Source organism: Zootoca vivipara, chromosome Z1, assembly GCF_965207765.1.
Source record: "Zootoca vivipara chromosome Z1, rZooViv2.hap1.1, whole genome shotgun sequence".
NCBI classification, from domain to species: Eukaryota; Metazoa; Chordata; class Lepidosauria; order Squamata; family Lacertidae; genus Zootoca; species Zootoca vivipara.
The window spans coordinates 75,072,896-75,140,934 of record NC_142583.1 but is presented as its reverse complement, the minus strand read 5'-3'; the positions used below and the strand labels follow the sequence as shown (position 1 = coordinate 75,140,934).

Here is a 68,039-nt window from a genome sequence, read left to right as displayed (position 1 = left end):
ATTCCACTGCCAAACAGCTCTTACTGTCAGGAAGTTCTTCCTAATGTTTAGGTGGAATCTAAGACCTTGAGGTCCTTTCCATCCCCGCCGTTCTATAATTAACGAGACGAGAGACCGTGCCGTATAGTGGTTAGAGCTTAGGTCTAATGGACCTGGATTAATGACCAGGATTCAAATCCTCCCTTGGCCATGAAGTGCACTGGGTGGCCTTGGGCGGGGCCAGTCCCGGCCCCCAGCCTCACCTACCTCCCAAAACACTACCAAACCCTTCGTCACGTAAATACAAAAACTGCTAACAACACAGACAACGTAAGAGGCTGTATCTAGCTATATAAATTCTTATTAAATGTGATTCAGCATATCATATCAAAATATACGATTCTATGGACCAACTTATCCATATTATGAGAATTTAAAGTCCAGCAGATTGATCAGGAAATACAATCTATTCAGTTCTTATATTGGCAATATCCACAGTGTAGAATTCTTATATAAATCTTGTAGTGATATGCTATGCTGAATCACATTTAATAAGAATTTCTATAGCTACATACAGCCTGTTATGTTGTCTGTGTCATTATCACCTACCTCCCAGGCACGGCCGTCTTTATAATAATAATAATAATAACAATAATTTTTTATTTATACCCCACCCATCTGGCTGGGTTTCCCGAGCCACTCTGGGCGGCTTCAAACAGAAAAATAAAACACAGTAATCTATTAAACATTAAAAGCCTCCCTGAACAGGGCTGCCTTCAGATGTCTTCTAAAAGCCTGGTAGTTGTTTTCCTCTTTGACATCTGTTGGGAGGGCGTTCCACAGGGCAGGCGCCACCACCGAGAAGGCCCTCTGCCTGGTTCCCTGCAACTTGGCTTCTCGCAACGAGGGAACTGCTAGAAGGCCCTCGGTGCTGGACCTCAGTGTCCGGGCAGAATGATAGGGGTGGAGACGCTCCTTCAGGTATACTGGACCGAGGCCATTTAGGGCTTTAAAGGTCAGCACCAACACTTTGAATTGTGCTCGGAAACGTACTGGGAGCCAATGTAGATCTTTCAAGACCGGTGTTATGTGGTCTCGGCGGCCGCTCCCAGTCACCAGTCTAGCTGCCGCATTCTGGATTAGTTGTAGTTTCCGAGTCACCTTCAAAGGTAGCCCCACGTAGAGCGCATTGCAGTAGTCCAAGCGAGAGATAACTAGAGCATGCACCACTCTGGAGAGACAGTCTTTGGGCAGGTAGGGACTCAGCCTGCGTACCAGATGGAGCTGATAGACAGCTGCCCTGGACACAGAATTGACCTGCGCCTCCATGGACAGCTGTGAGTCCAGAATGACTCCCAGGCTGCGCACCTGGTCCTTCAGGGGCACAGTTACCCCATTCAGAACCAGGGAATCCTCCACACCCACCCGCCTCCTGTCCCCCGCGAACATTACTTCTGTCTTGTCAGGATTCAACCTCAATCTGTTAGCCGCCATCCATCCTCCAACTGCCTCCAGGCACTTTAGCATATGCACTGCTGGGCAGCAAAGATCCGCCCAGCACCCCCAAATTTAGTTTAGTTCCCAAATTAACTTTTATTATGCTTTGACACTATGCTTTTTTAAACAATTTCTCTAAACGAATTTGAACTGCAAGTGATGAAATTAAAACGCAATTTGCAATGTTTCACTCGGGGGTCAGCGGCACCTTTGAGACGGCTGATCTTGCACGGCTCAACAAGCGCCGCCGTTGTAAACGACCAGCACCGCTGTTGGTGCGGCGCGTCTTTGGTAAATAAGTGCACAAAGTCAAAAGTCCTTTAGTGAAACAGTAGGTATACATTTCGGTAATACCTAGGTATATGTGTATTTTGTTTTTCTAGCTTGATCAAAATTATTTATTATTTTGTAAGAGGTAGATAGTTAAGAGCTTAGGCGGTTCCAGCAGCGGGCACCTGGGCCCCCCCAGAATTTGGTGCCCAGGTGTCCTGCACCCTTTGCACCCCCGGGGAAAGACGGCCCTGCTCCCAAGGTTGTTGTGGGGATTGGTTCAGGAGGGGGAGAACCAAGGTCTTTGGGAGAAAAAGATGGAGGCACAAATGCCATAAAGGAATAAGTACATGGATAAGATGTATGAAAATAAGATGTAGGGAAAAGATAACCGTCAATAAGGCAGTTCTTCTGCAAGGGCTTCCTGTGTGGGGCGAGGGGGGGGGCTCTGCCTCCTGGGAGCTTTTGCAGAAAAGGAGGGCAGAGGCGAAGGTGGGGCCCCTCCACAGCAGGCTGCACTCAGCAGGATTTCCTAATCCCGTGGGTGCGAGGCGGGGGTTGCAGCCGCCCCTCTCCGGCACCGGCAATATTGACATTAGTCAAGTGACCGTGGGGAACATGGGCTGCCTGCTGGGCGAGGAGACCTGGGAGTAGCTCCAAATGTTGCTTTCTCTTTCATGCTCTCCATTCCACCCCCACCCCCACAACAAGGGGCAGGGAGTTCCGGGGGCAGCCTTCTGCAGGGGGGGGAGCAACTGGAGGCGTTTTCAGCAGAGCCGCTTCTTTACAGATGCGCAGATGCTACGCAGATGTTGCATGCAAAGACAGGGGGAGTCTTGCACGAAGCATCGAACCCCCCCCCCCGAACAAGCAACAGATCTTTGCCTGAGTTCTCTCCTCCTCCTCCCCCAAATGAGAAGGAAAGCAAGAGCTTTGCGACCAGGTTGGCTGCTGCACCAGCAGTCGCCACCAGGGGGCAGTGCACATCTCTTGCATCTTTACAATCTCCGACCTCTGGAGCCACGTGGGACACAGACATGCCTGTCAAAAGCCAGAGGTTTCTTCTTCATTTCATAGAATCATAGAATCATAGAGTTGGAAGAGACCACAAGGGCCATCCAGTCCAACCCCCTGCCAAGCAGGAAACACCATCAAAGCATTCTTGACATATGCCTGTCAAGCCTCTGCTTAAAGACCTCCAAAGGAGACTCCACCACACTCCTTGGTAGCAAATTCCACTGTCGAACAGCTCTTACTGTCAGGAAGTTCTTCCTCATGTTTAGGTGGAATCTTCTTTCTTGAAGTTTGAATCCATTGCTCCGTGTCCGCTTCTCTGGAGCAGCAGAAAACAACCTTTCTCCCTCCTCTATATGACATCCTTTAATACATTTGAACATGGCTATCATACCACCCCTTAACTGGACACAATACTCCAGGTGAGGTCTGACCAGAGCAGAATACAGTGGTACTATTACTTCCCTTGATCTAGATGCTATACTCCTATTGATGCAGCCCAGAATTGCATTGGCTTTTTTAGCTGCTGCATCACACTGTTGACTCATGTCAAGTTTGTGGTCTGATGGTTCATGGACAAGACAGATGAGATCATAGAACCGTAGAGTTGAAGGGACTCCCAAGGGTCCCCTAAGCCAACCCCCCTGCAATGCAGGAATCCATGGCAGATGGCCACCCAATCTCTGAGGCCCTGAGCCTAGTCCTATGGGCCCCATGTGCTAGGGGCTGAAAGGGGCTCCAAGCCCACCCCATAGCACAGGCAGCGCCCACCTCCCTTGACCTGCCGGAAAGTCCACCAAGCCTGTCCCAGATGCGCTCTGCTGCTTGGCACCTTCCAGCGCCCCGCATCTCCATGGATACAGGCCCCCTGGCAGCGCAGCCACACCTCCAGCCCCAAGGGAGGAGCGCCCTGGGCTGTGGCACTTGGGGAGACGGGGGCCCCTCATGTACAGTCGGGCAGGTTTCGGCTTTCTAGCTGCCGAGAATTACCCTGAGATGCCCCCATCGCTCCAACCTGGAGCAAATCAAGGTTGTTATCAGGACATCAAGGACTGTGGAACTCCCTGCCACAGGAGGCAGGGATGCCCACTAACCTGGATGGCTTTAACAGAGGACTGGACAAGTTCCTGGAGGAGGAGAGGGCTATGGATGGCTCCTAGCCAGGATGGCTCTGCTTGGCCTCCACAGTCAGAGACAGCCATACTTCTGAATCCCAGGTGCTGGAGACTGCAGAAGAGGAGAGGGCTCTTGGGCTTGGATCCTGCTTGTGGGTTTCATACACACACACACACACACACACACACACACACACACACACACACACACACATTTTCAAACAAACAACAATACAAACATATAATCAAACAAAATACAGCAAAATACAAAAAAACAAATACATTTTAAAAATTTCTTATTTCTCTTCTAACTTTCTTTAGCAATGTTAAGTGACTTCCCTCGATCTCTTCCTTCTGAGTTTCGCTTTAAATCATCTTTAGCAGTTTAATTTCTCATATTACCTTCAACATTAAACTAATATTTACCAATAAACCTATACTTTCCTACAAAAATCAACAATATCCATTCCAAACTAAAATCTAAATTAATCCTGACAGCCTATATCTCCTCCTCTAGGAGTTCCATATTTCTATATATTGCAATACTTTTTCAAATAATCTTCAAATTTCTTCCAATCTTCCTGCACCGTCTCTTCTTTCTGGTCACGTAGTCTCCCCGACAGGTTGTTTTCTGCTGCTCCAGAGAAGCGGACACGGAGCAATGGATTCAAACTTCAAGAAAGAAGCTTCCACCTAAACATTAGCAAGAACTTCCTGACAGTAAGAGCTGTTCGGCAGTGGAATTTGCTGCCCCCTTGCCCCCCCCCAGTTTTGATCCTGCGTACGCCCCTGCTTCCTGTTAATTCAGCAAGTTCCATAAAGTCCATCATCTTCATTTGCCATTCATCTATTGCAGGTATCTCTTGTGCCTTCCAGTTCTTGGCAAGAAGTAATCTGGCCCTGCTTGTGTGTTTCGCACAGGCAACTGTTCAGCCACCGTGAGAAGAGGATGCTGGACGCGATCCTGGCTGTTCTTATGTCCTTCAGAGCAGCTCATCCAATAGGGCAGGGGTGGCCAACTCAGAAGAGACTGCGATCTACTCACAGAGTTAAAAATTGGCAGTGATCTACCCCCTTTTGGGGTGTTCAGGTCAAAGTTGTTTAGGGAGGAGGAAAGCCCTGTTTTTATGGGTTCAGGTCAAAGGTGTTGAGATTTTTTTAGGAAGGAGGAAGGCCCATTTTTGAGGGGTTCAGGTCAGAATTCTTGAGCTTTTCTGAGGTGGGAAGAAAGCCCTGTTTGGGGGGGGGGGGGTGAAGGGCTAAAATGTTGAGCATTTTTAGGGGAGCCAAAGTTGTTGAGCTTCTTTGGGTGAAGCCAGTGATCTACCAGTGATCTACCACAGACACCCAGTGATCTACTGGTAGATCACGATCTACTTGTTGGATGTGCCTGCAATAGGGCAAGTGGAGCACAGCTCCCCAGGTTTGGCCAGCCCTGCAGTGCTGGAATCTCAGGTCAAGGCCCCCTCAGTTGGTTAGAGCCTGTTCTTCTTCTTCTTCTTCTTCTTCTTCTTCTTCTTCTTCTTCTTCTTCTTCTTCTTCTTCTTCTTCTTCTTCTTCTTCTTCTTCTTCTTCTTCTTCTTCTTCTTCTCTAAATTTTTAATTGAACAAGCAGAGTCTTAACTACATGCAGCGCCAGCAAACAAACATATGAATTATTGAGAGTATACATACAAAGGAACGAAAAGAAAGCAAAAAAGAAAAAGAGAGGGAGAGAGAAAAATGAAAAGAGAAAAGAAAGAATAAAAGTATGAATAGAGTAAAAAACATAGTAATATCTCATATTTCGGTCAGCAAAGATAAAGAAAAGAGATGCTGCAACCTTGAAAACCTTGAAAAGAAAAACTTCCGACTAGACCCATGGACTAATAATAGTTTATTTGAAAATTAGTACAATGGGTATAGTCGGAAGTTTCTTTTCTTCTCAAGGTTGCAGCTTCAGTCGTATGGGATGGCTGCATATTCCTGCGTTGCAGGGGGTGGGAGCAAATGACATCCCCCCCCCTCAGGATCCGTTCCAACTCCCCTGAGGGGCTCCCTGCCTTCCGCCCACCAAGGTTAATGAGCACCAGCCGCCACTGGGGGAGGGCCAAGAAGGAGGAGAGAATGCCTTTGAGAATGTGCAGAGCGCCTTACCAATGGCCACCAGCCTGAACAGGACGGTGATCAGATGCTTTGAATACGGACTGATTTCTTTAATGCATTTGTGCCCCACTTGTCAGTTCATGGCTCTCCAGGCAGGGGAGAAAGAAAGCTCTAAATTACAGAGTCCAGCAAAAAGTGTCCAAACCAGAATTCATAAGTAAAGAGCGGCTCAAAACAACAGAGGAGTTTCAAATCCTAGGAAGATAAAACAGGATTTGTCTGACACACAAAGAGCTGGTTCCATTGCTGGGCGAGTCTCCTGGAGAAAGCATTCCAGAGGCAGGCAGGGAAGGAAGGCCTCTCCCCACACAGGACTTTAAACAGGGCTCAGCACCTCTGGCTGCGTCCCAGCACCGCTAAGAGGGGCTCTAAATCGCCAGGGGACCCTGGCCAGAGCAACGGCCCGAGAGCCTGCAGGCTCCTGGTCTGTCTTTAGGGGCAGGGGCGTATGAAGGCACAAATACAGGATGGGGGAGGGGGACACCTGGCTTGAGAGCAGTACATGTGGAAAGGATCTAGGAGTCCTGGTAGACCACCAACTTGACATGAGTCAACAGTGTGATGCAGCAGCTAAAAAAGCCAATGCAATTCTGGGCTGCATCAATAGGAGTATAGCATCTAGATCAAGGGAAGTAATAGTACCACTGTATTCCGCTCTGGTCAGACCTCACCTGGAGTACTGTGTCCAGTTCTGGGCACCACAGTTCAAGAAGGATACTGACAAGCTGGAACGTGTCCAGAAGAGGGCAACCGAAATGGTCAAAGGCCTGGAAACGATGCCTTATGAGGAACGGCTTAGGGAGCTGGGTATGTTTAGCCTGGAGAAGAGAAGGTGAAGGGGTGATATGATAGCCATGTTCAAATATATCAAAGGATGTCATATAGAAGAGGGTGAAAGGTTGTTTTCTGATGCTCCAGAGAAGCGGACACGGAGCAATGGATTCAAGCTACAAGAAAGAAGATTCCACCTAAGCATTAGGAAGAACTTCCTGACAGTAAGAGCTGTTCGGCAGTGGAATTTGCTGCCAAGGAGTGTGGTGGACTCTCCTTCTTTGGAGGTCTTTAAGCAGAGGCTTGACAGGCATATGTCAAGAATGCTTTGATGGTGTTTCCTGCTTGTTAGGGGGTTGGACTGGATGGCCCTTGTGGTCTCTTCCAACTCTATGATTCTATGATTCTAAGGGGGAGTGGGGGGCGGTTCGCCCCAGGTGCCACCCGGGGTGTGTGTATGTGACAAGATGGCCCGCTGCCTCCCCCCCAGCTGTAGAGTGGCCAAGGGCACACATGCAACATCCATACAGGCTACTGCTCAAGCGCCCTTCTCCCTGGCTCACTGTGGGGCGGGGGGAGGGAAAGTGGCCCAGACGGAGCCCTCCCTTGCCGCCCGCTTGCTTTGGGCAGCCCGGCTCCCAGCTCGGCGTCCAGGGGCTGCCCTCGTCGTCGTCCTGGTCGAGCATGAAGAGAGCAGCGTGGCCGAAGGTGGCTGCCGCTGCTACTACCAGGCGGCGGCTTTGGTGTCCGTTAGGGCGGGTCGTGTCCGGGGCCGGGGTCTGCCTGGCAGGCCCAGCACGGCCAGGATCTTGCGCTGCATCTTGCGCCCCTCTCGCCCGCTGAAGCGTCGCTGCTGGGGCGGCTGCTGCTGCTGCGGGCAGAAGGCAGCGGCGCGGCTCGATGCCTGGCGTGCCCAGGGCTCTCCCTCCAGCAGCAGCAACAGCAGCATGGGGAAGAGCAAGGGGATCGGGGCCAGAGGGAGCTGCATCCTGGTGCCCAGTTCGGCGGTGGCAGCAGCAGCCCGGCCAGGGCGCTGGCTGATCGGGCGCGCTGCCGGATGGGCTGGGCAGCCCGCTCGCTTGCTCCGGGCCTGCCCTCCGCCGAACGATGGTGAGGGGCCCTGAGCGCGTGCAGAGTGCCTCCCCCACCGCCAGGAGCGGAGCTCCCTTGGATCAGTTCCCAGGGAAGGCAGGCGGTGGGGGTGGTGGGCAGCGGGGGTGGTGGGCGGCGGGCCAGCGCCCCTTCCGCTTCGGCGCCCTAGGCGACGGCCTAGTTTGCCTAAATGGACGCTCCGGCCCTGCGGCTATGCCTGAAGAGAGCTGAAGAGGAGCCTCCTGAAGGCAGGATCTGTCCATCAGTGGAAGAACCGCTCCTCCCTGGGAAGCTGGTGAACCCGCCTTTGCTGGAGATGTCAACACAGCGGCTGGGTGGCTGCCTGCCTGGGATGGCCCTGCAGCTACTCTCCTGTATTCCAGATCCCGCTTTGAGCATTGGGGGGGGGGGCGGTTCCACTAGATGATCTCCAAGTTTCCTCGGACTTGGATGGCGGTGGTTTTTAAGCAGAGGTTGGATGGCCATCTGTCATGGATGCTAGAGCTGGGATTCCTGCACTGCAGGAGGTTAGACTAGATGACCCTCAGGAGCCCCTTCCAACCCTACAATTCTACGATTCCCTTCCAACTCCATGATGCTACAACAGGAATGATCATGGAGTGGCGCATAAGCTAAACATGGTCCCCAAATAACGTTTCCTGATGTCCTGGATGCACCTACCAAAAATGTGCTCCAAGCTATTTATTTTTCAACAGAGCTCATTCCTGAATGTCCTGCCTTTCTTTTGGCTTTGCATCTGAATGAGTCTTTTTTTATTTTTATTTTTACTGTTCAGCTATCTGGTTATTGTGAACGGATTTCATTCTGGCTTTGACAAATGAGACCCAGGCATTTGACAAAAGAAGTGCTGACCCTTAAATTGCTGCGGACATTTTCCTGAACAGGCAATTCAGTGGCAGGAAGACCAGAGTGGAGGCCAACAGAGGCCAAAGAGAGCTCCATGTGGGGGAGAGTTAAGAGTTCATAGAATCCTAGATTTGGAAGGACACCTAAGGGTCATCTACTCCAACCCCCTGCAGTTAGTCTGAGGATGTGGACAAGCTGCTTGGGGAAGTCTGGCTGAGCCCCTGAGCCTTGCCCACCTTAGCTGGCAAAGGGAATTGGCTGGGTGGGCTCAGGGAATGAGGAATACTTCACTGGAGGAAGGGGAGGCACCTTAGGACGACCTCCTGGGGTCAAAACGTATCTTGCCCTTTGGGGGAAAGGTGGCTGGGAGGTGGAAGTCCAGCTTCAGTCCTGCTTGGGGGAAACTGATTCTCTGGATCCATTTCAGAGGATGGGTGGCCAACTGGCAGAGATTTGCTTAGCTTTGATTCCTGCATTGCAGGGGGTTGGACTAGATGGCCCATGGGTCCACCTTCCGACTCTACGATGATTCTATAAGGCCTCAAAGCGGCCTTTCTTGCCAAACTCTCCATGTGGGGCTGCTCTTGAAGACACCTCGGGAACATCAGCCGGTCCAAAATGCAGCAGCCAGACAGAACGTGTTTCAAAAGAGTTGCACTGCTTGGCAATTTGTTTCTGGGCGCAATATGAAAAGCCCAAATGTTGCAAAGGCTTCCCTACATATCCTTCCCTACATATCCTCTCCGGTCGGTGTTCAAATTGGCAGAAGGGTCCCCTGAGCTGAGGCCTTGTGAGGAAGGACAGGGAAGGAAGATACAACAATTGCTTGTTTTTATTACTGGAACTCTATTTTAAATGAGGTGCAGGCTGGGGGACTTAGTCTGAAATGGCTGCTCTCCGGGGAGACAAGGGTCAGAGTCAGTGCAGAAGATGTGCTGCTTGCTGGGTGAGGGCAAAGGAGCCCCCGCTCTGTTCCTCTATTCACAAACATCCCCTTTGCCTCCTTCCTTAACTCTCCCTTGCACCCTGATCCAAAGGAAACAGGAAGCCCCAGAGATACTAATTGCTTGGGCGGGTGGGAAAGAAAGTCTTGTTCGCCCGAGGCTCCAGAATTGGGCTGCCCTTGATGCTACATGGAGTCAATTTTGAGATGGAGCGAAATACCCCCGTCTTGCCGGATCCTGGCCTGCGGGCTCCATGCCTTGCAGGCCTTTTCCGGCCCGGACTGATTCCGGCTGCATAAGCTGAGGCTGCTGGACAGCCTTTTGTTTAGGGGGAAGGGGAGAGACTTGGCCTTGCTCCACCCTCTAGTCTCTGCTCCTCAATTTGCATTGTATTATTTGATGTACAACTGTGCCTGGTTGTTGTTGTATTGATTGTAGTTTATAAATTTATTGTAACTGTTGAGTGGATTTCTGTTTAACTTTTCTATGTTATTATTATTGTTTAATACTATTGTTGAATGTTACTTTTTTGATGTAGGTCGCCTATTTTAAAGTTATGTTTTATTATCACATTTTTGCATTGCATTAGATCAGGGGTCCCCAGACTTACCGGGCTTCGGGCCGGTGTGGAAGGGGAGTGCGCGCGCAGCGGGCCGGAGGGCGGGGGAGTGCGCGCCCGTGCGCACGCGCACACGCACACGGTCGGAAAAAAATCGTCGAAAATCGCTTGTGCGCATGCGTATGGGCCTCCCCCGACCTGGAAGTGCACCGGAAATTACCTCTTCTGGGTCGGGAGAGGCCCATACGCATGCGCACAAAGGATTTTCGGCGATTTCCCCCCCGATTTTGAAGATCGCCGTCGCGCCACGCGGTGTAAGAGCGGGCGGCGGCAGCGGGCGGCGGGGGTCGTCGCGGGCCGGATTGGGAGGCCAATTGGGCCGCATCCGGCCCGGGGGCCGTAGTCTGGGGACCCCCTGCATTAGATTGTTATAAGATGTACATTTTTTGTTTCATCAGCTTGTAAGCCACCTTGAGTATCGTAAGATAGAAAGACGATATACAAATTAAAAATGATGATGATGTTGGCTTTTTGCATCTTTATTTTCGTTCTTACGATATCGGTGGAAAGGGTTCGGTTTGCTTGAGTACTTGTTGATGTGTCTTGGTTCTTGCCGACGACTTTCCCTCATATTCGGAGTCCTGTGTGTGCACCTTTTCCTCCTGTGAGCCGCCTTGCCTGCGGAGAGGCAGCACCCAATAAGAGCCAGGGGTGGGGGGCGCAGGCCTTCGCCCACTTTCTACGCAGAGGCTGACCTGCATTCACGGCTGCCGGCCAGAGTGGTGCCCCACTTGCTGCAAGGCAGCATCTACGTCCAGACTTGGAGCTGCTTTTGCCTTCAGTCCCCAATGGCAGCATCTCCAGGTGAGGTGGACAAACAGCATCCTCCGCCTGGATAGCTTGGCCGGGAGTGCAGGAGACGCTTAATCTCAGGGCTGTGGGTTCGAGCCCCCTGTTGGGCAAAACATTCCTGCGTTGCAGGGGGTTGGACTGGATGACCCCTGGGGGTCTCATCCAAATCTATGATTCTATGAACCCTGGAGGGCCAAAGGCAAAGGTTTGTTTGGGGGCAAAGTAGTGTCCTGGGGGGCCACTGCTAGCTACCCTCTGCCCCCCCCCACACACTGTGGAGGCCACAGGGCTTCTGCCGGGACGTAGAGCATGGGTCGGAAACCGAAGGCCCATGGGCCACAAGTGGTCAACTCTTGTGCGCCGCTCTAAACCAGCGTGGAGCAAAGCGGGGACCGCCTTCCGCGACGCTGGCTGCCACAAAAACTTTGCTGACCCCTGATATAGAGCAATGCAGGAGTGCCGGAGCTCCTCTCCCCCAGCACACCCGGTCCATGGGGGGAGGGGGGAGAGGGGCAGCTTCTGTGCTGAGTTGGCAGTTTTTGCATTGTCCTGCAAACCTGCCGCAGACTCTCCTGCTGACCAGGCAGGGCTGCTGCTCCAGGCTGCAAAGTGGCCCTGCTCCCCCCCCCCGGATTTCCCCCTTCTTCTCCCCAAACCGCCAGGCCTCCGTAAGCGGGGCTGGACTGAACACAGAGATCCTGCCAGCCGGGTGCAAAAGGGCCTTGCACCCATGGGCAAGGGGGGTGGGCTGGGGTAGGGGGCTGAGAGGCCTCGGCCAAAGGCTTCATCCATCGCCGAAGGCTCCGCCGGGAAGGGTGGATCAGGGCCTCCCCGCTTCTCTCTTCTCACAATTCCCCCCAGCAGTGCTTTGTCACAAAGGGGGGCGCAGTCCGCTGTGGCACGGAGAAGAAAGCGCCAGAGCCAAAGGAAGGAACCTTTCTGCCCTTCCCTTTCCCTGCAGCCCCTTTTCAAAGCGTGTTTCTGCTGCTTCCGGACCCCAAAGCAGGAAGTGGGGCAGGTGGCCTGAGCGATTCCGCCCCCCCCCTGCTCAGAGACAGGACACCCCCCCCCACACCAGCAGGTGCTCCAGGCGCCATTTTGCTTGCACAATCCCTGCGGTTGGAGCACAACAAAGGAGGGAGCTCTTTCTTTCCCTCCCTGCCCCTCTCAAGGCAGCTGGACAGCCTGGTGGGGCCATGGGAGGAATCCTGGCAACGCCCAGGGATAAGGCAAAGTCCGAGTCACAGCACACCGGAGGAGGGGGGAAAGAGCCTCCCTTGGGCTCCTTCGGGAGGAAGAGATGGGTCTTGCCATTGGGCCTCGCAAGAGAAGTTGGGCACCTGCCCCCTTGGAACCACCAACTCACCCCAGTGCCCCCTCCCCGGCACAAAGCATGACGTATTCAGAAAGGAGGGTTGCACAGACACACAAGAACATTCCAAACAGCGACAATTCATTGCACATGTCTTCAAAATCCAATTGAAACGCTGGAGTATAATTAATTCAACCAAACCGATGACTTTGATTTGGTGAGACCAGCTTTCCAAAGCCAGGTCATTTCCACCTCCAGTGCCCCCCCCTGCTGCCCCCTTGCCTCTTAGCCCCCCCTGGGGAATCCCCTGCCCCAGGGGAACCACTGGGCTCAGGAAGCCCCTGCCTCAGAGACGCAGGCAGCGCTCCAAGCAGGTCTGGGGGGTGGCCTAGCTGCGCCCGGTGGCGCCCAGCCCCGTAGCTGAGACTGGCATTAAAAATAAAGGGCGTAATATCATTTAATTGCTTAAGCGGGAAGAGGAAAGCCAAGCAAATCCCTATGCCTTGTGAGCCTGAGATTGTCTGCATGCAAAGCCAGTGTGGCCTAGTGGTTAGAGCAGAGCTTTCCAAACTTCTCGTGGTCGTGACAAGCTTTTTAGACACGCATCCTTTCGCGACACAGTAATTCTGTTTTACTAGCAAAGCAGAGGTTAAATGAACCCTTTTTGTGGCCTGACACACTGCAGCCGACACACTAACGCATTGCGGCACACACCATTTGGAAAGAAGCTCTGGGTTCGAGTGCCCGAGTAGGACCTGCGAGAGACCCAGTTTCGAATTTCCCCATCAGCCATGAAGTTTCCCTTGGGGGCCAGTCGCTCCCTCTCAGCATTGCCTCCCTCGCAGGGGGGATGGGGGGGTTCAATAAGGGGGGGCAGCCATGCACACCTTTTTTTTTTAAAAAAAAATTATAAAGATTTTCTTGATTTTATGCACACCTCCTTGAGACATAAACACCCACATAAATAAATGCATTCACAGCATCCATAGCAAGTCAAGAATTCATAGGGAGGAAGCAAGTGGGAATATGTTTTGCCGCAAATCTCTCTGTATGCGGCGCATACATTTAAATCATAACAATTAATAGTAATAATAAGAATGGGAAGCAGCAGCCGCAGCATAGGGAGAGCTTTCCCGCGGCGGTTGAGCGAGCGTGCCCAAGAGCATGTGCAGAGCACTGAAAATGGTTAAAGTTATGATGTATGAAAAGTGCTAAAGAGGAGGTAAAAATGAAAATCAGAGAGGGGGGACTTGAGGAAGTCCACATAAATATGATTACAGTACTAAAATGAATGACTAGAGGTATGTATTTCTTTTGTTTGTTTCTACCATCTTTTCGTTGTGTGTGTTTTTCTTTTCAATTTGTGTTGGTGTTCTATGTTAATTATGTGTGTTTTTATAAAATGAATAAAAAAAGCAAGAAAGAGCATGTGCAGAGCGCGCCGCGGAGGCTCCTTGGCGGCAGGGGGCGTGGCCAGGGGGTCACGTGGCGGGAGGGGTGGGCGTGGCCGGGCGTCTCTGCGGCGCTGGAGGCTCCCCGCCGCCTCCTTTGTCCGGGCGGGAGGGGGCGGCGCCGGCTGGCCATTGGCTGAGCGCGGCGGTGGGCGTGGCGGCGGGACGTGCCTGCGGGGTCCGGGCGAGGGGGCGTGGCCGGGGCGGAGGGGGCGGCGCCGCGCGGGGATAACGGGTCGTCGGAAGCGGGGCGCGGCGGGCAGACAGGCTCCCGATCGCCCTCGGCCGGAGGCAGCAGCCCCAAGCAGCGGCGGCGGCGGCGGCGGCGGCGGCGCCAGGGATGGGATGGGGCCCCGGGGGAGACGCCCCCGGACGGGCAGCCCGACGGCGGGCCGCGCCTCGCCCTCCGCCCCGGGGGCCCTGAAGCCGAAGGCCAGCCGGGCGGCGCCGGTGAGCAGAGGGGGAAGGTCGGGTCAGCAGGGGGTCGGGGCCGCCGGAGAAGCGCCGCCGTCCCGTCGGGGGCTTTTGGGGGGGTGGGGGAGGGAGCTGGCCGCCCTTCCTGCCGCGGGGACCCCCGCCGCCCTCCTCTCTCTCTCTCTCTCCCCCGACGGGACGGGGCGTTGCTGCCGCCGCGCGGGTCTTTGTCCTCCGGGCTGCTGCTGCTGCTGCCCCTGACGGACCCCCGCCTGCCCTCCCCTCCCCTCTCTCCCCTCCCGCCCCTTCTCAGCTCCAGCCCCCCCATGGATCTGGACCTGGACTATGAGCGCCCCAACGTCGAGACCATCAAGTGCGTGGTGGTGGGCGACAACGCCGTGGGCAAGACCCGCCTCATCTGCGCCAGGGCCTGCAATGCCACGCTCACCCAGTACCAGCTGCTCGCCACCCACGTGCCCACCGTCTGGGCCATCGACCAGTACCGCGTGTGCCAGGAGGTGAGGCGAGGGCCAGATTGGGGGGGGGGGCAGGGCAGCCCTCTCCCTTCTCTTCCCCCCTCCTTTGTGCCACTTCCTTTGTAATGGATCTCCCTCCCTCCCCATGCCCCCCCTCCATAGGTGCTGGAGCGCTCGAGGGACGTGGTGGACGAGGTTAGCATCTCGCTGCGGCTCTGGGACACCTTTGGGGATCACCACAAAGACCGGCGCTTCGCCTACGGCAGGTGAGGCAAAGCGGCTGGGGTGGGGTGGGGTGGGGGCTCCCCAGGTGGGCAGGGACAGGTCTCGGGAGAGCCTAGAATGGCTGGGTTGGGTGGGACCCCCAAGGCTCATCTAGACCAACCCCACATAATGTAGGGAGCCCAGTGAAAGTTCCAACGTAAGAGAGCCGGCCACATTCCTTGTTTAGCTCTGTCCCTCCTACTCTGACTGGCAGCAGCCCTCCAGGGAACCGTGAGCACAGGAGATAGGGAGACCCAGGAGGGGGGGAACCCAAAAAGAGGGCTGCCTGATTCCAGCACCCTCCCACCTGAGACCTTCACCATGCCAAGCACGTGCCCCAGGCTGAGTCTCCCTCGGAGGGTGGTCCCTGGGCATGGCACCCTCCCTGTGGCCAGGCTGCCTGGCCAGGCTCCCTCCCTCCGTCCCTCTATTGGACTTCTTTTTCCCTCCCCCCACCCACTTCATCTGAGGGCAGGTTGGGACGGGGAGCCAGGCAGGAGCAGCAAGATTGCAACCCTCTGGGGGAAGGGTCGGAGGGGGCTGGCTGGCTGTGGTTGTGATTTCTTGCATGGAATCATGGAATTGGAAGGGACCCCCAAGGGTCATCTATCCCAACCCCATGCAACACAGACATTGCAACGGAAGCATCCCTGAGAGATGGCCTGGTGAGGAATCCCCCCCTCCCCTCCCCTCCCTTGGCATGTCCTGTGCGGCGTTCCACTTCCAGGCGTCCTTTGACCTTCCTGGGTTGGGCCTGGGGGTGGGAGGGGTGGTTCAGCCCCTTTTCCCCGCTCTCTGCCAGGCCTCTTCTGGCCCTGGAACCCGGCCTGGCGTCCTGCTGCCTCCGACTCGCCTTCTCCATGTTCACAACTTGGCTGCTGAGCCTTCCAAAATTCTTGAAGCGGGGTGGGGTGCGAGGCCATCTCCGATTTCACATCTGTCCCAGAGACTGCGGCCTCTTTCTCGCAAGGAACCTCCTCCCCCTTCCCCAGGTGTACAGAAAGACCCCCTTCTCCACTTTTCACCCTTGGGCTGCTTTGGCAGAGCAGGTGCTCCCTGGCTCAGGCTGGCAGCTGCAAGTTGGCTGGGCCACCTGGCCTTGTCCTTCTTGGGACAGCTCCGTTGGTGGAGGACTGAATCTCTGGGTCGTGGGCCTGAGCCCCACTTTGGGCAAAAGATGCCGGCATTGCAGTCTCTCGAGGTCCCTTCCAGCTCTGGAAGCAGGCACCCTGCGTCCTCCCTGTGTGGTGTGCTAGGCGGGCGTGACCCCTTCTCTGCCCCTTACCCTGCTGAGTCCTGGCGCTCTGGCCCTTGAGCCATGTCCCGGGGCCTGTCCTGTCCTGTCCTGCTCTGGGGATGGAAATCCCGGACTCTTCCTTCACCCGCCTGCCTTCTCCCCCCGCAGGTCGGACGTGGTGGTGCTGTGCTTCTCCCTGGCCAACCCCAACTCCTTGCGTCACGTGACCAGCATGTGGTACCCCGAGATCAAGCACTTCTGCCCGCGCACCCCCATCGTGCTGGTCGGCTGCCAGCTGGACCTGCGCTACGCTGACCTGGAGGCTGTGAACCGCGCTCGGCGACCGCTGGCCAAGTAGGGGCACCAACACCCACCCCCATGATGCTCTTGGGGGGGGGTCTGGTGGGAGATGCCCCCAGGGGTGGGTCTGCTCGGAAACGAAGGAAGTTGAAGCTTCAGAGCCACTAATTCCAGAAGGGTTTATTCACATTGCTTAACAATTTTACTTTAATAAGGCCAGCATTGACATATAGAACATTTCCCTAATTTTCATCCCTGCCCCAATAACTATGGGGCATAGGAAATTTTACTCACACATGTGAGATAATCCAGGACAGCAATTTTCATGAAAATCTGAGAAGCAGTAGTTACATTTCTTTTAAAAGGAGAGTGGTCTGTCATTGAAGGTGGTGGCGGGGGTTTTCCAGACCTCGTTCCTTGTTGCAAAGGGGCCCCTGGAATGTAGGTCTGCCCCTGGCCCTGCCTTGTCCCCTGGAATAATTTGTGCAGGGCGACTGTTAAGAGTTGGACGAGGCCTCAGGAGACCAGCGTTCGAATCCCTGCAGAGCCACAAAGCCTGCCGGTGAACAGTCAGCCTCGCAGGGTGGGAGGGGGAGAAGCATGCTCACCCCCCCTTGGTGGCATAGTAATGTAAAAATTGAATAAGATGGGGCGCTCCCCCTTCTCTGCCTGGCATCCTTTTGAAAGGATGTCATATGGAGGAGGGAGAAAGATTGTTTTCTGCTGCTCCAGAGAAGCGGACACGGAGCAATGGATTCAAACTTCAAGAAAGAAGATTCCACCTAAACATTAGGAAGAACTTCCTGACAGTAAGAGCTGTTCGGCAGTGGAATTTGCTGCCAAGGAGTGTGGTGGAGTCTCCTTCTTTGGAGGTCTTGAAGCAGAGGCTTGACAGGCATATGTCAAGAATGCTTTGATGGTGTTTCCTGCTTGGCAGGGGGTTGGACTGGATGACCCTTGTGGTCTCTTCCAACTCTAGGATTCTATGATTCTCTCCTTGCCCCCCAGGCCCATTAAACCGTCGGACATCCTTCCCCCGGAGTGTGGGCACGAGGTGGCAAAGGAGCTGGGCGTCCCCTACTACGAGACCAGCATGGTGGCTCAGTTTGGCATCAAGGACGTCTTTGACAACGCCATCCGCGCCGCCCTCATCTCTCGCCGGCACCTGCAGTTCTGGAAGTCCCACCTGAAGAAGGTCCAGCGGCCCCTGCTGCAGGCGCCCTTCCTGCCCCCCAAGCCTCCCCCGCCTGTCATCCACATCCCCGATCCGGCGCCCGGAGAGGGCCGGGGCCCCGACGCCCTCTTCCGCCAGCCGCTGTGTGCCGACGTGGTCTTCTGCCTGCAGGGGGGCCAGCGCGTCTTTGCCCACCGGGTCTACCTGGCCACGTCCTGCTCCAAGTTCTATGACCTCTTTGCCCTGGACTCTTCCGTCGCCGAGGCCGCGGGGGCCAAGGAACCGGCGGGGAGGACTAGGAGCTTGGATGCCGACACCCAGTGTGGCTCGCCGGCCGCGGCTTCTCTCCGGGCCTCACAGAGCGACGACCCCCTGCGCTTGGGTCGGGCGCCCCGGGCGCTGGCGGGCTGGGGCCGGGGCTTTGTCAGCATGCGCCAGGAGGCGGTGCGCGACCCCCTGACGCATCGTGAGAAGCCCATGGCGGCCGTCTACCTGGACGGGCTGGTGCAGGCGGGGCCTTTCCGCGTGGTGCTGGAATACCTGTACACGGGGCGGCTGGAGCAGCACGGCGCCGACCTGATGCAGGTGGCGGCCATCGCCGAGTTGCTGGAGGTGTTTGACCTGCGCATGATGGTGGCCAACATCCTCAACAAGGAGAGCTTCATGAACCGCGAGATCACCAAGGCCTTCCACGTCCGGCGCGCCAACCGCATCAAGGAGTGCCTGAGCAAGGGCACGTTTGCAGGTAGAGGGGGGGCAGAGGGGGGCCTGAAGGGATGAGAGGAAGGGGGGCAAGTCTATGGGGAGGAGCGGCTGGAGGCATGGGGGGGGGCGCTTAATCCAGAGGAGAGAATTGCAGAATTGTGGGGTGGGACCCAAGGGTCATCCAATCCAACCCCCAACACTGGGAAGTCACATGACGGCTGTTACAGCCATGAAGGGCTGTCCCAGGCAGGGCCGGATTTAGGTTTGATGCGGCCCTCAGCTACTGAAGATAATGTGGCCCTTTCAATGTCCAGCTGTCCTTTTTGTCAACAACAAATTGTCGCTGTTTTTTTGTGTTGAATAGATGCTATATGGCAATTGATGGACCTAATAGGTATCTCAAGCCATTTGCACATCACCAAATATGTATTTTATCCAAGTAATTGTTGAACTGAAATGCAATTAAGAACCAGGGATATTTTAGGGAGCAGGCTAGCAGGTGGGCCCCATGACTTACATCGTAGGAGCCTACACAACACTGTTGCTTTATATAGGTTTTATTTTATCTGTTTTTTGTCTTATATTTTGGAAATGTGCATCCAGTTTTTTCCCCTTTAATTTTTGGGGGGCCCTAAGCTAGAGCTTGTTTAAATCTGAGACTGGTCCCAGGGCAGACGGGGGAGCAAGCCACTGTCAAATATCTGAAGCGGTGTCCCGTGGAAGATGGAGCAAGCTTGCTTTCTGCTGCTGTGGAGCGGGGAACCCCAAATGCATGGCTTTAAAACGCAAGGAAGAAGATTCTGATCAAGGGTTAGGAAGAACCTTCTGAGGATCAGAGCTGTGAGACTGTGGAGATGGGCTTTCCTGTGTTGGAGGTTTCGAAGCCAAGCTTGGAGGACCATCTGCCAGTGGGTTCTTTAGCTGTGACTCCTGCATCACAAGGGGGTTGGACTGCATGACCCCTGGGGGACCCCTCCCCATCTCTCCAAGAGGAAGGCCCCCCCCCCTGACGGCCTGCTTTCTCTTCCCTGCCAGATGTTGTGTTTGTGGTCGACGATGGGTTGGTGCCGGCCCACAAGCCTCTTCTCCTGGCCGGCTGCGACTTCATGGTCGCCATGTTTGGGAGCACCTTCCGGGAGAGCTGCGCTGCGGAGGTGAGGACTGGGGGGCAGTGGGAAGGCCTGGAAAGGGCGCTGGGTGGGGGCCCCTCCTGGGGGGGGGAGTTTGAGAGTCCCTCCCTGCAGGCTGATAACCAGGGAAACAAGGCGCACAAAGAGGAAAGAGCAGGGAGGGGAGAGGAAAACCAAAACTTCTAAACAGCTTGTTTATTTATTTTATTTCAGGAAACTTATATGCTGCTTGATTGTAAGGGGGGGGGGGACGATAAGTGGTTTACAAAAAACTTAAAACAATAAAATTATCACTAAAGGTTTGACAGCCATAAATATGCAGACAGTTAAAAGCAGACTAGAATAGACAGAAACCAATTAAAATTCTTGCAAACTTTCTAACGTCTGGGTAAAGGTAAAGGGACCCCTGACCTTTAGGTCCAGTCGTGACCGACTCTGGGGTTGTGGCGCTCATCTCGCTTTACTGGCCGAGGGAGCCGGCGTATAGCTTCCAGGTCATGTGGCCAGCATGACAAAGCCGCTTCTGGCAAACCAGAGCAGCACACGGAAACGCCATTTACCTTCCCGCTGTAGCGGTTCCTATTTATCTACTTGCATTTTGACATGCTTTCGAATTGCTAGGTTGGCAGGAGCTGGGACCGAGCAATGGGAGCTCACCCCGTCACAGGGATTCGAACCACCGACCTTCTGATCAGCAAGCCCTAGGCTCTGTGGTTTAACCCACAGCGCCACCTGGGTCCCTACCTACGTCTACCTGGGTCTACCTACGTCTGGGTAGGCTGGTCTAAATAAGCCGGCCAAAGCTGAAAGCAAAGCCTGATATCAACAGGCAGGGAGCTGCCAAGTGTTTGTGTTGCCACCAGTCTTAAGTGGGCAGATGTGGGGAAAGACGACCTCACGGGTAAACGGGTCCCAAGCTTCCTTATACGCCAAGATTAACACTTTGAACTTGGCCGGGAAGCAGATTGGCGAGGAGGGCAGATCTCTGCGCACAGGTCCCCACGGTGACCCGGCGGTGCTGTAGCCAGCAATTGTCTGCAGCTTCCAGATCCAGCCCCGACTTGTTCCCTGAATGAGCAGCTGCCACAGGTGCTGGAGAAAGGTGCCCTCTTGCACCTGAGCGGATGCAGTGAACTCTGTCCCTCTCCTCTCCTCTCCTGTGGCTGCAATGGCTAAGGGTTGGGGGGGGCAAGTCTTGCCCCGTCCCCTTGCCAGAGCTCCTTTGGCTGAAAGCCAGGGGGCCAATGCACTTCTGTGGCCTGAGCTGGTGCAAAACTCCCTCCTCCCTCCTCTTGGTGCCTTCTCTTTCCTGGGGCAGCCAGTTGCTCGTATGCTGGGCCTGAAACTATAGCCAGCCTAGAGGGCGGAAGGCCGGATCCTTCCTGCCACTGGCATCGCGTGAAGCCCTGGGCCGGGGGGTGGCTGTCCTGGCAGCTGAGCCAGGAGGCCTGGCGGGTCAAGCTTCCGATTGAGTGAGCGCCCGTTGCCAGGCAACCGCCGTCTCTCTGCATGGCCAAGGGCGAGTCCTGACCCCCACCCTGTGCTCTGCGACCCCGAAGCTGGGCCCAGGCTTCTTTCCCTCCCTCCTCCCCACCCCTCCCCACCCCTTTGGCAGCAGGAAAGCCAGCTGGCTGCTGGCATGTGCTCCCCCAGCCAGGAGCTGCTGGCTTCCAGGGCCTGAGATAAATCGGGCATCTCGAAAAGAAAGGGTCACGGGGCTCACGAGGGGCTGGGGCGGCCGCCAAGGCCCTGCTGGTGCCTCCCTGGCTTCCCCCATGCCTCCCCAAATTGGTCTTGCTTCCGTCTTGTCTGGGGTTGAGAGGCTTTTTTGTTCCCCTTTGGGGAGGGGGTTCAGCCTCCCCCCCCACTAACTGTAAAGTAGCAAGGCAAGTGCCTCTGAGCATGTGCAATGTGCAAGGGGGGCTATTTCTGGGTGGTTGGCGGAAGCAGCTTCTGTCCCCCCAGAAAGAAATCTCCCAAGCCCAAGGAGGAGCTGAAGGGGCAGGTGGGGAGATTTGGAGGGGGCGGCTGGGGGGCAGCGAGGGACCGCGTTGGGTTGGGGGGGTTTGCGTGACTTTGCCTGGGAGCCCCCAAGAGCCCCCAGGATTGGAGACAAGAGGAGAGCAGAGGCTGAATTATTTTCTTTTCATGAAGTTTATCACCGCTTGAGTGTAAAACAAAACGAAAAAGCAAAAAAGGCGCAGCAATAAAGGGAGACTTTTGCAAAGCTAAAATAACAACAGACAAAAAACATTGCATCTCACAGGGACTCTCTCGGCACCTGGGCAGGCTTGTCTTCTAAACCAGAATGTTTAGCTCCAAAGAGTGCCCTGGAGCCGCCTGCTTGATCTCAAGTGGCAGGGAGTTCCGGGTGCCACCCGTCCAGTTCCTAGAAATGCAGAGCTGCTCTTGCATGGAGAAGGCTGCCTGCTTGAGATCTAGGGGCAAAAGGCCCAAGCCAGAGGATAGGGGGCTAGGCCAAGGCTGCTCCTCCAGAGACCCTTCTCTCTCTCTCTCCCCCCCCCCCCCAGGTCTCCTTGCCAGGCACCAACTGCGCCTGCCTGCGGGCCGTGCTGGAGTTCCTCTACACGGGCCTCTTTGTCCCCACGCCAGACCTGGACGCCATGGAGCTCTTGGTGCTGACCAACCGCCTTTGCCTGACCCGCCTGCAGGCCCTGACCGGTGAGTCCTTGGCTGGGCTGGACCCGGATGCGGGGGGAGGAGGAGGAGGGGCTCCCCCCCCTGCTCCCCCATCTGGCTGCTGCCTCCCGCCTGGAGGGAGGCCTCTTATGTAAGCTGCCGATAAGATAATGAGGCTGTTCGTTGGGGACGCAGCGTCCCTGGGATCAATGAGTCCCCGAGCCTTGATGGCTGGCCAGCAGCGGGTGGGGGGCCATTAACCCTTCGGGAAGCAGCGCTGGGGGGGGGGAGAGGAAATGGAAGCAGGGGGCCTCTTTCTCGCTTGCCCAGTCTGGGAATGCCTGGGTGGGTTCTGGAGAGCGGCAGTGGAGCCCCGGAGCGCGCACAGAGTTCCTCTCCCACCCTGAGGCCCTTTCCTGGTCTTCTCCCCAGAGCAGTACGCAGTGGATGAACTGGTTCATGCCAGCCTGCAGAAGGTGGAGATTGACGCCCAGGTCATCCTCTACCTGGAGATGACGCAGGTATTCATCCGTCCCCACAGGCTCCCTCTCTAATTATTATTGATGTTGTTGTTGTTATTGAAGTAAATTAAACAAATGAATACAACAGAATTAAGAGAACTCTCCCCCTCCCCCTGGGGAAAAAAAACAGCACAATGTTAGGCTGGTAAAGTTCTTGAGGCCACAAGGAAAAATCAAATGTCACGTTGTATTATGGAGAGGGATTCCTGTGTGCCTCTATTTGGACCCGCAGAAGTGTAGAATTGGAAGGGACCCGAAAGAGATCACAGCTATTGGCTGCAACGAAGATAAACTCAACCAAAGGAGATGCAGAATTTTGGCAGGGTCCTCCGAGCCGTTCGCAAGACACAATCCATGAGATTTCCCCCCCCCCAACTCATGCTAAACTCTGCGTGTTTTTTAATAACAAATTGGAAGTTGCCAATCCATTCTTGGGGTGGGGTGGGGGGCAGCTGAGGTTCTGCCAGCCACCAGCTTCCCTGTCTGAAGTTTCTGAGAGCTGAAGCCTTTTAGTAGACGCAGCTGCAGGGAAGATGGAACGAGACCCAGCCTTTGTGGGACAGAGCCCTGGGTGTTGGTGTCTGCCCTGGGGGGGGGGGCTTTCTTCTGGATTCTGCCCCTGGGAACATGAGGTGTCTGAAGTTGCTCTCCCCCCCCAAAAAAAAGATGTATTTGCTGGGCCTTCGCTGCATTCACAGCATTGCCACTGAGCAAACCTCTCTCTCCCCCCCCCCCCGGCATGGTGAATTTTGTGGCTTGGAGTCATTCTCGAAATCAAGATAGGGGACGGAAGAAGGGAAGGCCTAGATCCGCTCTCTCCTGCCTCGGTCGGGCCACACCTGGTGCTCCAAGGCTGCTGGTTCGAGTCCTGCCTTGCAGGGGGTTGGACCAGATGCCCGGCATCCCTTCAGGGCTCTCTTGTCTAGGGATCTTTGGAGATGGGGTAGGGGCTGTGGGTTTGCTTTTGTGCCCCTCACAGCTGTGCCCTTCTTGTCCTCCCCCCTCCTCCCCCCCCCGCAGTTCCACAATGCCCGCCAGCTGGCTGCCTGGTGCCTTCACTATCTCTGCACCAACTACAACAGCGTCTGCCGCCGCTTCCCCCGCGAGATGAAGTGCATGTCTCCAGGTAGGGCGGGAGGGCGTGGGGCAGGGGCCCCTGAGCCCGGGGGGACCACTGTCTTGGGGGCATCACAGCTCCTCTGCTTGGGGGGGACCTCTCCCCAGGGAGGCAGGAGTTGGGGTTCCTTCCAGGGGGGGGGATTGAATTGCGGAGGTGGCGGGGGCTGTGTTGGTTGCCCCATCTCCCTGTCTCTCTCCCCCCCCCCACCAGAGAACCAGGCCCACTTTGAGCGCCACCGCTGGCCCCCGATCTGGTACCTGAAGGAGGAGGACCGCTACCTGCGCCTGCAGAGAGAGCGCCAGCTGGAGGAGGAGATGCTGCAGAAACAGCACCCACGGCGCAAGTGGTGCTTCTGGCGCCCCCAGCACACCAGCCACGTCTCCTGAGCCCCCTCCCCACCCCGCCCGGGCTCCCAGGGGACCCCGGCCGGGCCTCTGCCTTGTTTACACCCCCCCCAGCCTTCCTGCCAGCTCTGTGCCTCTTGCCACGGCTGCCATGCCTTCTCTCTCTCTCTCGTGTTTACGCCCTTTGCCCTGCCCCACAGAGCAGGCGGGCCCCGAACCAGCTGCCTCTCCAGTCGCTACCTCTGACCTTTGCAGTATTCTGGGGGCGGTGGGGAGGTTTGTGGGTGCAGGAGGAGGGGTGTGTGGAGCTGCTACGAATCGGGGTGGGTCTGGACCCGCCCCACAAGGGGCCGGCTGGACCTGGGGTTGTTGTGTTGGGGGTCTCTGAGCCGCGTGGCTGTAGCTTGAGAGGGGGAGGGAATAGGGGGTGGATGGGAGATTTGCATAGGAGGGTGTGGGGTGCATGAGGGGGTGGCAGGAGCCGTGTGCCCTGCGTGGGGTGTAACGGGGGGGGTAGTGTCTCTTCTTCTAGTTGTAGGAGCTGCTTCCTGTCTGTGCTTGTCTGCTGGGTGGGGGGATGCGGGCGGGGGGAGCGTTGCCCCCCTCCCCAGGCCTGTGCCTTGGACACAACGCGAGCCTCTTCTCTGGACTGGGGGGGGGGTGAGGTTGCAACTCCCTCCCCCCTTTGCCTGTCCAGCTTGGTGCATTTGGGGGGGGGCTGTGGTCAGAGGGGTTGCCGGCCCCTTGCCACCCGGCAAACCTGCACAACAAAGGTTTTTTTAATACTTTTTTCTACGTGTTCCGTTTCCCCCCTTTCTCCCCAAACCTCAGCCAAGCACAAACCTCACCCAGGGTGGGTCTGCCTCTGGCGCTCACCGTACAGAAGGGCTTTGGCGATGCAGGGGGGGTCCTTTGCGGCCGGGGCTGCATCTGCGTTCATAACCACTGTGAGCTGAGCCTTGCCGCTGCCACCTTTCTTACACACTTCAGTATTGGACTGTTTTAACCTTTTAATAAAAGCCTTTTGTATCGTGCTCCTGCGAGAGAGGGCTGCTGTAGCGTTCTTTATTGCATTTGACCGTTGCTCTATCGGACCCAAAGAGCCTTGCGGCCGAACGAACAAACAAACCCTCGCATAATAATAATATTTAATATCCGTACCCAGCCCACCTGAGTGTGCAAAACATCAAATGTTAAAAACTTCTCTATCTGGGCTGCAGGTGCAGTAAAACCAAAGGGGGGGGGGGAATACGTTGAAAACATCCCGCCCACTTCTAAAAGGTCACAGGCCTGGTTCTAGAGGAAAGCTTTTGCCTGGTGCCACTGCAGAAAAGGGCTGTTCTTGTGATGCCACCCTCCAGGCCTCCTCTGGTGGAGGGGCACACACAGATACGAGGAAGTGTGGCGGGGTGGGGGTGGCTTTGAGCCTTCCTGCAGAGGTCAGAAAATACCTCTGGGCTGCATCAATAGGAGTATAGCATCTAGATCAAGGGAAGTAATAGTACCACTGTATTCTGCTCTGGTCAGACCTCACCTGGAGTACTGTGTCCAGTTCTGGGCACCACAGTTCAAGAAAGATACTGACAAGCTGGAACGTGTCCAGAAGAGGGCAACCAAAATGGTCAAAGGCCTGGAAACGATGCCTTATGAGGAACGACTTAGGGAGCTGGGTATGTTTAGCCTGGAGAAGAGAAGGTTAAGGGGTGATATGATAGCCATGTTCAAATATATAAAAGGATGTCATATGGAGGAGGGAGAAAGGTTGTTTTCTGCTGCTCCAGAGAAGCGGACACGGAGCAATGGATTCAAGCTACAAGAAAGAAGATTCCACCTAAACATTAGGAAGAACTTCCTGACAGTAAGAGCTGTTCGGCAGTGGAATTTGCTACCAAGGAGTGTGGTGGAGTCTCCTTCTTTGGAGGTCTTTAAGCAGAGGCTTGACAGGCATATGTCAAGAATGCTTTGATGGTGTTTCCTGCTTGGCAAGGGGTTGGACTGGATGGCCCTCGTGGTCTCTTCCAACTCTATGATTCTATGACACAAACAGAAGAAAGCTGGTTTTTTACTCCTGTGGAGAGTAGAACTTAAACCAATGGTCTAAAGCAGAGCTTTCCCAACTGTGCGTCGCAACACATCATTGTGGGTCGCTATGTCTTGCGAATGCTCCCTGTGTTTCTCCAGGAGCTGGAAATGGGTTAGTTTAACCTCTGGTTAACCTGACTGTCCCCTGACTGTATTGCAAAATGATGCCGGTCTAAAAAGTGTGTTGCCAACATGAAAAGTTTGGAAAGCTCTGCCTTAAAACTTGTAAGGAGATTCCGATGAAACATCAGGAAGGAAGGGGCAGCCTCTCCTTCCTCGGAGGTTTCTAGGCAGAGGTCGGATGGCCGCCTGCCAGGGATCCTTGAGCTCCGATTCCTGCATTGCAGGGGGTTGGACTAGAGGACCCTTGGGTGTCCCTGCCATGATGATCTGCCTTTCCAGCTGCTAAAGGCGATGAAGCCCTGCCATGTTTGAGAGGAGCAGGAAGCAGTGGCGGCGGCGGAGGTGGTGGTGGTCATCTCCCCCTGCCGCCATTTCTGCTTCCCTCTTCCCCTCTGCATGCTTGTTTGGAAAATGGATGCAGGAAGGTTTTTCTTCCTCTCTCGGAAGACCAGGACCTGGGCGGTTCTACAAAAGGGAAGAGGTCGGTCAGTAGTGGCTGGAGGCAGCCACACTTCTGAATATCACCTGCTAGAAACTGCAGGAGAGGAGAGAGGACCTAACAGCATGAGTGGCTGAACCCCCTGCTTGTTTGTGAGAACAGGACGCTGGGTGCTTTGCAGGGGGCTGGACTAGATGACCGCTGGGGGAGACCACTGGGGTCCCTTGCAGCTCTGCAGTTCTATGATTCTACGGCCTCATCCAGCACAGCTCTTCTTCTTGCAGAGGGGAGTTGACACCCAGGGGTGCATTCCCCCCTTTTGCTCGTCCTCCTAGGGAGTAGGGTCTCTGCCTTTGGCCTCCTCCAAAAGCCCTTCCTGCATCAGGCTGAGTGGCGGAGGGAAGAGAGAAGAAGTGTTGGCTGGGGGGGAAGTCATGAGTGTCTTGCTCCACGGAGCGCCTGACTCCCCTGGCAAGCCTCCTCTTCTTCCAGGGCCTGCAGCTGCCTTCTGGCCCTGGGGGGCTTGGGCTGGAGCTGCAGAAGTGCCCAGAGAGGAGCCCCTCTGCCCCCGCCCCCAGGACCCTTGATGTGGGCAGAGGCGAGAGGCCTCCTGGTTTGCAGGAATCCTTTGCTGCCACGAGCAGGGCAACAGCCTGGCCATTTCTAGAACAGCCCTGGAGGAGGAGGTGGCTGCCCAAACGCCTGGGCAGGGAGAAATGTGATCGGAGCCTGTTTATAGCTGCTTCCAGGCCCTTGCCCAGCCCTGCCCGCTGTTGCAACACGCTGCCAAAGTTGGCATCCCTCCACGCAAGCAGGAGCTGCCCTTGGAGTTTGGCCCAGAGGCTCTTCGTTGCTGTTCTGTGCAGCCAAGAGGGAAGCGCTGGGTTCAGACAACCCCCTTTCCCTTGGTCCCCTTTGACTACAGGTGGAGGTCACCTGGGCGGGGCGGGGGGGGGAGAGCCCCTGGAGCGGCGGCTCCTTCCCCCAGTCTCTCCCCTGGGGAAGCAGAGCAGCAAGACCAGCCTAGATGTCCGCCCCCCCCCCACTGCAACCGGAGAGGCAGCGATGTTGCTTAAGGGTGCCACAGGGCAGAAGGGCCCATCCTGCCAAAAGCAATGTCGGGCGCGGAGGGGGCTTGGACCGTTACATGCCTCCTTTGCAGAAGGGTAAAGAAAGAGATGCCCAAGGCTGAGCTGTGACCTTATGCAAGGGTCTGGTTCTGGGGGTCCGCATGCAAAGGCCAAATGGGGCACAGCCAAGAAAACCCCCCAGCTGCTCCCAGCATAAACATCCCTACCAGTCTGCAGTGGGCCTCTGCCTCACTTACAGGCCTCTGGGAAGGGGGGGGGGGGTGAGATCTGATTGCCCTTTCGAATTCTCCATTCATTTCCCTGCCTTTCCATGCAAAGCTGCAATCCCAAAAGTTGTGAGACCGCCGTATGCACACACACACACACGCTGTGCCCGGGGGGTGGAAAAGCAAGAGGCCTTCTCCCTTTCCCAAATCGGACAAATGCTTCCACACTGGTGGCTAGCAGTGAACATCTTTATTCATCTAGCAAAACACAGTTCAGCTCGTAGACGGAAACGGCGGAAACTCTGAACACAGAACTCTTGTGAGCAACCACACATTTGCGACCTGACTTGCACCCACGGGAGCCAGGGGAAGACTGGGGTGGGATGTGGAGTCCAGCCCCCTGGGGAGGGCCAAGGGCTGCATGCCCCCTCCTGGCAGCTGGCTAGTGATCAGAGTACCAGGAGGAGAGGGGGACTAGACCTGTCGTCCGAGGCTCCTGTTGCTGGGCTGATCCTCTTCACCTGGCACTAGAAACCACCTAACATGACTCCCTGCCCCCCGCATGGTTGGTTTGAAGAACTCTTGCTCAGCTTCTCCTTAACTTTCCGTTTCTTGCTACAATATTTTTTACACTATATGTCAAAAAATAAATGTGACCATTGGTAGGCAAACCCTCCTGTCTAGCCTCTCCTGGTGGGAGGCAGAGAACAGCAGGACCCCAGGCAAGAGGGGGGGGGCAAGGCCAGGAACTCCCACCAGCACATGGCCCTTTGCATCCGGGAGAGAAGCTGTAGAAGGGCCAGGCCTGGGGGGGGGGGAGGCCTGCATCAGAATTTGCCCCCTCTGGCCCAGGAGCCACTTCAGCCTGGATCCCGGCACTCCAAGGGTCTGGGTGATAGGAGATCACTTCCGTCAGGGACAGCTGCCCACTTTTACCAGCCTGGTTGGGGCCAAGCCCCCTTGACCAAGTGCCTTTCTAATAGGAGGAGGAGGAGAATATGGGGTGTGGGGGGTGAGCAATCCTCCTCCCAGCTTGCACAGTTTCTTCTCTCTCCCCCTTCAGGTCCTTTGGGTCTGTGAGTGTGAGGGCCCTGGGAAATATTCTCGGTTCTTCTCCCCCATCCGCTGGGCAAGGATGATGGTGGTGTCCCGGGTTCTGGAGCCAGAGTAAGTGGTCAGGGGGGGGGGAGGGGGAGGCAGAGACAGCAGCTCCTTGGGGCTTTGAACAGCATGAGGTTGAGAGCAAGTGGGGGGGGGGGTTCCACATGAGGATTTGTGCTCCCTGCCTTGCCCGGAATGCAGACAGTGGAAGGGAGTGTTTGGGGGGCTGTGGCCCTAAAAGGAGGAGACAAGTTGGGCCCCTGAGCCCCCTCTGCAGGATGCCCAGAAAGCCTCTGTTTCATCCATCCCACCCCCCTTGCCCCCCCCTTCAGGCCTGCCTCCAGATGGTCCCCTCCTCTCCTGCAGCCAGGAAGGGCTATGCCAGGACATAGTGGATTATCTCGCTGAGCTCGAAGCCGGTGACCGCAAAGGCGCTGCCCTCAGGGTTGCAGAAGCGGGCGCCACAGATCATGGTGTCAGTCACGCATTCCGCGTGGCAGTGCTGAATCTGCGGGGAGATTTTTTGGGGGGGGAACCATGTCATTCCGGGTGCCCACCGTAGAGGAACTCCCTGACCCCCATCCTATGGCAGGGACAGGAAGAGAGCCGTGGGCTTTCTGCAACTCTTCCGCTTCTGGCTGGGGCACAGCAGGGGGGGGGGGGATAAGTCACCCAAATCCCTTTCATCCTCCTCCTCCTCCCGCCCACCCCTGCCCTTGGGAGGCCCTGGTCTCCCTCAGCCTCCGTCCTCTGCCCTCTAGACCTGCTGCTCAGCTTAAAACAAACCAGGATGTTGCTTCAAGGCTGTGCAGTTCGTTTGGAAAGAGATTGGGGAGGAAGCACCCTGTTATTTCGGGGGGGGGGGTGGATGTTGGGCTGCCGTGGGAAGGGCTAAACCTCAGGGGCAGAGAGACTGTTCTGCACGGTAGGTCTCCGATTCAATTTCGAATGGCATCTCGCAGCCAGGCTTGGAAGGGGACCTCGGCTGAAATCCCAAAGAGCAGCTGCCAGCCAGTGTTGACAGCACTTCTAGGCTGGCTCGGTATAAGGCAACTTCCTGTGGAGAGGAATGTCCCTGGGTGGCAGGGGGTTGGACTAAATGGCCTTGGGGGGGGTCCCTTCCGACTCTACAAGGTTATGATTCTGTGAGAACAGAGAGGCAGAGCTGCTGGCCCAATCCAGCCAAAGGGCTTCTGTCCCTCTTTTTTAAAGTTTGTCAGAAATGTCTGCAACTCTGCTTGGGAACAGCGCCAGCCCCCCCCCCCCCCATCGTCAGCATGGATGCTCCTGTTTCCGCCAAGTTCCAACTCAGGCCCAGGAGGAGGAAGCAGGTTGCATGGGCGAGCCCCAGCTGAGCCCAGGAGCCCCATCCAGTGGTGGAGAGTCCCCACTGAACACAATCCAGGGGGCAAGGGTGGCGGGTGGGGTGGGCAAGCAATAGGAGACATGCCCCTGGCAGAAGTGCCTGGAGGAATCACAGAATCTAAAGAGCTGGAAGGGGCCCAGGGGTCGTCTGGTTCCAACCCCTGAAATGCAGGAATCTTGGCTAAGGCATCCATGACCGATGCCCCCCCCCCCCCAAGCAGGCAAGCCAGCCCTACTTACTGACCTCAATGCCCTCCGTGTCCTGGCTGGGGCTCAGTTTCCAGACTTGCACAAAGGAGTCCTCTGCTGCCGACAGGAGCTGTGGGGGGAGAGGAGGAGTCAATGGGGCTTGGGCCTCCCTTCACTTGTTATTGTTGATTGAATTTATACACCACCCTATCCCTGGCGGTTCACAGAAAAGATCAACATAAAAACTGTAAAATCAAAACCACCCCCCAATAACTCCCTTGTGTTCTGGAACCCTGGCCTGGGCGTGGGGCAGCTCTCCTGGGTGGAGGGAGAGCTCCCCTGCGGTAGGAGCGACTGAGAGCACGTGCAAAGGGTGGCTGGGGCCAGGCAGAGGGAGCAGAAGCCCAGTGAGGCCAAGAGAAGTCAAGCCGGCACCTCCTGATGGGAACAGCCGCTGGAGAGAGCCTCTCCCCAAAATGAGCGATGGCACTTTGGTCGCCAGAGCTCCTAGCCCCTTGGCACAGGTCGTACTGATCCCCCATGAAGCCATAGTCTTGGCTATATCCTGGGGCAAGGAGTTCCACTGGTGCAGGCTCACTCCTGCCCAAACCTGCTGTCTGGCATGTCAGTGGCCCAGTCAGAGGATGCCTTTCACATGCGATGGAGCCTGAAGGAGAGGAGATGCAACTGGTTTGTGCTTCTCCCAGAAGGGAGACACTTCCGTGACTCTCTGCCCGGTCTACTGCACCTGCAAGGCTCTGCCCTGCCCCAACGTAATAATAATAATAATAATAATAATAATAATAATAATAATAATAATATTTATACCCCGCCCATCTGGCCGGGCCTCCCCAGCCACTCTGGGCGGCTTCCAACAGAAATATTAAAATACAATAATTTATTAAACGTTAAAAGCTTCCCTAAACAGGGCTGCCTTCAGATGTCTTCTAAAAGTCTGGTAGTTGTTCTCTATGACATCTGGTGGGAGGGCATTCCACAGGGCGGGTGCCACTACCGAGAAGGCCCTCTGCCTGGTTCCCTGTAACTTGGCTTCTCGCAGCGAGGGAACCACCAGAAGGCCCTCAGCACTGGACCTCAGGGTCTGGGCAGAATGATGGAGGTGGAGACGCTCCTTCAGGTATACTGGGCTGAGGCTGTTTAGGGTCCAGTATCTCCTGAGAAATCTCGAGTTCCTCAAACGCAGGATGGACTCACCTTCCCCGAGAGGGGTGCCAGGTCCAGGGCATAGATCCAGCGGGCATGAGCACGGACTTCCGCTCGCAGGATCCCGCTTGCTGCCTCATACAGGCGAATGTGCCCGTTGCCATAACCAGCCGCGATGATGCCGTTCCACAGCTTGACGGAGGAGCAGGTGCACCTGGGCAAGGGGGGGGTCTTGGGTGAGGCTCCAGTGCCAGGGGGCAAAAGCAACTGCTGGACATGCAGGGGCCCCCAGGCTTGACCCCCAGGGGCACCTCTGGACAGGACTGGGAAAGGGGCCTGCTTGGAGCAAGGCAGGCCCCTGGGAGAGGCTGGGGCCAGCCTCCTGCTCAGGCCCTGGAGTGGGGCAGGGCTGGGCTGGGCTGGGTTCAGGGCAGTGTGCTCTGCTCCTCCCTCCTCCCCTGCCTCCCCCCATTAGCCACCCCCCCTCTTGGCCAGAGGGGTCAAGACTTAGTTTCCATCTCTCTCGGGGCCGAATGCTTTCAGGAGAGCCAAATTCTCGTCCCCAGAGCAGGCCCCTCTCTTTCCGCGCTTACTCAGAAGCTGGGATCTTGTTGGCCAGTGTGAACTTCTCTCCGGAAAACCAGACACACAAGGCTCCAGAGTCGTCGGCCGTCACCAAATCAGGCACTCCTTCCTGCAGGGGGGGGGGGAACCCGGCCAGATGGGCGGGGTATAAATAATAAATTATTATTATTATTATTATTATTGCCCCCACAACGCTTGGCAGAGACTCACCCCTGAAAAGCCCATGAGGAGGAGATGCAGGACAGCTGCTCCTGCTCTAGGCAGGAAGGCGAGCACAAAGCTGGGCGCCATGCACTGCCGAGGGTGATGCTTGCTGTTGCCTCCGCGTTAAAGGTTTGCAGGACTTGACATGACATGGCCACCTGTCTTGAGCTAAGATTCCTGCCTTCCAGGGGGTTGGACTAGATGTCCCTCGGGTCCCTTCCAACTCCAGGATTCTATGGTTGAAGAGGCTCTTCCTCAAGCTCTGCTCTTGCCGCAGGGAGCAGGGAGGATGCAGACAGGGGCCCCCCTGCCTTGGCCCATGGCCTCTTAGGTTGCCACAGAAGCACCCTGCAATGATCCTTCTCCTAGGGTGCCCCCACAGTGAGCCTTTTAATTCAGGCCAAAGGGCTGGGTGCAAAGCGCCTGGGGCCAAAATGGGACTCCATTTGCTTCCCAACGAGCTCAAGGCGAGGCGGGGCCACGGCCAGGCAAGCAGCAGAAGCTCCCCCTGAGCAGGGGGCTCTGGGGGCCCTGTGGGAGCAGCACCCACCCACCCGGCGGCTCCCGGCTCCTCCTTACCGGCTGCTCGCACAGCTCGGCGCCAATGTCGGTGATGGAGTCGCAGTGCCTCTCAAGGACTTCGCTCAGCGTGATGTTGGTGCCTTTGGCGGGGACGTCGAAGACGAGGACAGACCCCAGGGACGTCCCTGCAGAGGGAAGGCGGGCAAGGGGTTTCTGAAGCAGCAGCCCCAGGTGGGCCAGTCTCACCTCACCTGCGGAGGAGCAACCTCCCACCGGCCCAGGCGAGCTCACCGTGGCAACCCATTCCCTGCAGCCCTCTCCCGGGGGAATCTGCCTTCATGCAGGGCGAACAAGTCCTCTGGAGTTAGTGGGTCCTGGCTAGCTCCGCAAAGCCGTGCCACTACCTTTCCATTCCCACCGCCAAATGCAGGGGTCAACACTCCAGCAGAGATCCCTCCGTGGGCCAGATTGCAATTCCTGCAATTTCTGGCATCTGCATCTGCACAGACGCAATTTCCGGTGCGGCGGAAGTGAGTCCCTGCGCCGGTTTAGTGCAGCGGGCGGGGACTCGCCTAGCAGGCGGCTCAGTTTGGGGGCAGCTCGTGGGCCAGTTAAACGACCCCCATGGGCTACTTGTGGCCCGTGGGCCTTAGGTTGCCGACCCCTGGCCAAACGTGTATGTGTGAAATCCAGCCATGGGGCCAATCCCTTCTGCAACTGCTGCCACTGACACAGCAAACTGAAGCAATGGGGTCAGCCCCCTGACCAGCAGTGCCTTTGCCTGTCCTCAGCTCTCCTCCTCTGACCTTCCCCCCGCCCAGGTCCCTTTCCTGCTTCCTCACCTACGCAAACAAAGCGCTGTCCAGTTGCCGCGATCCCACGAGCTAACACGGCCTTCCCTGGAAAGGAAAGAATGCAGAGATCAGGCAGCCGCAGAGGCCCGGGCCTGGCTGGGGGTCTTTGCCCCAGACAGAGCTCCCTGGGCGTGAAAGTGCACCCCTCCAAACGGGCAGGAGACATGTGCCAGGGAGGTGCCTTGCTACTCGCCCCTCACGGCTTTGGAGGTGTGCACTGCCACATCCCCAGCAGGGGGAATCGATGCAAATTCAGAAAAGGCTTGGGTTTCTAAAAAGTTCAGCTCCGAGGCCTCTGCTTCTTCTCCGACCTGCTGAGACGCAACTTCAGAGAAGACATCAGGACTAGAGGAAAAGAGAAGGAGCCTACAGGAATACGAGACAGGAGGATTCCAAAATACCAATTGTATCTGAGGGCAAGACCCTACTGGTAACTGGTCTCCAATAGCTAAGAAAAGAGGGTGTTTTATAGCTCCTGTTTTGGAAATGTGATGTTTGTTTGTTTGTCTATAGAAGTATTTATATACTGCTGCATCATGCAAATATTTCACAGTGGTTTACATGAAACGAGCAATAGATTAATAAAAAGTTTAAAACAAGTGAAAAGCAAAAAGAAATGAAAAACAAACATCAACAGAGCATTATGGAAAGATGTACTTCTTGGTGGACTGCATAGGCCTGGCAAAATAGAAAGGCTTTCAGCAGGTGTTTATAAGTTGGCACAGAAGGCACACACTGAATCTCTAGTGGCAGCATGTTCCACAGGACTGAGACAACTTCTTGTACTTCTTTTTGAAATATTTTTGGTGGTTCTTTTTTTTTTAAGGGAGTGGAATATCTCCTGTCTTGGACAAAAAAGGTGGGATAGGTGAAAAAAAGGCTATTGCTGCTGCTTGAGATAGGAAAGCTCCATGGAATTTCACTGTTTGAAATATGGCAACCCCACTTTTGCACTTGAAAGCAGGGGCCCTTCCCAAGAGATCATCCTGCCAGGAATAGAAAGGGTACCTGGAGGTGACTCCAAGCCCTCCAGGGCATGCCAGTAGACCATGATGGACCCGTCCGACTCGTACATCTTGGAGGAAGAGGGAAAGAGCAGAGAGAGAAAGGTCAGAGGCGGCAGGCAGTTCTCAGGGGCCAGTCCGCATCCCAGAAGACGGGGTCTGGAAGGTCACCAGCTTGAGGCCCTTCTAGGGCAGAGGTTTCCGTGGGCCCTGGTTCCATTTCTCACCTGGATCCCCTTCCGTGAAGTCAGAACCAAGAGGACCCGGGAAGGGAGGACACACCAGGCAGCCTGGAAGACAAGGGTGCAAATACAGGAAGCAGGAAGATGTCAGGTGCCTTTCTCTTCTCCACCCCCTGCCTGCTTCCCCTCGGCCACAGAGCAAAGCACAGAGATTGAATGAGGAAGGCAATGCTTCAGAGCGCGTGCAAAGTGCCTCCCAACTCTCCCCTCCCTGTGGAGCCAAGGGAACCAGGCTGCCATCACCTGTTAAGCACGGAGCTGTCCAACTGGGGGCCAAAGAGACTCTGGGCGAAGGGTCTTATGTGGACTTCCTCATCCTCCGTCACCTGTCAGGGGTGAGGGAAGTGCAGGAGCCAGCCTGCTCCACGAAAGCTGGAATGCAAGGAGGCCGGGTCCTCGAGGGACAGAGAAGGGCTTGCCGATGGCAAGAGCTGTTCAGCAGTGGAAGGTGGTGGACTCTCCTTCCTCAGAGGTGTTTAAGCAGAGCAGTTGAATGGCCATTGGTCAGGGATGCTTGAGTTGTGATTCCCGTATTGCAGGGGGCTGGACTAGATGACTCCCTGGGGACCCTTTCACTGCTACAGTTCTATGATTCTACGTCTGTGGGCAGCAAGGCAGGGAGATCCAAGGAGGCTGCCTGAGATGCCACCATGCCCACAAGCCACAGAGCTAATGCAGGCCTAGAAAGGTGCCAGCGACTGACTGGCTCAATAGTGAAGGAAAGGCATTCTGCACGGGCTCAGAGGGCACTGCCCTCTTTGTTGTTCCTTTTGCGCATTCTGGACTGGGACTCTGAGAGAAAGATCTGGGGCTGAATTTAAATAAAGCCCTGCACTTAGAATCATAGATTCATAGAGCTGGAAGAGACCACAAGGGCCATCCAGTCCAACCCCCTGCCAAGCAGGAAACACCATCAAAGCATTCCTGACAGATGGCTGTCAAGCCTCTGCTTAAAGACCTCCAAAGAAGGAGACTCCACCACACTCCTTGGTAGCAAATTCCACTGCCGAACAGCTCTTACTGTCAGGAAGTTCTTCCTCATGTTTAGGTGGAATCTTCTTTCTTGAAGTTTGAATCCATTACTCAGTGTCTGCTTCTCTGGAGCAGCAGAAAACAACCTTTCTCCCTCCTCTATATGACATCCTTTTACATATTTGAACATGGCTATCATATCACCCCTTAACCTTCTCTTCTCCAGGCTAAACATACCCGGCTCCCTAAGCCGTTCCTCATAAGGCATCGTTTCCAGGCCTTTGACCATTTTGGTTGCCCTCTTCTGGACACGTTCCAGCTTGTCCGTATCCTTCTTGAACTGCGGTGCCCAGAACTGGACACAGTACTCCAGGTGAGGTCTGACCAGAGCAGAATACAGTGGTACTATTACTTCCCTAGATCTAGATGCTATACTCCTCTTGATGCAGCCCAGAATTGCATTGGCTTTTTTAGCTGCTGCATCACACTGTTGACTCATGTCAAGTTTGTGGTCTACCAAGACTCCGAGATCCTTTTCACATGTACTGCTCTCAAGCCAGGTGTCACCCATCCTGTATTTGTGCCTTTCATTTTTTTTGCCCAAGTGTAGTACTTTACATTTCTCCTTGTTAAAATTCATCTTGTTTCCTTTGGCCCAGTTGTCTAATCTGTTAAGGTCATTTTGAAGTGTGATCCTGTCCTCTGGGGTATTAGCCACCCCTCCCAATTTGGTGTCATCTGCAAACTTGCTCAGGATGCCCTCAAGCCCATCATCCAAGTCATTGATAAAGATGTTAAATAAGATTGGGCCCAAGGCAGAACCCTGTGGCACCCCACTAGCCACTTCTCTCCAGGATGAGGAGGAGCCATTGATGAGCACCCTTTGGGTTCGGTCAGTAAGCCAGTTACAAATCCACTGAATGGTAGCATTGTCTAGCCCGCATTTTACCAGCTTCTTTACAAGAATATCATGGGGCAGCTTGTCAAAGGCCTTGCTGAAATCCACAGCATTCCCTTCATCTGGCCAGGCGGACTCCTCTCCGCCCCAGCCTGTTCCGATCGCCCTTTCGATCAGCATGTTCTGGGCTGGCCAATGTTGACGCCTCAGGGTGCTGATATTGGCTTCTCAGTGACAGCAGAAGAGCAGCTGCCCTGTGGGGAATTGATCGGGTGGGGACTGGGTGGCCGGGGACGGTCTCTCCTCCCTCCCTCCCTCCCTCCCTGCCAGCCCCGTTACCTGGGTGATGATGGAGGCCCCGACGCCCAGGCTGCCCTCCTTGGCCTGCAGCTGGCGGTGGGAGAAGCTGAGGCCGTCGTCGGAGGCGCTCACCATGTTGACGGTGCTCCCATGCACACTGGCAAAGTAGGTGAGCTGCTTGGCTGGCAGGGGCAGGACGCTCAGGTTGTTGTAGAGCGCCAGGCTGCTGTCCTTCAGCAAGATGCTCTTCTCCTTACGGTACATCTTGCTCGGGGGAGACTGGAGGAGGAAAGGGGGGGCGGAAGGGGCATGAGGCCAATAGGCATTAGAAGGCGGCTCCTGAGACAGGCAGCAGCACAGCTTGAGAGCCCGGTTGAAGTACTGGCCTCCAGGACTGGACTACAACTCCCATCAGGCCCAGCCAGCGCTGCCAATGGTCAGTGGTGATGGGAACGGCAGCTCAGCCATGATGAATGTCCACCTAGGGGGTTGGACTAGATGGCCCCTGGGGTCCCTTCCAACTCTTCAGTTCTATGAAGGTCTGCAGCCCTGGACCACCACTACCACCTGAACCTGCCAGGATTGCTTTTGACATCTTCTGGAATTTTCGCCTTGGCCCCTGAGGCTGCTGGGAGGTGCCCTGGCCTCATTTTTTTTTAATGTTTGATGTTTTCTTCTGTTTTTAATATTCTGTTGGGAGCTGCCCAGAATGGCTGGGGAAACCCAGCCAGATGGGTAGGGTATAAATAAATAAGGTAAAGGTAAAGGGACCCCTGACCATTAGGTCCAGTCATGACCGACTCTGGGGTTGCGCGCTCATCTCGCATTATTGGCCGAGGGAGCCGGCATATAGCTTCCAGGTCATGTGGCCAGCATGACAAAGCCGCTTCTGGCAAACCAGAGCAGCGCACGGAAACACCGTTTACCTTTCCGCTGTAGCGGTTCCTATTTATCTACTTGCATTTTGACGTGCTTTCGAACTGCTAGGTTGGCAGGAGCTGGGACCAAGCAACGGGAGCTCACCCCGTCACAGGGATTCGAACCGCCGACCTTCTGATCAGCAAGCCCTAGGCTCTGTGGTTTAACCCACAGCGCCACCTGGGTCCCTGTATAATAATTATAATAATAATAATTAATTAATTATAATAAATAAATAATTATTATTTATTTCACACTCACCTGTGGCATAAGAATTACACACCAAGCACCATCTGAAGAAGTGTGCATGCACAGGAAAGCTCATACCAATGACAAACTTACTTGGTCTCTAAGATGCTACTGGAATGTTTTTTTATATATATATTTTGTATCAACCCCAAGCGCCAGGCGCTGGATTCATGATCCACAAAGGCTAACACCCTAATAAATTTGCTGGACATGCACAAGGTTCTTCACTGGTTTTGTTTTAATATGCATGCATTAACGAAAACGAACGCCTGCTGCACACACATATGAGGAGGGAGGGAGGGAGGGAGCAGGCCAGGACTCTGGTTGCCCTGCACTTCGTCCCTCGGGATCCGTTACCCGTTCTTGGCTCAGGCTGAGCTGCATGCAAGGTGGACAGGAGCCTTCCTGTGGCTTCCTCAGCTGCAGAAGCCCAGCTGCCTCCCTCTGCCCCCTCCCTGCCCTGGCAGGGTGCTCAAGGTGGCATGGACAGTTCTTCCCCTTCCCTGTTGCGTTTTCGCTGCAACCCTGCGAAGGGAGGCGAGGCAGAGAGGGTGGGACTGGCTCAAGGTCTGCCCACCAAAACCCATGCCTGAGGGAGGATTTGAACCGGGGTCTGGCACCCTGAGCACCCCTCAGGAACACTTCCAGCCTCTGGGGTGGGTTTATTTGGGGGTGGGGGACGGTGTGCCGACATAGGCAAACAAACTTGGCCCTCCAGATGTTTTGGGACTACACTTCCCACCGTCCCTGACCACTGGTCCTGTTAGCTAGGGATCATGGGAGTTGTAGTCCCAAAACAGCTGGAGGGCCGAGTTTGCTTCTGCCTGGGGCAGAGAGAGATGGGCCAGGGGCTGGTGCTGGGGAGACCCAGTCAGATGGGCAGGGTACAAATAATAAATTATTCTTATTCTTATTATCTGGAAGATATAATAAGTTCCAGAAAAACGTCTACTTCTGCTTCATTGACTATGCAAAAGCCTTTGACTGTGTCGACCACAGCAAACTATGGCAAGTTCTTAAAGAAATGGGAGTGCCACACAATTGAGCTCAACTACCACACAATTGAGCTCATTTCACACGCTAGCAAGGTTATGCTTAAAATTCTACAAGGCAGGCTTAGGCAGTATGTGGACCGAGAACTCCCAGAAGTGCAAGCTGGATTTCGAAAGGGCACAGGAACCAGAGACCAAATAGCAAACATGTGCTGGATTATGGAGAAAGCTAGAGAGTTCCAGAAAAACGTCTACTTCTGCTTCATTGACTATGCAAAAGCCTTTGACTGTGTCGACCACAGCAAACTATGGCAAGTTCTTAAAGAAATGGGAGTGCCTGATCACCTCATCTGTCTCCTGAGAAATCTCTATGTGGGACAAGAAGCTACAGTTAGAACTGGATATGGAACAACTGATTGGTTCAAAATTGGGAAAGGAGTACGACAAGGTTGTATATTGTCTCCCTGCTTATTTAACTTATATGCAGAATTCATCATGCAAAAGGCTGGACTAGATGAATCCCAAGCCGGAATTAAGATTGCCGGAAGAAATATCAACAACCTCAGATATGCAGATGACACAACCTTGATGGCAGAAAGTGAGGAGGAATTAAAGAACCTTTTAATGAGGGTGAAAGAGGAGAACGCAAAATATGGTCTGAAGCTCAACATCAAAAAAACTAAGATCATGGCCACTGGTCCCATCACCTCCTGGCAAATGGAAGGGGAAGAAATGGAGGCAGTGAGAGATTTTACTTTCTTGGGCTCCTTGATCACTGCAGATGGTGACAGCAGTCACGAAATTAAAAGACGCCTGCTTCTTGGGAGAAAAGTGATGACAAACCTAGACAGCATCTTAAAAAGCAGAGACATCACCTTGCCGACAAAGGTCCGTATAGTTAAAGCTATGGTTTTCCCAGTAGTGATGTGTGGAAGTGAGAGCTGGACCATAAAGAAGGCTGATCGCTGAAGAATTGATGCTTTTGAATTATGGTGCTGGAGGAGACTCTTGAGAGTCCCATGGACTGCAAGAAGATCAAACCTATCCATTCTTAAGGAAATCAGCCCTGAGTGCTCCCTGGAAGGACAGATCGTGAAGCTGAGGCTCCAATACTTTGGCCACCTCATGAGAAGAGAAGAATCCTTGGAAAAGACCCTGATGTTGGGAAAGATTGAGGGCACTAGGAGAAGAGGACGACAGGGGACGAGATGGTTGGACAGTGTTCTCGAAGCTACGAACATGAGTTTGACCAAACTGCGGGAGGCAGTGCAAGACAGGAGTGCCTGGCGTGCTCTGGTCCATGGGGTCACGAAGAGTCGGACACGACTAAACGACTAAACAACAACAACATTCTTATTATTCTTATTCTTCACCTGGCGGGCGCATGGCTGCCTCTCTGCCCCCCGACCTACCTCGCAGGGGGGGGTGTGTGCTAGGGCTCTTGTGGCGAGAAAGGCGGGCTCGAGAGGCCAAGGAGGTTCCCCTCCCTCCCTCCCTGCACTCCGACAACTAGCTCCTCAGGGCCGCCTCCCGCCGGGACGGAACAGGGGCGGGAAGGGCAGGGCAGGTCACCGCCGCGCAGGGCGCATGCGCTCTCTCTCTCTCTCTCTCTCTCTCTCTCTCTCTCTCTCTCTCCAGCTCCGGGGGGGCGTGGCCTTGGTGGGCGAGGCGGGGTCCCGGCTCCTCCCGGCCCCCGCGACCCCCTCCCCGGCCCGCGGCGGCCGCCTCACCCGCCTCCTCCTCCTCCGGCGCCTCTCCCGGCTCTCGCCCGCTTTCCCGCTGTCATGGAGACGGCGCACGGGCGCGCTGACGTCACGACGGCGGCCGGCAGGGCGCGGGCGAGGGGAGGCGAGGCGAGGCAGAGTAACCATGGCGATGGCGGCGCGGCTCCTCGCGGCGGCTCGCGGGGCCCGCCCATCGCTGCGCGAAGTCTCCTCGACCTTCCTCAGCTTGGCGGTGAGGGGCGCCAGGGGCGCACTGCGCATGCTCGCGGGTCGCCCGGGGGGGGGGGCGGAGGGCGCGCCAGGCTGGGCGGGATTGTCTCGGGAGCGCGCGGGAGGAGCTGCGGAACTCCGCGCCTCAGGAGGCGTCCGGCCACATGCGCGGGATGCCAGAGGCGGTAGGGACCCCCAGGGGACATCTAGTCCAACCCGCCGCCTGCAAGGCAGGAAGATCTTCTGCCAGGGATGCTGGGGCTGAAATCCCTGCTGCACGGCAGGGGGTTGGGCTGGATGACTTCTGGGGGTCCCTCGCCAGCCCTCTGGTCCTAGGGTCAATGAGCACAGGTCCCTGCCTTGCAGGAGGTTGGAAGGAATGGTTCTGACTCCAAGGTTCCGGCTTGAAGGTTCTGGTGGCCCCGATGGCTCTGCTCGGCTGGTTCCCCAGGTCAGAGGCAGCCCTGCAGCGCTGGAAGGCGCCCGAGGGGAGAGGGCGGCTCTGGGGCCAGCGGCCGGCTTGCAGGATTCCCACCCTGGAGAACAGGAGGCTGGACTGGACACCAGGATCCCTCGGGCTCTGATCCAGCAGACTCCTCTGACGTTCCTGGAAAATTCTCCTTTGGACATCAGAACGTCAGCGTTCGGCTGGATCAGGCCTCTGGGTCTCCCCGTGGCCGACCAGATGCCCTAAATGGGAAAACCGCAACTATGACCCAAGCAGAAGAGCAACACTCCCCTCCTGTGGCTCCAGCAACTAGGATCCAGAGGCATACAAATCAAATAGCATGCAGACTTAGTGGTGGGAGGAAAAAATCCTTAAATAAGAGACATGGAGCAATGGTCTTCAATGTCTGTATACTAATGCACAATGCCTGTATACTAATGCACAGAGCATGGGAAATAAAAAAGATGAACTCGAGCTCTTGGTACAGCAAACTAAATGCAACATAATAGGCATCACTGAAACCTGGTGGGATGAGTCTCATGATTGGAATGTGAGTAATAGAGGGATACAATCTATTTCAGAGAAATAGACCAAACAGGAAAGGAGGAATAGTGGCGTTATATGTCAGGGATGTGTATAGAGAAGAGGGCAACCAAAATGGTCAAAGGCCTGGAAACGATGCCTTATGAGGAACGGCTTAGGGAGCTGGGTATGTTTAGCCTGGAGAAGAGAAGGTGAAGGGGTGATATGATAGCCATGTTCAAATATATAAAAGGATGTCATATAGAGGAGGGAGAAAGGTTGTTTTCTGCTGCTCCAGAGAAGCGGACACGGAGCAATGGATTCAAACTACAAGAAAGAAGATTCCACATAAACATGAGGAAGAACTTCCTGACAGTAAGAGCTGTTCGGCAGTGGAATTTGCTGCCAAGGAGTGTGGTGGAGTCTCCTTCTTTGGAGGTCTTTAAGCAGAGGCTTGACAAGCATATGTCAAGAATGCTTTGATGGTGTTTCCTGCTCAGCAGGGGGTTGGACTGGATGGCCCTTGTGGTCTCTTCCAACTCTATGATTCTATACCTGTGAAGAGATCCAGGATTTAAAACTTCAAAGCCATATTGAGAGTATCTGGTTAAAAATTAAGGGAGAGAAAAATAAGAGTGACCTCATTGTGGGAGTTTACTATAGATCCCCAAGCCAAACTGAGGACACAGATGATGCCTTCCTGGAACTGATGGCCAAGCATTCAAAAGGAGGTGAGATAGTAGTAATGGGGGATTTCAACTATCCTGATATTTGTTGGATATCAAACTCAGCCAAGAGCATAAGGTCGACCAGATTCCTCACTGGCCTTGCAGACAATTTCATTGTCCAGAAAGTGGGAGAAGCAACAAGAGGATCACCCATTTTAGATCTGGTCCTAACCAATAGTGATGACCTGGTTAGTGGGGTAGAAGTGGCAGGATCATTAGGTGGGAGTGATCATGCTCTTCTGGAGTTTATTATACAGCGGAAAGGAACAACCAAGCATACTAAGACTCAAATCCTAGATTTCAGAAAGCCGACTTCAGAAAACTTAGAGAAACGCTGGGTGAGATCCCATGGACAGAAATACTAAAAGGGAAGGGAGTTCATGATGGTTGGGAGTTTGTTAAAAGGGAGATATTAAAAGCACAATTTCATGCAATACCAATGAGACGGAAACATGGAAGGTGCCTAAAGAAGCCAGGGTGGCTATCTAAAGAACTTTTAACTGAGTTAAGATTTAAAAGGGATATGCACCAAAAATGGAAAAAGGGGGAAATCACCAGAGAGGAATTCAGACAAATAGCCAGCACTTGTAGAGACAAAATCAGAAAAGCTAAAGCACAGAATGAACTCAGGCTTGCTAGAGTGGTTAAAAGAAACAAAAAGGGCTTTTATGGGTACGTCCGTAGCAAAAGGAAGAACAAGGAAACAGTGGGGTCACTTAGAGGAGAAGATGGTGAAATGCAAACAGGGGACAGAGAAAGGGCAGAACTCCTCAACGCCTTCTTTGCCTCAGTCTTTTCCAAAAAAGAAAACAACGCCCGACCTGAAGAATATGGAGCCGATCACTCAGCAGGGGAAACACAGCCCAGAATAAGTAAGGAGGTAGTACAAGAATACTTGGCTAGTTTAGATGTATTCAAGTCTCCAGGGCCAGATGAACTACATCCAAGAGTATTAAAAGAACTGGCAGAGGTGATTTCAGAACCACTGGCAATAATCTTTGAAAATTCCTGGAGAACAGGCGAAGTTCCAGCAGACTGGAGGAGGGCAAATGTTGTCCCTGTTTTCAAAAAGGGGGAAAGAGAGGACCCAAACAATTACCGCCCAGTCAGCCTGACATCAATACCAGGAAAGATTCTAGAGCAGATCATTAAGCGAACGGTCTGTGAGCACCTAGAAAGAAACTCTGTGATCACTAAAAGTCAGCATGGGTTTCTGAAAAATAAATCATGTCAGACTAATCTGATCTCATTTTTTGACAGAATTACAAACCTGGTAGATGAAGGGAATGCTGTGGATGTAGCCTATCTTGATTTCAGCAAGGCCTTTGATAAGGTGCCCCATGATATTCTTGTAAAGAAGCTGGTAAAATGCGGGCTAGACAATGCTACCATTCAGTGGATTTGTAACTGGCTGCCTGACCGAACCCAAAGGGTGCTCATCAATGGGTCCTCCTCATCCTGGAGAGTAGTGACTAATGGGGTGCCACAGGGTTCTGTCTTGGGCCCAGTCTCATTCAACATCTTTATCAATAGTTACAGGTAGGAAGCCGTGTTGGTCTGAGTCGAAGCAAAATTAAAAAATTCCTTCAGTAGCACCTTAAAGACCAACTAAGTTTTTATTTTGGTATGAGCTTTCGTGTGCAACATCATTACTGGCCCCAACAACATCCAACATACCATCTCAGGACTATTTAATTGCTCATCTTCTAACATTGTGTATGCCATCAAATGCCAACAGTGCCCTTCAGCTCTCTATATTGGACAAACGGGCCAAACCCTACGCCAAAGGATAAATGGACATAAATCTGACATCAGGAACCAGAAGACAGAGAAACCAGTAGGAGAACACTTCAATCTCCCAGGACATTCTATACAAGATCTCAAAGCAGCTGTTTTAGTACAGAAAAAATTCAGGAACAGACTGGAAAGAGGAGTTGCTGAATTGGAACTCATTACCAAGCTTAAAACCATGGAGCCACCTGGAATGAACAGAGACATAGGATTTTTATCTCATTATGCATGATCAAGCTTTCTTTAGCACCTCAGCCCTTGCTTCCCCCCCCCCCCCCGCAAGACCAATTGCAGTCATCAACAGTCGTTAACAGCCATCTACATGTTTACCACTCCCATCAGCCCATCACCCATTCCCACCCCCCCACCCTCTGTATATACATAAGGGTCTGACTTCTGTTTCAAGTGTATCTGAAGAAGTGTGCATGCACACGAAAGCTCATACCAAAATAAAAACTTAGTTGGTCTTTAAGGTGCTACTGAAGGAATTTTTTTATCTTTATCAATGACTTGGATGATGGGCTTGAGGGCATCCTGAGCAAGTTTGCAGATGACTCCAAATTGGGAGGGGTGGCTAATACCCCAGAGGACAGGATCACACTTCAGAATGACCTTACAACTGGGACAAAGCAAACAAGATGAATTTTAACAGGGAGAAATGTAAAGTACTATGCTTTGGCAAAAAATAAAATAAAATTAAAAGGCACAAATACAGGATGGGAGACACCTGGCTTGAGAGCAGTACATGTGAAAAGGATCTAGGAGTCTTGATAGACCACAAACTTGACATGAGTCAGCAGTGTGATGCAGCAGCTAAAAAAGCCAATGCAATTCTGGGCTGCATCAATAGGAGTATAGCATCTAGATCAAGGGAAGTAATAGTACCACTGTATTCTGCACTGGTCAGACCTCACCTGGAGTACTGTGTCCAGTTCTGGGCACCACAGTTCAAGAAGGATACTGATAAGCTGGAACGTGTCCAGAGGAGGGCAACCAAAAATGGTCAAAGGCCTGGAAACGATGCCTTATGAGGAACGGCTAAGGGAGCTGGGTATGTTTAGCCTGGAGAAGAGAAGGTTAAGGGGTGGTATGATAGCCATGTTCAAATATATAAAAGGATGTCATACAGAGGAGGGAGAAAGGTTGTTTTCTGCTGCTCCAGAGAAGCGGACACGGAGCAATGGATTCAAGCTACAAGAAAGAAGATTCCACCTAAACATTAGGAAGAACTTCCTGACAGTAAGAGCTGTTCGGCAGTGGAACTTGCTGCCAAGGAGTGTGGTGGAGTCTTCTTGTTCCGGTAACGTAGAACTGCAGAATTGAAGGGACACCAGGGATCATTTAGTCCAACCCCTGGAATATGTCCAACCCTCTTCTCGATTAGTGGTCATCACTGCCTCCTGTGGCAGCGAGTCCCGCGGTTTATCTCCCGGCTGCGTGAAGAAGGCCTTTCTTTCATTTCTTCTTCATCTCTTCCGCATGAGCTCTAGCTGCCCCGCTCTCCCCTTGGCCTTCACCCTTGGGGTGTCCCCTGGCGATGACCTGCAACTCCCGTCCTCCTCCCTGACCATTGGGCCTGCTGATGGCGGGTGCTGGACTTCAGATCCCCTGGAGGGGTTTGTTAGCTGGCCCCACGGCAACCGCAGCTCTGGGGCCCTTGCGGCTCCTCCTCCCTTCAACTCCTCTCTGTTCTCACTGTTCTCAGAAGAATGAGCTTTGTGGGTTCTTTGGAATGGTCTGGCGGTTGGTGGGCAGGGCTAGGCTTCCGATCTGGGACTCTGCGGAGTTTGTGGTCCAGAGCGGCCGCAGGTGAGCCTACCTCAGGTGGGCATCAGGTGTGTGACTCTTCCCTAAAGAGAGAGCAGGTAAAAAATGGCAGTGTCCCGCCAGCACAAAGAAAGGGGTGGAAACCCAGAGGTGCAGGGTGCTTCCGGGGGGGGGGTCTTCAGTCCTGGGGGTTTCATCACAGCTGAATTGGTTTCACTTTGTTTCCTTTTCGGGGGGCAGAGGAGTTGGTGGCAGGTTATAGGTCACTTGCATCTTGCGCATGGGTTATGTTCTGGGACGGAGCACGTGATGCAGAAGTACACATAGTTGGGCCGCCCAATTCGAACTGCTCCTGCAACATGGGGTGCCGTGTGGAATAGGTTTCTGGCCACCATCGCCCCCCCAAAACTACAAGGTTAAAATCTCTTTTTGCGCAGGGTCATTGCAGCACAAAATAGCTTCTAAGCTCTCTACCATCCATGTTTTTGTAAGGTACTACACTTGGGCAAAAAAAAATGAAAGGCACAAATACAGGATGGGAGACGCCTGGCTTGAGAGCAGTACATGTGAAAAGGATCTAGGAGTCTTGGTAGACCACAAACTTGACATGAGTCAACAGTGTGATGCAGCAGCTAAAAAAGCCAATGCAATTCTGGGCTGCATCAATAGGAGTATAGCATCTAGATCTAGGGAAGTAATAGTACCACTGTATTCTGCTCTGGTCAGACCTCACCTGGAGTACTGTGTCCAGTTCTGGGCACCACAGTTCAAGAAGGATACTGACAAGCTGGAACGTGTCCAGAGGAGGGCAACCAAAATGGTCAAAGGCCTGGAAACGATGCCTTATGAGGAACGGCTTAGGGAGCTGGGTATGTTTAGCCTGGAGAAGAGAAGGTTAAGGGGTGATATGATAGCCATGTTCAAATATATGAATGGATGTCATATAGAGGAGGGAGAAAGGTTGTTTTCTGCTGCTCCAGAGAAGCGGACACGGAGCAATGGATTCAAACTACAAGAAAGAAGATTCCACCTAAACATGAGGAAGAACTTCCTGACAGTAAGAGCTGTTCGGCAGTGGAATTTGCTACCAAGGAGTGTGGTGGAGTCTCCTTCTTTGGAGGTCTTGACAGGCATATGTCAAGAATGCTTTGATGGTGTTTCCTGCTTGGAAGGGGGTTGGACTGGATGGCCCTTGTGGTCTCTTCCAACTCTAGGATTCTATGATTCTATGAAACTACAAGAAAGAAGATTCCACCTCAACATCAGGAAGAACTTCCTGACAGTAAGAGCTGTTCGGCAGTGGGATTTGCTGCCAAGGAGTGGGGTGGAGTCTCCTTCTTTGGAGGTCTTTAAGCAGAGGCTTGACAGGCATATGTCAAGAATGCTTTGATGGTGCTTCCTGCTCGGCAGGGGGTTGGACTGGATGGCCCTTGTGGTCTCTTCCAACTCTAGGATTCTATGATTCTTTAATGTCCACGATTTAAACCAGCTGTCAGCTGCGTCAAGTTGAAATCGTGCAGGTGAACGGGCCTCAGTTGCGAGTGACCTGCATTTCCCAAGGGTTCTGGGTGCGGTTTCTTGTAAGAACTTACTTCTTTTCATCTTTCGTTTGCGATCCCCACTCAGGCGCTTCCAGTTCTGACCAGCAAGCAGACATGGCCGGACGCCTGGGTTCCCTCTCCGGGCCTGAGGTTGAGCTGTCACATCAGGTACACCCGGCCCCCTGCTGGCTGCTCTGCTGCTTTCCTGCCTGGCCCCATCCTGTCAAATGTTCTTCCTGCAGAGATAAGGCTGGCACCAGCTGGAGGGCCTTTCCGCCTCCTCCCGGACTTTCCCTAACCCTCTCTTATTTATTTCCTTGATCCCCCTTTGCTCTAAGGAGGTCCGTGGGGTATGCCTGGCTCTCCTCTTCCTCACTGAATCCCCGGAACAATCCTGCAAGGTAGGTGAGGCGGAGAGTCGGGGCCTGGCCCAGCATCACCCACTGAGCTTCCTGGCTGAGTGGGGAGTTGAGCCGTGGTCTTCCAGCTCAGAGTCTGAGACTCTAACCATTACGCTGCACAGCCTCTCCCTCCCTATTGGTTCCTGGTGTCTTCAGCCACGATGGTGACTGTTGATGGTTATCTTCGTTGCCAGTTGCTCCACGCTATCATTACGTGAGCCGCTTTCCTTTTGTAAATGAAAGGCAGCACGTAATGTTCTAATTAATGTCTTTAATTAACTCCCTGCCTTGTGTCACGAGGATCAGACAAATCCGCGGAGGAGGAGAGGGCTAGCGATGACTGCTAGCCAAAAGGCCTCTGCTCTGCAATGCTTCTGAATCCCAGTTGCTGGAAGCCACAGGAGGGGAGAGGGATCTCGTGTGCGAATCCTGCTTGCGGGTTTCCTATTGGGGCATCTGGTCGGCCACTGTGAAATCAGGGTGCTGGACTAGATGCCCTCCCTTTGGCCTGATCCTGCTGCCGGTGGTCTCTTACGCTGTTAGATCCATGCTCCACCGCCCATGTGGCAGAGGCGAGAAGGGGCCAGAACCCCCACCAGGGACCCTACAGAGCTGTGACCCCCTTTGGCCAAAGCTGGAAAGGGCCCAGAACTCATAAAAGATCCTCTGGTGTGTGCAGAAGCCCCCAGATTCCCTCCGGGGCATCTCTTGCTCCTTGGAGATCCTGGGAAGCTGCTGCCACCCCCCTACCCCCAGAGTAGGTGTCCCAGGCTGGATGGACCAGTGGTGTGAGCTGCGGGGAACCGGCTCCCTAAGCTAAGCCAGTCACCTTGTCCCTGGAGCCCATGCCAGCCTTCGGTGCTGAGTATCTTTTCTGGGACCCAGAGCTTCTGGCTTGGCTCCGCTGCACCCCATTTCCTTCCCTCCCAAGGAAGACCCTTCCTTTCTCACCCCAGCTCCAGTCCCCCTGCACCGCTTTGCGGGATCAGGGAGGGCAAGGGCACGGGAGCGTTCGTTGGCACCAGCGCCGTGCCTGAGGACCAGGCGCAGAGCTGGGCCCCAGGGTGTCCCCAGGGGGGGCTGTTCCTTGCTCACCCTCCTCCCCCCATCTCAAGAGCTGACTGGGAGGCACGTTCTGTTTCCCCCTGCAGAAGATGTCGTCCCGCGTGACCCTGGCCAAGTCCCGGGCGGAGAGGTCGCGCCCTCCCACGGTGCCCCTCCCCCAGGTGGAGATCGTCCCGGGGCGCATGACGGAAGGAGACTGGTTCTCCCTGCTGGGCTTTGAGGAAGCCGAGGATCATGTGGGCGACATCCTGGCAGGGCTGCTGGATCAGGTCCTGGAGGAGTGCTTCAAGGTCTATTTGGAGCGGCAGGTGAGTCGGTCTTGGGGCAGGCCTGCCTTCCAGGGGGATAAGGCCACCAGCGTTAGAAACTCGGATATATAAGCTAGGAGGCATTTGGGGGCAAGTCTTGTTTTTTAAAAAGATGGACTGTGTGATTCGGAGAAGGCGGTGTGGTTAATGCTGCTTCTGTTCTTAACAGGTCTTATATATATATATATATATATATATATATATATATATATAGTTTTAATGCCTTTGCATTTTAGTAGCTTCCTCATGATTACCGTTCTATGCTTTCAGCTTTTTCTCTAGCTTTCCCTGTAAGCCACCCTGAAAAACAGAAGATAAATATAAATATAAATGGATGGTCCCCTGTCATGTGTGATCTGGTGGAGATTCCTGCATTGCAGGGCGTTGAACTAAACGGCCGGACGACTCGGGGTCCCTCACAACTCCACCATTCTGTGATTCTATCAAATAGAACAAGAATAAGAATCATGTGCACCAGGCATGTTTTGGTTCTTAGCCCAGCCGTCGCAAACAGCTCGGAATCAGAGAATTGCAGAGTTGGAAGGGCCCCCCAAGGGCCATCTAGTCCAGCCCCCTGCAATGCAGGAACATTTTTTGCAGGCACCAAAGGGGGTAGGCTGAAGGTGTCCATCCCATATCAAGGAGCCTGGCGGTGTGGCCTTTTGAAAGAGGCCAACCAGGTGCGCATGTGCCACAGGTGCAAATCTCACCCCTTAGCCTGAGCTTCCTGCCTGCCGCTCTGCCTTTGATGCTCAGAGCTGGGCTGTTTGTGTGAGAGTGCAGTGTGTGTGTGTGTGTGTGTGTGTGTGTGTGTGTTTCCTCTCCTTGGGGTTTCTAGACTGGCTGGGGGGGGGGTGAGGCCGTGAGCCTTGGAGGGGACCCTGCCGGACTCTCTCCCCCGCCCCCCCGCCTCCTGCTCACCCTCCGCTCTGCCCCCTCCCTCCCTAGTGCATCCCCTACGTCATCACCCAGGCCCGGGACGCCATGCTGCAGATCATCGAGTGGCGCTTCCTGGTGCGGGACGAGGGTGAGGCCGGGGTACCCACGGAGCCCACCTGGCAGGAGGACGAGGAGCCTGTGGCCGGCATCACCGACTCCTGGGCTCAGGGCTCTGTGCCTGTCTTGCAAGCCATGCCACGCCCGGAGGAGCCAGAGGTAGGATGGCAGAGGGGCTGACATCGTCCTGCTTGGGCTGAGGAATCTGAGATCCTTCCAAGAATGCTTTTGGGGTGGGGGTCAGGGAGGCATCCAGAGGAGGGCTGGGTGGACCAGGGGCCTCAGAGGGCAGATCCTGCTTGGCCCGCAGAGAAGGCGGCAGGCCTTAGCAGCTGATATTAGAGCTGGACGATATCTTGTCCAAAATTATATCATGACCTCCATTTCATCATTTTTGACCTGGCAATATACAGCTGTGCCTTGGATCCTGAACGCTGCAGACCCGGGAGTGACTGTTCCACTTTGTGAACGTTCTTTGGAACCCAAATGTCCGACGAGGCTTCCGCGGCTTCCGATTGGCTGCAGGAGCTTTCTGCAGCCAATCGGAAGCCGCGCTTTGATTTCCGAACCTTTTGGAAGTTGAGTGGACTTCCAGAACAGATTCCATTTGACTCCTGAGGTGCGACTGCATTGCAAATCATGCTGTGTTTGCGCTATCCAAAAATCACAATGCGGGAAATACCATGGATTCAGCCAGAGCCTCTACGTAGTTCCATGCTGGCTTCATTTCAGAGAGGCGGCCTTGGCTGTAAAAGAGCTGCAGGTCACCTTGTTCTCCTCCTCCTGGGCCTGCAGCATTCTGGCAGTTGCACAAGCCCTGAAAATCCCTCCCCATTTGGCACAGCCCTCCAGCCAAAGTTCACGCTTTGCCCTTTCTGCTGAGGTGCCTCCACCCCTCTGCAGTTTTGCAGTTTGCCAATCCCGGGCAGAGGAGTCGGGTTGGGAATGTCCCCTGCCTGAGTCTGACTCCCCGGAGAGCCTCTGCCAGTCAGAGCAGGCGGTGCTGAGCTCAATGGTCTGCTTCTTCAGTGCAAGGCAGCTGCGTGAAGCGTCCCTTTGCCTGCACCAAAGGAGAAATCCTGATGCTTGCCTAGAAACAGAGAACCAACGTCTCCCCACAAACACTGGGATTTGTCTCCTCCTCACTACGAGGACTTGGAGAAGTGGCTTGTGCGGCAGATGTCTGGATTCTGCTCTTCAAACCCCCAGTTTGGAGGCTAGCCTTGGAGTCTTGGAACCATAGAGTGGAAAGAGTTCCCCGAGAGTCCTCAAGTTCAACCCCCTGCAGTACAGGAATCTCAGCGTAAAAGCCCCAAGGAAGGAGAGTCCACCACCTCCCAAGGGAGACTCTTTTACCATAGCAGCAAAGCCTAGTCTTTCAAAGCATTGCAAGAAACAACCACCACCCATAAATTTGGTATTTTATGTTGTGAAATGCCCTGTTGTTTCTTGAGGAAGGGTGGTGCATACATTGAATAAATAATAATATTATAACCAGTCAGCTTTCCCCACCCAGCCCAACAGGCTGCCTTTTTCTAGCCCCTTGGCTTGTTTTTTAAAACTGTTTTTAATGGGTTTTTCAAAAGGAACATGAGACTACAGCCCCCCTTAGTAAGCAGCTTCCCCTCCCCACCCAATTCCCCCAACCAGAGAGTCCTATGGAGAAGCATCTTTTCAAAGCCACTCTTGAGAGATGCCATTGGAATGGACCTAGTGCCATGTCTCTATGAAACGGTCTCTTCCCAGCTTAAGGCTTTAAGCTTTTGTCTCCAATGCGGCCTTTGCGAGGGTTCCAGAGACTTCCAGTTTGGGCCTACAAGTTCTCCGGCTTCTCCTGAAAGAAGAGCAATCGGTCCTTCTTTTCTCAGACAGATATTGCCATTTTTAAAGGTTGCTAACCTTTAAAGTTGGGGCGCTGGTCTTCCGGTCCCTCGGCTGACCTGGTCAACGTCTCCCCTCCAGGTTCCCAGACTCCCAGAGGAAGTTCCTCAACTCCTGGAGGAGTCCCACGTTGCCAAAGAGGAGCTTGCGGCGCCCTCCGATATTGCTGCTCGGGGCTTCCCCCTGGGGACCCCCAGCGGGGAGGCAGAGAGGCTGGCTCAGGAGTCCTTGAAGGAGCTGCAGCTCACCAGGTCCCGCAGCAGCAAGGCGGTGCTGAAGTCCGGAACCGAGCTGGCCCGCCTGGTGTCCATCGCGCCCCTTCCGTCCCCCCTTCCGTCCCCCCTCCCGTCCCCCTCGCCATCCTGCAAGAGCAGGCTGGGCCCCCAGGCCTACTGTGGGCCCCTGCAGCCGTCCCGGCTGAGTGACATCGTGAAGCCGCTGGCTGGCTCGGAGAAGGAGACCCTCCTGCGCCAGCTCTCCCAGATGCCCATGGAGGAGGCCTTGCACCCATGCCTCCTGCCGCTCTCCTGCAGCAACCTGCTGCGGATCCAGCTGGGCCGCCCGCCCAACACGCGGGACGTCTTCTACGACCAGGCGGGCAACATTACCACGGCGCCGCGCCTGGAGCCAGCCAGCCTGCCCAAGCGCTGGGTCAAGCCCTCGGCTGAGGTGGTGGACCCGGACGTGGAGTCGCAGCAGCAGGAGGCCCTGAAGTCTGTCTCGGGGCGCCACAGAGCCCTCAAGCTCCGCAGGGGCCTGGCTGAGCCAGGCAGCGCCCATGGCGAAAGGCGGGTGGCCGTGCGGAGGAGCCTGGCAGGGAAAGCCGCCCAGCCGCCCAGCCCGGCCGGGAGGGTCCTGCAACCCACCAGCTTCGTCTTCGTCAAGCCCAACTTGCTGACCAAGACGGTGCAGCTGGCCACGGGGGTGACCCTCCGGTGCGTGGGGGGCGTCCGGGAGAAGGTCTCTTCCCATGCGCACCAGGAGGAAGCCAAGGAGGGGCCAGAGCACCTCCACCCCATGGGCCTTCAGGTGCCCTCCCCCAGCCGGGAGATCATCCTCCAGCAGCCCAAGCCCCTGCCCCGCTTGCGCCCGGGAGCTGCCCTCTGATCAGCACGGCCCTGCCCTCCCTGACAGCCCCTCCAGTGATCCACCCCTTTCATCTCCTTGTAACTTAATAAACGGAGAGGTTTTTGGAGCCTGGCTTCTCTTCTTGTCTGCCTCACGACTGCAACGCCTCAAGACCTGCCTCGCCCCGTAGGAAGCAAGCCGGACCCTGTCACCCGAGGCCCTTCCTCGTGTGCCTCCTACAGGAGAGGTCCTTTTTGGAGGTGGCTCCCCGGTTGTGGGATGCTCTCGCCAGGGAGGTTCGCCTGACGCCTTCGCTACGTATCTTCAGGTGCCAGGCAAAAATGTCCCTCTCCAAGTAGCCTTTGGCTGTTATACTGTGACCTTTTAGATGTGCCTGCAGGGTTGGGGCGATGGTAATTGTTTTTAAATTATTTTATTATGCATTTTGTGGTTTTCCGTTGCAAACTGGCCTGTGATCTTTGGATGGAGGGTGGTATGCAAATTTAATAAATAATAATGATTGGCTCTCGCAGGTTCTCTGGGTAGCAGCCAAGTCCACACACACACACACCCCAAGCAGACTGTTGTGTGTTTAATTTGCAAAAGGCAATGGCTCTGGGGCCCAGGCCTGCCTGGAAACCTGATGCTCTGGCCCAGAAGCCCTGCCTCCAGTCCCAGGCATGCTCCGAGGGCTACTTTGCAGAGAGAAATACTTTGCATGTGCTCAGAGGCACCAGTGCTGTTGCTTTTCGTGCCCCGGGTCTGGAGCTCCATGGCGATCCCTCCTGCCCGGTTGCCTCCACAGATTGAGGCGAGGGGGGACCCCAAGACACAAGGAGGCCTAGTTGGGTTTCAACCAAGAGCTTTCCTAGCTAGTGGGTTGGCTCCTTCCTTGGTGCACAGAGGGCAGGAACGGAGCTTTTGGGGGGAGGAGGGGAGGCTGGCTGGCAGGCCGGCCGGCTGGGGGTAAAGCTTCATGGGCGCCCCTCATGAATCCTTCATCCATTGAGGGCAGGGGGCTTGTCCTCTGGGCCTTCGCATGGAGAAGAAGCCATTTGCGCAGGAGATAATCTAGGGGCTGCTGAGGTGGGGTTGGGCTGAGGGGAGCTCTGGAGGGCACCCTGTGGGCCAGGCCCCATTCAGAACTTCCCCCCCCTTAAGAACTGGCCCATCAGATTGCAGCAGGTTCTGATCCATCGTGGGTGTCCGTATTCTAGGAGAGAATGGGATGGAGTATGTTCCTCCATCTCCCTCCTCGCGCGAGAACCGTGATGGTGTTTAGGCACAACGTCCGGCTTGAGCCTGTTTGGCCACGTCAGAATGTCAAAGGTGATTTCAGCTTTTCTTGCAAAACTTGTCCCTTGCGGTTCCTTAGCTGGGCTATAAAAACCTGTCGGCTCAATTGATTGGTCAATCGGTTCAGAAGAGTGTCCTGCTGCTGGGCTTTTCTCCCACTCAATGGCCTTGTCTTGAGATGTCTATCTGAAGCAGTGTGCATGCACACGAAAGCTCATACCAATGACAAACTTAGTTGGTCTCTAAGGTGCTACTGGCATACCTGCCAAGTTGCTGTCAGAGAAATAAGGGACCGGGCTGGCAATAGCAAACCGGAAGTAGTGCTGCCGCCATTTTGGAACTGGGCGGAGCATGCTCAGAAGTGACTTTTGATGCTGCTTTGCCCAGTTCCAAAATGGCCGCCGCGCCAGAAGTCGCACTGCAGCCATTTTGGAACTGGGCAGAGCAGCATCAAAAGTCGCTTCTGAGCATGCTCCGCCCAGCTCCAAAATGGCCGCCGCGCCAGAATAAACCGGGAAAAAACAAAAAAAATCCATTTTTTTTCCAGCTAGGAACAGCTGGAAAAACGGGGATTTCCCGGGGAAAACGGGAGACTTGGCAGCTATGGCTACTGGAAGGAGTTTTTTTTAAATCTTGTCTTGAGAAACAGTCTTGGACAGACCTTTCCCCTAACTGCATCGCAAAGGTTGGGTTTTCTTCCACAATTTTGGTATCAGGTGTGGTCCGCATTCGAGACCTCAGCAAACCCCCGGGTGCCGCCTTTCCCGTAATCCTAGCAAGACGAGTTGGTTTTCTTCCACAGTGGTGAGTTTGAAGCAGGGCAGGGCAGGGCAGTCGGGGTGGATCAGTTGAACCATCTTCGTGTCATTTCTGCGTCAGCCGATTGGGATTCTTATTGATTTGTTTCATGAAATTTATACACCATTTGATTGTAAAAAGAAAACTAGGTGGTTTACAAAAACAATTAAATTAATGGTTAAAAAACTTGCTGCTTAAAACATGCAAAAAATGAAAACCAGCAATAATTAAAAAAACAAAAAGAAAGAAAGAAAAAGAAACCAGCATTCTAGATGTGGGTCGGGTTGTCTAAAAAGAAAAATGTTTTTCGCAGGCGGCTTAAAAGGACAGGGAAGTTGCCTGCCTGGCTATCTGTTTCTTCTGTCTGTTGAGGCCCTGATATGTGAAGCAGGGAAGGAGGCATGAAGGCAGGAGCAAAGGGGAAATATGCCATGTTTTGGCAAGCCAGAATTAAGGGCATATCAGGGTGCCTTGCTGATGAAGCAAAGAGCCCAGCCACTCCCTTGCCATTCCCAGAGAGATAAAGATCTCTGTGTTACTCATGCAAGCAATGGGGAAGGTCCAGAACCCCCCGTCCTTGATAGAATCTCAGGTATTAAAATGAATGTATTGCCCAAGATGTTGTTTTTATTCCAATCAATTCCAGTTGTAAATAATTCAGGCTGCTTCAAAGAATGGAAGAAAGATATTTCTAAATTTACCTGGCCGGGGGAGGGGGGGAAGCCAAGAATTAAACATAAAAATTATGATAGGTATAAAGGAAAGAGGAGGCTTTGCCATACCAGACCTGCAAATGTATTATGAGGCAGCCTGTTTGTGTTGGTTAAAAAAATGGATTGCATTGGATAATGCAGACATCCTGGACTTAGAAGGTTATGACCTAAAATTCAGCTGGCATGCATGACTTTGGTATGGGAAGGCAAAAATGTATAAATGTTTTATGAACCATATTCTTAGGAAGAATCTGTATAGAGTTTGGGGGGAAATATAAAAATCATCCGGAAAGGAAAACAACTTTATGGCTATCTCCTATTGAGGCTATTACTTTTAAGAGAGTTAATATGGATAGACAGTGGGCGACTTACAGGGAATTGATTTATTTTACAGGGGGGGGGGAATCAAATTGAAATCAATGGAGAATGTAAGGAGCAATGTTACAGATTGATTACAATACCATCAGTTACATGAAATGTTTAAATAAGATAGAAAAAATGGTTTTTCAGACCAAAGCTCACAATTCGAAAAAGAACTTCTACAAAACAAAGAGAAACCTTTGTCCAAGATGTACATCTTGGACAAAGGTTTCTGCAAAACGAAAGTCGAGCTTGTTAAAGCCTCAATGACACACTGGGCAATAGATATAGGACACAATATAGATTTTAACGTCTGGGGAAAACTCAGGAAAAGTGACTTGACATTTACAGCATGTTATTCTTTGAAGGAGAACTACCTGCAAATGATTTACAGATGGTATTTAACTCCAAGTAGGCTTGCTAAGTTGCATAATACTGAATCAGATAAGTGCTGGAAGTGTAAGGAGGTGAGGGAACGTTCTTTCAGCTGGGGTGGACTTGTAAAAGGGTAAAAGAGTTTTGGGAAATTATCCATAATGAATTGAAAAAAATGTTTAAAAGTACTTTCCCCCCAAAACAGAGTCCTTTCTGTAGGGGATAATTCAGACTGACATTCCCAGGTGTCAAAGAAGGTTATGTATTTCACTACTGTGCCCAAAAATGGAAAACGAGCGAGGTCCCAACCAAAGAAGAATGGCAACTTAAATTGGCACAACTCGCAGACTTAACATATAAAACAGGGGTCCACAAACTACGGCCCGGGGGCGGGATGTGGCCTGCGCAAGCCAATTGTGCGGCCCCCGCTGGCCGCTCTTACTGGTGCGCTGCAGTGCGGTTGCCCATCTCCAGGTCGGTGCGGCGCCAGAAATAGCTTGTGCGCACGTGCGGGCCGTAGGGTGGGGGAACGTGCTCCTATACGCATGCGCACAAGCTATTTCTGGTGTCGTGCCGACCCGGAAGTGCACCGGAAATGATGTCTGCACATGCGCAGAAGCCATTATAGGCACCGCGCCACGCCAGAAAAAGCAAGTGCACGCACGTATGGGAGCGCGTTCCCCCGCCCTCCGACCCACCGCACAATCGGGGCCGTAGGAACTGTCCCGAAGCTGGGTAAGTTTGGAGACCCCTGATATAGAATAAAAGAACAAGAAGAATATATGTTTAAAGAAGATTGGAAAACGTTTATTGAATATATGGGAAATAACTGTGTACAGTTGACAACACTGACAGCATTAAGATAAATTCAACAGTGTAAATAATAATAATAATAATTTAATAATAATAATAATAATAATAATTATTTATATCCCGCCCATCTAGCCGGGTTCCCCCAGCCACTCTGGGCTGCTTCCAACAAAATATTAAAATACAGAAATCCATCAAACATTAAAAGCTTCCCTAAACAGGGCTGCCTTCAGATGTCTTCTAAAAGTCTGGTAGTTGTTGTTGATGTCTTTGACATCAGATGGAAGGGCGTTCCACAGGGCGGGCGCCACTACCAAGAAGGCCCTCTGCCTGGTTCCCTGCAACCTGGCTTCTCGCAGCGAGGGAACCGCCAGAAGGGCCTCGGCACTGGACCTCAGTGTCCGGGCAGAATGATGGGGGTGGAGACGCTCCTTCAGGTATACAGGACCGAGGCCATTTAGGGCTTTAAAGGTCAGCACCAACACTTTGAATTGTGCTTGGAAACATACTGGGAGCCAATGCAGGTCTTTCAAGACCGGTGTTATGTGGTCTCAGCGACCGCTCCCAGTCACCAGTCTAGCTGCCACATTCTGGATTAGTTGTAGTTTCCGGGTCACCTTCAAAGGTAGCCCCATGGAGAGCGCATTGTAGTAGTCCAAGCGGGAGATAACTAGAGCATGCACCACTCTGGTGAGACAGTCTGCAGGCAGGTAGGGTCTCAGGCTGCATACCAGATGGAGCTGATAGCTGCCCTGGACACAGAATTGACCTGCGCCTCCATGGACAGCTGTGAGTCCAAAATGACTCCCAGGCTGCGCACCTGGTCCTTCAGAGGCACAGTTACCCCATTCAGGACCAGGGAGTCCTCCACACCTGCCCGCCTCCTGCCCCCCCCCAAACAGTACTTCTGTCTTGTCAGGATTCAACCTCAATCTGTTAGCCGCCATCCATCCTCCAACTGCCTCCAGACACACACGACCTTCGCTGCCTTCACTGGTTCTGATTTGAAAGAGAGGTAGAGCTGGTCAAAGTGTACCAAGTATGTTTGCAAAGTGTACCAAGTATGAGCTAGCAAGGCGTAAACATACTTGGTACACTTTGACCTGTGAATCTTTGCTGACGAAGAATAGTCAAAACAGGGCCTTGTCCTGATTTTTACTGGAATTTATCTTTATTTGCCTTCGACATTGGGATTGATTCCCATTTAAACTCCGCATCACATCAATAAAACCTTGTGAAGATTTTTTTGAAATCCATCTTCTTTTGGCCTGAGTTCTTGCAATTTATCATTTATTTCTAGAAATGTTAAAAAGCATGGGGGAGAGGACAGAACCCTGAGGCAACCCACAAGTGAGAGCCCAGGGGTCTGAACACTCATCCCCCACCACCACTTTCTGAACACGGCCCAGGAGGAAGGAGCGGAACCACTGTAGGACAGTGCCCCCAGCTCCCAACCCCTCTAGACGGTCCAGAAGGATGTTATGGTCGATGGTGTCAAAAGCCGCTGAGAGATCCAGCAGAACTAGGAAACAACTCTCACCTTTGTCCCTAGCCCGCCGGAGATCATCAACCAGTGCGACCAAGGCAGTTTCAGTCCCATGATGAGGCCTGAATCCCGACTGGAAGGGATCCAAATGGTCCGCTTCTTCCAGGCGTGCTTGGAGTTGTTCAGCAACCACTCGCTCAATCACCTTGCCCAAGAATGGAAGATTTGAGACTGGGCAATAGTTGGCCATATTGGACACATTTAAAGATGTTTTTTTAAGAAGCGGTTTAATAACCGCCTCTTTCAGCGGGTGTGGGAAGGCTCCCTCACAGAGAGAAGTGTTCACCAACCCGTGAAGCCCATCGCCCAGCCCTTCCCGGCTAGCTTTTATAAGCCGGGATGGGCAAGGATCAAGGAGACAGGTGGTTGGTTTCACTCGTCCAAGCAGCCTGTCCACATCCTCGGAGGTACCGGTAACAGAGTTTTGATGGATGTAATAATGGAAAACCGATTGGTATAGTTTTTGTAAAATATGCAGGGATTTATAGTATGTAAAATGAACCATAGAAGAAAGGAAGTCTTTGATATCTTAAGGATGTTAAATGAGTATTTTAAATTGTAAAATTTAATAAAAATTATATACAAAAAAGCAATAAAATTAATGGTAGAAAATTGAAACCCAGCGATTATGATTATATATATATACCAGCATTCTAGATGTGGGTCGGGTTGTCTAAAAAGAAAAATGTTTTTCGCAGGCGGCTTAAAAGGACAGGGAAGTTGCCTGTCTGCTATCTGTTTCTTCTGTCTGTTGAGGCCCTGATATGTGCAGGAGGCATGAAGGCAGGAGCAAAGGGGAAATATGCCATGTTTTGGCAAGCCAGGATCAAGGGCATATCAGGGTGCCTTGCTGATGAAGCAAAGAGCCCAGCCACTCCCTTGCCATTCCCAGAGAGATAAAGGTCTCTGTGTTATGTGGGTCCACCAATATGACTCATGCTGCAAGCAATGGGGAAGGTCCAGCAGCCCCCGTCCGATTCCACATGGATAAAAGGTGCAGTGTGAGCCAGAGTTAGTTACTTGCTGGGGGGGGGCTCTTATTGAGAGGGGGTTCTTCCTCCTCCTCCTCCTCCTCCTCCTCCTCCTCCTCCTCCTCCTCCTCCTCCTCCTCCTCCTCCTCTGTGCTCCCCTTTGCCCATCTGAAGGCTACACAACTCTTCTGCCTTGGATTCGTAACGATGAAATTTGCTAATCTCACTTGCATGTTACTAGCTGGGCTAGAGGAACATCATGTCCTTTGGTGTTTGGCTTTCCCAGTACTGTACAGTACATACTGTTTATTACTTCACACCATTCCGAAGCCATTCTTAATTAATTTCATAGGTTTAACTTTCATCCTGTGCAAATTCCTTGCAGCCTGCCAATGCAGCATACAGGTAAACGCTTTAAAGTCTCCTGGGAACTGTAATTTACCTGTCACCGAGCTGCAATTCACAGCACCCTTAACAAACTCTGGTGCATACACAGTATCTAATTTGCCCTATTTCCTATAAGTTAAATAAGCAGGGTTAAAGTTAAATTAAATTAAAGTTAAAATAAGTTTATTTAACTTATATGCTAAGTTTATTTAACTTATATAAGTTTATTTAACATATATGCAGAATTCATCATGCGAAAGGCTGGACTAGATGAATCCCAAGACAGAATTAAGTTTGCCGGAAGAAATATCAACAACCTCAGATATGCTATTGAAACAACCTTGATGGCAGAAAGTGAGGAGGAATTAAAGAACCTTTTAATGAGGGTGAAAGAGGAGAGCGGAAAATATGGTCTGAAGCTCAACATCAAAAAACCAAGATACATGGCCACTGGTCCCATCACCTCCTGGCAAATAGAAGGGGAAGAAATGGAGGCAGTGAGAGATTTTACTTTCCTGGGCTCCTTGATCACTGCAGATGGCGACAGCAGTCACGAAATTAAAAGACGCCTGCTTCTTGGGAGAAAAGCAATGACAAACCTAGACAGCATCTTAAAAAGCAGAGACATCACCTTGCTTACAAAGGTCCGTATAGTTAAAGCTATGGTTTTCTCAGTAGTGATGTATGGAAGTGAGAGCTGGACCATAAAGAAGGCTGATTGCCAAAGAATTGATGCTTTTGAATTATGGTGCTGGAGGAGACTCTTGAGAGTCCCATAGACTGCAAGAAGATCAAACCTATCCATTCTGAAGGAAATCAGCCCTGAGTGCTCACTGGAAGGACAGATCGTGAAGCTGAGGCTCCAATACTTTGGCCACCTCATGAGAAGAGAAGACTCCCTGGAAAAGACTCTGATGTTGGGAAAGATGGAGGGCACTAGGAGAAGGGGACGACAGAGGACGAGATGGTTGGACAGTGTTCTCAAAGCTACGAACATGAGTTTGACCAAACTGCGGGAGGCAGTGGAAGACGGGAGTGCCTGGCGTGCTCTGGTCCATGGGGTCACGAAGAGTCGGACACGACTAAACGACTAAACAACAACAACCTATAAGTTACTTTATTTTCTAGAGCAGGGGGTGAGCAGCGAGGCGGTCAAGTTTGCTGACCGTACCAAATTCCAAGTATCAGGATGGAGATAGTTCGTGAAGGGGTGTGTGGGTGTCTCTTTTTATCTCAAGTTATGCCAACTTCACTGATGTCATGATCTGCAGGAATAAACCATGCAATAATGTCTAGCTTGGAATCATAGAATTGTACAGCTGGAAGGGCCCCAAGGCTCATCTATAGATAGATTGAGATATAGATAAACATTTCTGTATGCTGCTTGACTCCACTCCAGCTCTGCCAAGCCCCCACTGTGTGCAAACACACATTCTTCTATTTACAAAGATGCTTTTTAAAAAAAGAAAAAGAACAGGCTTTTCTTAAAAAGAAAAGTCGATTGATTCTGAAGTCCCCTGCCTTCTCCCAAAAGGCTGCTTCTCAAAATGCTACACCTGGATGGCCTGGGGGCGCTGATCAGGCCCGCCTCACCTCTATGCGAAAATAAAGACTTCCTGAGCATTAACAACCAGGGCTCAAAACGGGTGAAAATTGGACATTGGTTGCAGACGCCTCGCGAAGCCTTCCCTCTATGAGGGGAGGGGGGACTTGCCAGGGTGCGGAGGTGTTTTGCCCCCTGGAGCCTGAGGCGGCACCTAGCAACAAGCCAGAATTGTTCGTGGGATGCCCAGGAGTGCCCAGACCACGCGAGGCAGAGGCTGAAAGAGCAGGATGTTGGGTTCAAGCTCCAAGTTGAGCACAAGATTCCTGCCTTGATGACCCTCGTGGTCCCTTCCGACATTGGCCTGATCCAGCAGCCTGCCTCTTCATTTGCTCCTATGTTCATAAAATGTGTTTGCGGGGTGGGGGGGGGGAAGGGTGATTGCATTGTCTTCGTTTCGTTCTGCATGTTGTGCTCTCATTTTTTATTTTTATATTGTGTGCTGCCCTGCTGCGATCTTTGGATGAAGGGCACCATGCGGATTTAATAGGTAGATAAAATAGAGAAACCTATAGCTGAAACTCCCAGAGGCACAAGGAGTGCGCACAATCAAAGACTATATTATAGCAAGAAAAAATCCAAAACTAGAGCAATGCCGAAAACACTTCTTGTTGCCCACAATGTTGCCTTTGGATATGAATATGGACCGAGCTTTCGCTGACGGGGGAAGCTCTCCTTTTCTTTCCCAAGGTAACACCCAGGGTGACACAACAGTACACCCGCCGCACCCACCCGCTGCTGGCTCCCTGCCCAGTGGAAAAGCTGGCTATTAATTAAACCCCAACCCTGCTGCCCCGGACTGGCAGAGTTCGCACCCCTTGGCCACTCTTTTTCTTTGCAGCCGGCGGAGCGGAGCGCCTCCCGGGGAGGGAGAAGCGCTGCAGGGAAGGAAGCGCAGCTGGGCGCCAGGACGCACCGGCTGTGTCTCGGGGAGACGGGGCCCCCATGGAGCTGCTAGCCCTCTTTTGGCACCCTGTCTGGGTGCCTTGCACCCTGGTCCTGTCCGTGGTGCTCTGGGCAGGGAGGCGAGCGTGGAGACCAGCGGCTTGTCCCGTGGATCTGCGTGGCAAAACCGCCGTGGTCACTGGAGCCAACAGTGGTGAGTCCGCTAGCTGTGCTGGGGTCAGTGGGCGCGTAAGCCTTGACCCCTCCCCTCCCCTCCCCAGACCCCAACCCCCAACCTGGTAGATTTTACCTGCTTATTGGGGCTGCGCAAAGGGGTTAAGGTCCCATGGAACGCTTCGGAAAACAGAATCGTAGAATTGCAGAGTTGGAAGGAACTGCCAGAATCATTTATCCCAACCTCCTGCAGGACAGGAATCTCAGCTCAAGATTCTGGAGGGTCATTTATCATAGAGTTGGAAGGGACCCCCGAGTTTCATATAGTCCAAGCTCCTGCCATGTGGAAATCTCGAGACACAGTTGTTGCGTGGTTCTGAATTTGCGGGTTATGTCTGCATGGGCGTGCATTTCCCTTGCACGTGCACCCTAATATTATTAGAACACCATGCATGTGATGTGGGAGTTCAAGGTTAACAGAAGCAGAGGCTGGATGGACACCTGTCGGGTATGATCTAGTTGAGGTTCTTGCATTGCTGCATTGTCCAATTGGGTGGGTGTGAAGAGAGAGAGAGAGAGAGAGAGAGAGAGAGAGAGAGAGAGAGAGAGAGAGAGAGAGAGAGAGAGAGAGAGAGAGAGAGAGAGAGAGAGAGAGAGAGAGAGAGAGAGAGAGAGAGAGAGAGAGAGAGAGAGAGAGAGAGAGAGAGAGAGAGAGAATGTTGCAGCAGGACAGATCCGACGACGTTGCAGCGCATGGTTAAACTATGTAACTCGCTCCCGCCGCAGCAGGAGGAAGCCTGCTTAGCCCCCAGCCTAGAAGGCTTGAAAATGCCTGGCGGACCCATGGAGGAGGGGAAGGTGGGAAGTCCAGAGATTCGGAGGAAGGAAGCTGTAAATATGGATGTTCGTATTGTTATAATTTTACACTTGTAATACAAGTATAATTTTATACTTGTAAAACCAAATAAAAAATATTTCAAACAAACAAACAAAATTATATAAAAAATAGTTATGTTAAAATAAAAGAAAATGCCTGGAAGAGGAGAGGGCTCTCGAGGGCTGCGAGCCACAGCTGAAGGGAGCAGAGCTTCTGAGTCCAGTATTGGTTGTTGGAGACCCCAGGGGGGGGAGGGGGCTCTGGGGCTCCAATCCTATTTACAGGTTTCCCATAATAGACACCTGGTTGGCCGCGGTGAGAACTGGACGCAGGGCCGGGGTGGCTTCCCTTTGGCCGGATCCAGCAGCCTCTTCTGATTTAGCACTGCGGGGATTGCTGGGCCCTCCTTCCTCCTGCCCCCCTGAAATAATGGGGCTGGGGTGGTGGCGGGGGTGGCAGGAGCTGGCCTGGGCTGATGCCTCTGTCCTGACTTCATAGCACTGCAGAGTTGAAAGGGACGCCGAGGGTCATCCTTCTAGTCCAACGCCTGCAATGGCAGAATCCTGCCCACAGGCAGCTGTCCCTGAATGGGCTCAGACCACCGACCTTCTGGCTGACAGCCAGACCCACTGACCCTGCCTGGCTGGGGGCCTTCCCAGGGAACCCCTACTCCCCTGCGGCAGGTGAGCGGGGTGCAGGATCTGGGCAGAAGGACGAGCCTGCTGCTGCCAGCTGGGTCAGGTTGGGTTCCCAGACCAATAGGGCAGCCGGTGGGGGTGGGTGGAAGCCGGGCGCGCCCCGCCAAGACCCACCAAGCGCTGGTGAGGGGCTTTGGCACGGTCCTGGCCCTTGACTGCCCCCCCCCGGCTCTGCTGCTGCTGCTGCTGCAGGGATTGGCAAGTGCGTGGCTCTGGACCTGGCGCGCAGGAATGCCCGGACCATCCTGGCGTGCCGCAGCCGAGAGAGAGGGGCGGCAGCCGTGGAGGAGATCCGCAGGGCCACGGGGAACCCCGACGTCCACCTGCGCATCCTGGACACCAGCTCCATGGAGTCGGTGAGGAGCTTCGCCAGGCAGTTCCTGGAGGAAGAGGGGCGGCTGCACATCCTGGTCAACAACGCCGGCGCCGCAGGTAAGTGGCAGGGCTCTGGAGAAAGAGGAGTGGGTAGGATCGGATCCCTGCTGCTCGCCTGCGGAACCTCTCCAGGGGGCCTCTAGGAAGCAGAGCTGCCAAGTTATCCCCTTTTTAAAGGGATTTTCCCTTATGCTGAATAGGCTTCCTCGTGAGAAAAGGGAAAACTTGGCAGCTATGCTAGGAAGCCGCAGAGCCTCTGCTCCTGGGGGCTAAGACTGCTGGACTGTGCCGCCTGCCTGCTGCACCAAAGGGTTATTGGCCCCGATTCTGGAATCCCGGCGGGACGCACCCACTAGACAGCAGGGCGCGCGCCCCAGTACCTAAGCAAAGGCACCTCTTGGTTTCCTGTTGGGATCTCCTAATACCGGTATATATATTACAACATGTTAGTTACCGTACATTTTCAGCCCTATACTGTACATATTAACACCATAGCTGCCAAGTTTTCCCTTTTCTCGCGAGGAAGCCTATTCAGCATAAGGGAAAATCCCTTAAAAAAAGGGATAACTTGGCAGCTATGATTAACACATATTATAGGCTATTATTATATATACGGATATAATATACGGATATACGGATTCCCCACATCTAACCCTATACCCAACTCACCATTTGCCCAAATACCCATGTGACTTCCTTCAGCCACGAGCACGATATCCTTCAAACGCTAACATTCGGTTCATAATTCTTCATCACATTGAGCAACCCTTTGTCTCAAAATCATTGCATCTGAGCTTCATGAACTCAATCAGTACTTCTCCAGAGATTTCTACTGCCGTAATTTTGTGCAATGTATTCTTCAACCCACTTCCATCCCTTTCTTAATTTTTGTTTTGATTGCATTCGGCTTGACGCTGTCATCTTGGCTAGTTCAACAATATACTGGCAAATTTTAGTTTGCCACTCTGACATTGAGGGAGTCTCTCTCCTGTCCTGTTGGGATCTCCTTCCAGCCGGAGGCCCCTCCTCTTCTTAGGGCTCGTCCACCAAGGCAAGTGTGGACTGCAGACCTCTGGGAGGACACGGGAGGACAGCTGTCACCTGCGCAGCGCACCTCACCTGTCAGCCTCCGCGGAGCACAAAATAAACAGCGAAGCGTTTTGCTGCGCCTGAAAGACAAGAGCGTAGATTCTCTGGAGCGCAAAAGCTGGCTTCTGCGGAGATACATTCTCTGCTCTTTCAGGTGCTGCCAAAAAGACTCGTGCGGCGACGTCACCTCTGGAAAAGCCATTGCGAGCGGGACCCTGCTTGGCTTGATCCAGCAGCCCGTCTCTCCTGGTGGTGTAGAGCTCCAGGAGGCATCCGTCCTTCTCCAGTGCCAGATTTACGCATAAGCTAAACAAGCTCTAGCTTAGGGCCCCACTCTCTTGCGGCCTCCCCAAAAAATTAAAGGGAAAAACACCTAGATGCACATTTCCAAAATATAAGATAAAAAACAAATAAAATAAAACCGACATACAGCAACAGTGTTTTGTGTTGTGTATGGACCTATTACGGTAGCTCCCTCAATTACCATATAGCATCTATTCAACACAAAAAACAGGACAATTTGTTGTTGACAAAGGACAGCTGGACATAGAAAGGGCCCCATTACCTTCAGTAGCTGAGGGCCACATCAAACCTAAATCTGGCCCCGGTCCCCCCCCTCCGTAATCCCCAGAATAACAACTCTGAGAGGTAGTGTCTGACCCCCAAAATCACCCAGGGAGCTTCATGGTCAAATGGTGGAGATTTGAACTCTGGCCTCCCCAGTCCTAGTCCAACTCTAGCCATTGCACCACACTGCCTCTCTCTCCGCTGGTGCCTTTCCTGGTGTCTGCTCCAGGGGAGACTTTGGGCAAGGACCTCACTTGTGCCCATTTCAGGGGGTGGAAGGAATAACTCAGGACCATGTCAGATCCAGCTCCGTTTGCCACTTGGGCAAGTTGTCTGTCTGTCTGTCTGTCTGTCTGTCTGTCTGTCTGTCTG

General features: G+C 53.5%; 4 protein-coding genes across 8 annotated transcripts in view; 3 read left to right on the top strand and 1 right to left on the bottom strand.

The window, feature by feature from the left end:
* Nucleotides 1-14,178: 14,178 nt before the first annotated feature.
* On the top strand, nt 14,179-25,227 carry LOC118094295 (rho-related BTB domain-containing protein 2). Of its 2 annotated transcripts, none has more exons than XR_015947835.1 (10): nt 14,179-14,318; nt 14,596-14,800; nt 14,921-15,024; nt 16,428-16,613; nt 17,568-18,478; nt 19,474-19,592; nt 22,100-22,250; nt 22,646-22,729; nt 23,750-23,855; nt 24,060-25,227. XR_015947835.1 is itself a non-coding variant. In XM_060278285.2 (10 exons), the coding sequence occupies exons 2-10, from the start codon at nt 14,609-14,611 to the stop codon at nt 24,233-24,235; spliced, it is 2,034 nt and encodes a 677-aa protein (XP_060134268.2). In that variant the 5' UTR covers nt 14,179-14,318; nt 14,596-14,608; the 3' UTR covers nt 24,236-25,227. The 2 variants fall into 2 exon arrangements, 1 of the variants encoding a protein (XP_060134268.2); XM_060278285.2 differs by having other exon boundaries at nt 22,641-22,729.
* A 3,142-nt stretch (nt 25,228-28,369) lies between these two features.
* Nucleotides 28,370-41,579, bottom strand: WDR54 (WD repeat domain 54). Of its 2 annotated transcripts, none has more exons than XM_035134563.3 (10): nt 41,424-41,579; nt 37,574-37,813; nt 35,350-35,412; nt 35,127-35,193; nt 34,107-34,163; nt 33,322-33,449; nt 32,547-32,647; nt 32,005-32,167; nt 30,845-30,919; nt 28,370-29,743 (listed from the first exon to the last, which is right to left on the bottom strand). In XM_035134563.3, exons 1-10 carry the CDS (start codon nt 41,562-41,564, stop codon nt 29,612-29,614), a joined length of 1,167 nt encoding a protein of 388 aa, XP_034990454.3. In that variant the 5' UTR covers nt 41,565-41,579; the 3' UTR covers nt 28,370-29,611. The 2 variants fall into 2 exon arrangements, with proteins under 2 accessions (XP_034990454.3, XP_088516899.1); XM_088660773.1 differs by lacking the exon at nt 41,424-41,579 and adding an exon at nt 38,714-38,834.
* Nucleotides 41,518-54,270, top strand: CZ1H2orf81 (chromosome Z1 C2orf81 homolog). 2 transcript variants are annotated; one of them, XM_088660772.1, is made up of 5 exons: nt 41,518-41,649; nt 48,763-48,825; nt 49,977-50,198; nt 51,147-51,353; nt 53,157-54,270. In XM_088660772.1, exons 1-5 carry the CDS (start codon nt 41,563-41,565, stop codon nt 54,180-54,182), a joined length of 1,605 nt encoding a protein of 534 aa, XP_088516898.1. In that variant the 5' UTR covers nt 41,518-41,562; the 3' UTR covers nt 54,183-54,270. The 2 variants fall into 2 exon arrangements, with proteins under 2 accessions (XP_088516898.1, XP_060134269.2); XM_060278286.2 differs by lacking the exon at nt 48,763-48,825.
* Nucleotides 54,271-63,835: 9,565 nt separating this feature from the next.
* The window catches only part of LOC118095524 (retinol dehydrogenase 11-like), a 10,427-nt gene continuing 6,223 nt past the window's right edge, over nt 63,836-68,039 (top strand). The window contains exons 1-2 of one of the 2 annotated variants that reach the window (XM_060278287.2): nt 63,836-64,101; nt 65,829-66,068. In XM_060278287.2, coding sequence (XP_060134270.2) covers nt 63,948-64,101; nt 65,829-66,068 — 394 coding nt within the window. In that variant the 5' untranslated portion in view covers nt 63,836-63,947. The remainder of the gene's footprint in view (nt 64,102-65,828; nt 66,069-68,039) is intronic. The other variant, XM_088660774.1, reaches the window with a different exon arrangement.

Bases quoted from the DNA above. Each gene is read 5' to 3' on its own strand.
- LOC118094295 (XM_060278285.2), top strand. From the start codon at position 14,609: ATGGATCTGGACCTGGACTATGAGCGCCCCAACGTCGAGACCATCAAG. The intron at 15,025-16,427 runs GTGAGGCAAAGC...CTCCCCCCGCAG, and splicing joins CGGCGCTTCGCCTACGGCAG to GTCGGACGTGGTGGTGCTGT. The intron at 16,614-17,567 runs GTAGGGGCACCA...CTTGCCCCCCAG, and splicing joins GCTCGGCGACCGCTGGCCAA to GCCCATTAAACCGTCGGACA.
- WDR54 (XM_035134563.3), bottom strand. From the start codon at position 41,564: ATGGTTACTCTGCCTCGCCTCGCCTCCCCTCGCCCGCGCCCTGCCGGC. The intron at 34,164-35,126 runs GTACCCTTTCTA...TTTCCTTTCCAG, and splicing joins GGGCTTGGAGTCACCTCCAG to GGAAGGCCGTGTTAGCTCGT. The intron at 30,920-32,004 runs GTGAGTCCATCC...CTCCCCCCACAG, and splicing joins TGGCACCCCTCTCGGGGAAG to CTCCTGTCGGCAGCAGAGGA.
- CZ1H2orf81 (XM_088660772.1), top strand. From the start codon at position 41,563: ATGGCGATGGCGGCGCGGCTCCTCGCGGCGGCTCGCGGGGCCCGCCCA. The intron at 41,650-48,762 runs GTGAGGGGCGCC...CTTTGCTCTAAG, and splicing joins CGACCTTCCTCAGCTTGGCG to GAGGTCCGTGGGGTATGCCT. The intron at 48,826-49,976 runs GTAGGTGAGGCG...TTCCCCCTGCAG, and splicing joins CCCCGGAACAATCCTGCAAG to AAGATGTCGTCCCGCGTGAC.